A 72,089-nucleotide genomic window follows, 5' to 3' on the forward strand; every position below is an offset into this window, starting at 1 on the left:
ACGCCGTCATGATGAATCGCATTTATTGTTGCTCTGTTCTAGGCCATTCACCGAGCGACAGGTGTCCTAGGCGCGCTGCTCAAGGTAAGTGGTGATACCTTCTTCAACCTCTCTTTTCTCTTTCCGCTTCATTTGCTATTTTCCTGCTCGCGTTTTCTCAAAGTTTTTCCGGCGTCAAGAAGCTTCAAAACTTCCGATTTGCTATGTAAGTGAAACTTCTCGTCGTGTTTCTGGGTTTTTTTATGAGTTCTTGTTCCATTGAACTTTTTAATTTGACTTCCCCCTTTGAGCCCTCTTTTAGCTGGTCTTCTTCCGAGGACTCGAGTTCATCCGAGAGTACCTCTAGTTGTGATTTGTCAGAGTTAAGTAACACGATGAGGGAGAGTAGGAATCGTTGTCTTTGTTTAGTTAGAGCCCAGACCCTTTCCGTTGCTGTGGCCCAAACTGCTCCAGCAATAGATTCTAGAAGTTTTTCTGGGATGGAGGCTTCCTCCTCGACTCCGATTAGGAAAAAGACGCCTCGCGCAGAGACTACTCCGTCTCGTATGGGCGCCACGGACCTGGCTGATTTGGCGGATCGCTATTCGTGGATTAAAGATTATGAGACTGAGTTGGTGGCTGCCCATCAGCGACCCGCCTGTCCGCCCGTAGGGTACCTATCTGTGTATAGTAGTCATGTGGAGAGAGGATTCCGTCTTCCTCTTCCTCAAATGATGGCGAATATCCTGGAGTTTTTTAGGATCACTGTCTGCCAGCTGCATCCAAATGGTTGGTTGGATATTGCTCTAGACTATTACTTAGCTTCGAACCTGGGGGTAGTCTGCAATCCTCTTGTCTTCCGGTCTCTTCACAAACCCACGAAGCGTAAATCCGAGTCTTTCTATACTTTCGCAAAATTCCAAAGTTACTCGCCCTTCTGCGGTAAGATGTCAAACGCCCATCTCTAGGACGAAAAAAATTTCTTTATTAAGGTGAAGAAGAACGAGCCCCTCGGATTCCCACTAAATTGGAATGCTAAGCCCCAACACATGGCTGGGGATTTGCGTATATTGACTAATACTGATGAGAAGGTGGCGGATCTCATGAAGAGCATTAAGACGGATGCTTGGACGTACGCCGATGCTTTGGAATTCATGATGAATGACATTCCTCTGGTCCGCCGTGTGGGGGATGTGATTACTTACATGAAGTTTACTCAACTTGATGAAGGTAACTTTGTTTCTTCCTTGAACTTTGATTATTTCGTTGTTCCCTTGTCAGGGGTTTGTCTGAGGCCAGTCACGCCCTTATAGAGATGCGTAAAAAACAGAAGGAGCTGGAGGCCCAAAAAGATACGCAGGTGGCGGATCCCTGTAAGAGCTCTGGGAAGCGTCCTTCTGAAGGCGTCGTGGATCCCCCTCAGAAGAAAAAGAGGTCTGTCGCTGCTGGTGGAGAAAAGTTATTGGCGGATGCCATAAGAGCCGAGAAACCTAAGATGGTGCTTGAGCAGGTATATTTACTTTACCGTTTTTCCTTCTTCTATCATGGATCTTGATTTGGGCCTTCTAATTTTTACATAGGTGGTTAAGCCTGACTTAGGAGGGTATTGGCTCGCCAAGTATGGTGATAAAGGGTCCCTAAAGAATGAATCAGTTATCAATGATCTTGTCGAGGCCCTCGGTCAACTTGGTGAAGTACAGGAGAACCAAAACAAGTTCTCCGGATCAGCCCATGCCAAGATGGGGAAAAGGGATCTCCTTTTGGTGGGTTTTCCTTATTTTACATTTTTGGATGAAAGAGTGATCTCCTTTGGGGAGACTTTTGTTTCTTACACCATCCTTTGTTTCGACAGGCGTATACGCACATGCGTGCTATGGAGGCGGATCTACTCCAAGGGGTGGCGGATAAAGCGACCATAAAAAGGCTGGAGAAAGAGGTTGCCGTCGCCAATGCAAATGTTGCTTCCGCCGTTGCCCTTAATGAGAGTAAAGACGCCGAGATCCGCAGCTTGAAGGAGAAGATGGAGGAGGATGCTAAAAATCACAAAGCTGCCTTGTTGAACGCGGAGATCATGGCGGGAGAACGTGCTTATTACTATGGCGAATGGATTATGGCATACGTTAAACTCTCCCACCCCGAAATTGATTTTGTGGACCCGGAGTACGTGGTCCCCGAGGTTGAGGATTGCCTTAAATATCGCAAGATCCCGAACGTTAAGGATTTCATCCGCGATCAAATTCAGAAGGAGCTGAGCGGATCAGCCGGGGAAAGCAAGCATGTTGTTGATCTTGAGTCAAGTGACCTCGGCGAAGCATCCCAGGGGGCGGGTGACAAGAGCAATGATTTGATAATTGATTGTACGGTTCCTCAAAAAGGAACTCTTGTTGCGGATAAGGAGGTTCCTCTAGAGGGCGTATCTTTAGAGAAAGACGCTATGGAGGATACTCCTTTAAATGTTTAAATGTAACTTAAGTACAATTTATTTTAATCCTTTTTTCAACCCTTATCTTTACTTTACACTTCATATCTTTCAGCAAGTAAATTTTAGGTTTTAGGACTTATTTTGTTGGTTCAAGGTAGGTGGCCAGCCGTACCTTGGAATGTGAGCCTTTTTGAAGGCTTTGAAGCTTTTATTCCTTTTGAGGAAGTTAAGCTGCCTTAGGCGATCGATATGCTTCCTATCTTTGAGGTGAACCAATCCGCCACTAGGACTTGAAACTCTTTTTTGGAAAGAGTATTTGAGAGTGTAAAGATCTCACGTTTGAGAAATGTTTTAACTCTTGTCTCTGACGGTGATCAATTATTTCCTATCTTTGAGGTGAATTGATCCACCACTGAGACTATTCTCCTATCTTTGAGGAGAAAGTAGTTATGCCATGATAGCATTATTCTACTGTGGGAATGTGTTTGTGGCCTCCCCCTTTTTGAATCTGGAATATTTATATTACTGCAAGAAAAATACTCAAAGGAAGAATTTGCAAGATGAAAATTTCTCTTTATTAAGTGGCGATTCGCCTTATTACAACGAATTGGTCACAGGACTCCGAGGAATCCTAACCACTTGGTTTCTAGGACCACAAGGCAGCACATTATCATAATTTGGCGTATCCTCTAAGGAAGGAACCTTGTCTTTCTCTAGAGTGTCGGGTATCCAGTACACATATTGATAATGCATCTTTGAAATCTCCGGTTTTCTCCGAGACTCAAGCGGTCACACCTCGCCTGGAAGCAATCCTTCAACTCCAAGAAGGCTCATCATCAGACCCCTGGATCAATAAATTCTATCTTCACTCGGTCGGAAACATCTTCTAACCACTCACTTACACCTCCGAAGGACATTTGTTCCAAAAGTTATGTTCCTAAGTAAATCCTCGTGGTTCATAAAGTTTGCAAACATGGGTTTTACGCTTTGTGGAATCTGCGGTTAAAGGATATGTGAGTCAAATTTTTAATACTTATGGTTTAGTTACTTAGTAAAGTTAGATATTATACTTTGTGTAATTTGCAAATTCACTGTTTTTTGGTAAATAATCACTACAATAATTTTTAATGAAATAAAAAGCAATAATTCATGTTTATAAACTTTTAAATCACGATAGTTGTGTTTACAAATCAATTGTTTGTTTGTGTACCTTTCCTAAAAACAAATAAAATAAAATCCTTTTAAGGACTGAATATTAGACAATGAATTTAAAAGAATGAAGAAGGAAATGAAAATGGATTAAAATGTAAAAGGAATAACATGCAAATATAGTCATAATGTTTATATCTATGAGAAATTTTACCTCAAACATTTAAAAAGATACAATTTTATCCTTAATATTGATAGCTAATAACAATTTTATTCTAAATGTTGGCAAGTTTGATTAATTTTAGACATTATTATACAATCATCTTTTTTCAGATTTAATAATTGAATTAGAGATTAATATTTTTAAATTCAGTAAAATATTTAAAAAAAAATTATCCAATTCGTATAAATACAATATATATACATATGTAAAGTTTTGGACTTTTGAATTTTTTTTTTCTAGATCTAATTATATGTTTATAATATATTATTAATTAGTGATAAAATAATGCATATATGAAGTATAGACGATAAGATTCATGATTAAAGAGATAAATTCACAAAACTTATTAATATTAGAGTTAAAATTAATTTTAACCGCTAATATCAGAGGTAAAATTACATTATTTTAGACCTCAAGATTAGAATTGTTTAGGGCTAGTTTTACACCTTATATCCAATGTAAAATAAAGACAAAAAGCATATGTGGCCCATGATCTTTTATTATTTTGTGCATTAAATGATCGATCTTTCATTTAGACACATTGAATATCTGATCTTTCATTGTTTGGTGCATTAACCTCTCGATCTTTCATTTAGACACATTGAGCCCTTGATCTTTTATATATTGGTGTATTAGGTTCTTCCGTAAATCAATTCGTATATGAGTGTATTAAGAGCCTGTTTGGTTAGGTTTATATAACCGTTTAACACTTTCTCTGGACACAGCATCATTTTAGAGTTTTTCATGAATAGTTGTTTATAGTTACTTGTTATTGATAAAATTATCCTTTTTATTTCTATAAAATATGTTTCCTTTTTAACATTATTTTTATTTTTAGAACATAATTATCGGAAAAAACAAGGTTTTGTTACGTTCAATAAATTTTTTTATTTTTTATTTAAATTATTTTAATTAATTTGTATAAAAAAAATTTTATTTTATAATTTATTTGTTTATTAATTTAAAACATATTCAGATTAGAAATTTTAAATACTAACCGTAAATGTTTAGTATAATTTTACCAAACACTAATAGTTAAACAGCTAATAACACACAGTCAATAACAATAACAATAAACAGTTTACTACAACCGTACACAACTAACATCAAAAGCAATATCTATTAACTAACAGTTGAATCAAACAGATCTTTAATATATCTATATATAAATTGATTTACGGAATAACCTAATACATCCACATATAAATAATAAAGGTTCAATGTATCTGAACAATAAAGATGAGGGGCTAAATATATCTTACCGAAAGACCAAAAAACATTAAACAATGAAAGATGAGGATGGTTTTTGCAAGGCGGTAGGGAAATGGTTCTTATCGATTGTAAAATTGATGATTCATGCTATAGTTTCAGCAAGTGTTGTCTTTACCAAGTCTCCACTTGTCCTTATATATGCATACACACATGCACATACTTATTCAAACTCAACTCAACCCCAATTTCCAACACACATATTTCCCCACCAGAACTGAAATGAGCGGCGCCACCAGTTTCGGGCAGTTTTACGAGAACTGGTTCGAGCAGCTCCACCAGCATGTCCGTCAACTCAGCAAAGCCCCTAAACCACCTACAACCAAAGACGATATTAGCCATGTTAGTCGCCTAGTCGAGACTCTTGTTAACCATTACAGTGAATATTACCGGGTGAAATCGGCGGCGACGGAGCGTGACGTACTTGGGGTATTCACTGCTCCCTGGGCCTCTTCTCTGGAACGGTCGCTCCACTGGATAGCTGGGTGGCGCCCCACCACCTTGTTTCATCTTGTGTACACAGAATCAAGTATCCTTTTCGAGTCTCATATTACTCATATTCTAAGAGGCTTAAAAACTGGAGATCTTGGGGATCTTTCACCGGATCAATTCAGGCGAGAAACCACTCTTTTTATTTTTCTGTTCTTAGTTCATGAATGGTTTATACTATCTTTCATCTAAAATCAAGTTAAGGTTTCATCATATGGATGCAGGAGGGTAAGTGAGTTGCAGTGCGAGACGGTGAGAGAAGAGAATGCGATAACAGAAGAGTTATCACAGTGGCAAGATGGTGCGAGTGAGTTGGTGAATGATCAGGATGTTGATGATAAGATCGGAGGGCTGGTAAGAATAGTTCAGAAAGCAGATGATCTACGCCTCAAAACAGTCAAATTAATAGTTGAACTGTTGACACCTCAGCAGGCTGCAGAGTTCTTGGTAGCTGCTGCTGAGTTACAGTTTGGGATCCGCTTTTGGGGAACTAATCAGGAACGTCAACAACAACACACTTCTGTTGTTTAATTACTACTTTTTCCACTTGTTCTTTATTTCCTGTTTAACCACTTGCTTTCCTTTTCATCAACTACTCTTCTTTTACTTTTAATATTTATAAATTTCTTCATCTCTAACTTCAACATTTTATTTTGGCTTTGATACATGATTTGTTCTCTAAATTTGTCAGGAAATTTTTTTGATGGTCTCTAAATTTTTAGGGTAAATTATAAAAATGGATCACACGAAAATCCATTTACATATTTAATACATTTACTCAACCTATCAACCTACCTACTATATATCTAGATTGATTTTTTGTATGACTTTCTTATACTCTTAATATTTATGGGCATCTGTTTTCTTTCTGTGTGACTTTGCAGATTCGATCTTATACGAAGTTAATATTTGGATTAATGAATTTAATTAGTATATGCGAAATTTGTAAAACTAATGTTTGATTTAGTTGATGAATTTAATTAGCATAGCTTTAGATGGGTTTTAAAGCTAATTTGTAAAGTTGTATATAACCAAAAAAAATGGCAACGATAACGAATTATAATATTATCAAAATTTACAATAAGATCGTCACAATAAACTCCTAATAAATCACTTTATAATTGTGACTCCTAATAAATCACTTTATAATTGTGACTCCTAATAAATCACTTTATAATATATAAGTTCTTATTTAATATCGATAGATGATTGTGTCTTACGGTACATAATAAGATTGTCATAATAAATTTTTAATAAATCATTTCATTATATATAGGTTCTTATTTATCACTGATGGATGGATGTCTTACGATACATAGGTTATGATTTACCATTAAGGATGGGTGTGTTTTACGGTGTAAGTTTCTATTCACAATTAATAGTTGGAAGGCTAGGTTTTTTAGAATGGATGTCTCTCATGGTACTCTAGTACGTCAGCTTTCAAGAATGAATATTATGTATTTAATTACTTTTAGAAAAATTTATTCGGGTTGGTCAGAAAAAAAGAAGATTTAGCTTCGCGAAACGAGGATTCGCTAAGTATGTGAATATAAATGTGCAAGGAAGAGGGTGATTTTACTTAGCGAAACAATAATTTCGAGATGTCTGCGAGGAGAAATGTGATGCTCTGATTTCGCGAAATGATGATTTTGTGGAGTCTGCGAGGAAAAATGTGACCCTCTGACTTCATGAAACGATGATTTCGCGGAGTCATGCGAGAGAAATTTATCGAATTACTTCGCAAACTTCGTGTAATCATCGTTTCGCGAAGTGAAATCGATAAATTTCTCTCCACAAACTTCACGAAAACCGCATATGCTAAATGGATTTATGGAAAAAATGCAGAAAAAAGAGTATATACTTACATTTTTCGATGAAAACTATATGATAAACTGGGAAAAACGATTAAAATAACGTAGAATCACCATTTTTTCGATGGTCACAAGAAGAAAGAAACTAAGAAACGAGCAGAAAATGGAAGATGAAGAACCATGATTTCGTTTTCTAGGATTAGGAAGTTGCAGAATCAAGAGGTGAAGAGAGGAAGAAGAAAAATACATTGTGATTTGGAGAAATGGTACAGATTTCGTGTAATTTAAAGGAAGATAGGAAGATCAAAAGTCTTGGAATCATTAATGGGGGAGCTGCTAACCGTTTTGCGCAACCAAAGAGAAGAGGGGAGAGAACGTTCGCGTAAGAAGAAAGTGAAAAGATTATGGATATTATGGAAAAGTCACACAAAATCAATCTAGATATATAGTAAATTGAGTAAATGGATTAAATATGTAAATAGACTTTCTATTTTATCTAATTTTATAATTTACTCAAATTTTTATAATGTCTCAATAGGTTTTCAACTAAAATGTTTAGTTAGCATTCAACTTTGTATAAAATATTAACTTAGTTAGCTTCCTAAATTTATGTGAAATTTAATCGAGTAATTTACATTTAATGGAAATTATATTCCACATATTTTAAGAAATTATTATATAATTTAAAAATAAATTAAAAAAAACTTATTTTTTTATAATATTAAAACTATATTTGGAGATTTTGGTTATTTGAGAGTTAATTATTTTCTAATATTAAAATTATATAATCTTTTTTTTTTGGTAAGAAGGGAAGAAAAAAAAAACAAACAAACAAAAATCTAACCCGGGATCAGTCTAGGAAGACTGACTCCAATCCTATCCTCAAGAAGAGAAGGTAACAGAAAAGAAGAATGAACGAAAAGGGTAGAAACACCTAACATCCCACCATGCCCAGCAGCTGCCAAGCGATCCGCCACGCGGTTTTGCTCCCTATAAATATGGAAGAAGGTAAGAGAATCGAAGGCAGGACGAAGTCTCAAGATGGCTTTAATGAGATTCTGACTCTTAAGACAAACAGCATGTCTATCCGAAATTCTGTTGATAGCCTCCAAATTGTCAGACTCCACCGAAAGTCTTTTAACACCCATGCGAATGGCGAGTTTAATGCCAGACAAGATCCCCCAGAACTCCGCAGTAAACTTGGATATTATTTATTTATTTATATATTCTAATTTTAGTTTTATTTATTTTTAAACTTGGATATTATTTATTTATTTTTAAACTTGTATAATATCCGTATTTTTTTTTTTTGTATTTAATAAATTGATATATTAAGCCTTTTATATTTATTCTTTTTACATTAAGAAAGATATATGGTAGTATTAGATTTATATAAATTTATAACAAATAATAAAAACTGTACAAGTTTAAAAGGAACCTAAAAATATAAAATAGGATAAAATTACAGTATATGATGAAACCTTCAACCCATTCCTGTCAGGAGAATGTCTATAGTCAAACTGAAGACCTTAGGGCCATTATATTTACTAGAACAAACTTTCCGGTGAAAGTAACAAACATTTAAACATTTATGGAAAATTTATATATAAATTCACTTTGGGTAAATTACACCCATGGCCACTGGACTTCAATTCTTTTCGGTATGGCTATTAAACTTTACACTTTGTTACACCGGCGGTCACTGTGACCGTTGACCATCATTTGTGACCTTTGACTCTTTATATTGACCTGTTCTCTCTCTCTCATTTCCCCTTCTAACACCTAAGATACCAATTTTACCCTTCTCCATCTCCATTTCCTCCGTGGATCAATTTCTCTCTCTAAAGTACATCTCTCTCTAACTCTTATTTCTCTTTCTAACACCATTAATCAGCAGTGCATTTTATTTTGGTGCTATTCTGCCGATAACCAACAGCTGAAATATAACAAAAAAAAAAAAAACGTATTCACCTCAGTTACGAGGAGGCGATGATGCATGCTTAGTTTTTTTTTAACAGAACTTTTTTATTATTATTTTGATTGAAAATAATCTCTATATAATCAACAAATGTTTAAGAAGACAGGTTTAGTTATTTACCTTGATTGAAAATGATTTCCTGTATTTGAAAAGCTAATCTTTGAATCCAATTTATATATATATATATAGTAAAGCTGCTGAGTCCAGAGAATAAAGGGTTCAAAGGAGTTTTATTTACTGAGATTGATGTTATAGGTATTGAAATTTCTTAAACTTAAATTTGTAGATAAAATATTTTTTTCCAGAAAGTAAAGAACGATATGTAAATGACTATGTACTAAATGAAAATGCATGTAAAGTTCAAAATTAATTGCTCTTATATGGAATTGGAACCACATTAAATCCAAGGATGAGATGAAGAATTAGATACATGGTTGAAAAATCGGATCCAAAGAATAAAATCCACTACTGATTAATGGTGTTAGAGAGAGAAAAAAGGAGAATTAGAGAGAAATGTACTTTAGAGAGAGAAATTGATCCATGGAGGAGATGGGGAAGGAGGAGAAGGGTAAAATGAGTGTTTTATGTTTTAGTAAACAACAAAAAAAAATTATAATCTATTAAGTTGTCCTCCAATCTGTCCCAATATAAGTTTCCAATTATAATTTGTCCGTGAGGACAATTCATCATCAAGCTCTTCCTATATGCCAGTTTTGTAAACAAACTCAACAGAAACAACCATCAATCGACTACAAAAAAGTTGCAATGATAAAAAAAACAACTTTAGAAATATTAGAAAAATTCCTCATATAAATTCTGTGTATGTTTTTTTTTTCCTTTAAAGAAAAAAAAACCTCTGAACCAATTTTCATATATTATATATATATGAATATTGAAGTTCAGCGACTAAGACCCCGATGGAGATCAATTCTTTATAAGCAACAGGTTCTTCAATATCACCAAAGACAATCAGCACCCCCACCATTCATGTATTCATATTGTCAAAATGGATATACATTTATTGTAATATATATTTTTTCCATCACATATCTTGAGCATCATTAACAAACAAAGTGATAAATTTAATATATTATTTACCTCAACATCTGCATATCCCAATGTTAAAATAACATATGTATGGAAAGAGTTCTATTTCTTGAACAAACCTTCGAGAGGGATTCCTTACCCCACGTTGGTTGCAAACTCCAATTATCCTTATCCCGATCATAATATGAGCCTTCTTGCACCTTTGGGATTTCCCATCGCTTATTCATACACCGTTAGTTACAATCCCATTCCTCATCCGAGAGTGAGAGTCTTCCTTACTTACAACCCCTGACTTGGGAAAGCATACTGGGTAGACATGGCTAGTTGTTTAGGATTACATGCTAGCACTAGGGAAAGCCATACTTATTACTTTAGATTAGACTGAGTAACTATGTTGCTACCTGCTAAAGCCGCTTCACGTTGGGCGTCCAGACCGACTACGCCCGAGTTGCCTCATTATTTCCCTATTTCTTCCCATCTCTAGACTTCTGAATGGAAAGTTAGCTGCTTCCTTCACAGAGAAATGAAAGACGGTCTTAGAATCTAGTCATATCCTATATATGTAATTAACCTTATAATAGTAAGAAAGCCTCGTTAGAAGTAAGAAAATATCTTTAGAACGAGTGTAAAAGCTTCAATTTCTCCCCTTATAACGATTGGAAAAAGCAGCTATGAAAGTGAAGTCTTCCTGATGCTCGTAAATTATATAGCGGTTAATAGGATAAGTGTATCCTATCGCAACAAGTAATATAGTGCTAAGCACAAGATCGAACCACAAGGACTATTTATCACAACTAGTCGACCTAAGGTAGGAAACGTAATTGTTCGAAAGGTTGAATGTGTTGTGGAGTGATTATGGAGATAAATTTCTAAAATAAAAGATAAAAGCGTTTGACAGGGGAGGATTCGAATTAATTGATGAAACAATCTAAGATGGAGATTCCCTTAATTGGACTCCATGTACGATTTACTGGGATTCAGGTTTATATCCTAATGATAATTGACGGTAATCACCTAATTAACCACGTGAGGTTATCAATCTCATGTAGTATATTCACATGCATTCGGTTGACGTCTTGATTAGGCATATGATCCTGAGTAAGAGACAGAATAAGGAATTAGAAATTTAAAACCCGATTTCATCTGATCCCGATTACAAATGGGGAGAGAACTCTCCTCTATCAATCTTCAAGAAGCTAAAAACTATTACAATGAAAGCAAATCAAATGATAGAAACCTGATACAAGGAAAAAGAGAAAAGGAAAACGGAAGTAGGAACCCTAACAAAGATGACATAATGTTCTATTTATAGTGCAGACTTAGTTAGGGGTAGTTTGGGCATTTTGCAGGTTAAAATTCGCGCCTTGGGAGTGAGGAGACGCTGGGAAATTGCTTCCCAGCGTTTCATCTCGTCGAGACAATAGGTGTCTCGACGAGACAATAGGGTGTCTCGATGAGACACTAGGCGTCTCGTTGAGACACCACGCGATGGTTCCCTTTGGGAACCATCGGCCCGCCTCGTCTCATCGAGACGGGCTGTGTCTTGACGAGACAGGCACTGTCTCGGCGAGACAGGCACTAAATTGGGGCTGAGTCTGGTTTTCCTTCGTTTTGGTCTCTGGGCTTCCGGAATTTGCTCTAGTGGTCCCTGACGAATCCCAAGAGTGCTTCGGCGGTCCCTGAATTGTCCGGAAGTGTTCCAAAAGGCACGGGTCTGGTTCGGAAATGCTCAAACAGTCCCAAAAACACCTAAAAACACAGAAAATACCATAAATAACGAGAATTACTAAATTTAACTAAAAGATAGCAAAACGATACTAAAATTAAATGGAAATAAAGCAAAAACAAACTAAAACGATCCTAAAAACACTATATAAATGGGAGCTATCACTTCCAAGTTATAGTTAAAGGGTTAAGTAAAGGTAATGTTTTTAAAACCGGACCGGACATCGAACCGGTGTGGTAAAGGATTCAGGGGTCAATGGGTTCAACCGGTTGACTCGGACTGGTTGAACCGGATGACCATATATATAATAAAATTCTTTTTAATTAAACATGAAATTAATAAATTAAAAATTAAAAACCAAAATATTGAATTTATATTAAATGTATTTAGACAGATTCGAGTTAGAAATGTATATGCTGTTTATATATAATGTAATATAAAAATTATAAATTAAACATAGAAACTATAATTATTTAATGTTGTTTGTTTTTTAATTTTAACCTAAAAAAAAAAGAAGTCTAAGGCATCTTGAAATTTGAAACTAGGGAGAGGGATATACATCTCTACCACGTAATCAATATTAAACAAAAAAAAAATTGTGATAAACAGTGCACAGATGAAAAAAAATTAAATTTATGAATCTCATATCGCTTGTGAGAAATAAAACAAAAAAAAAAAAGTGCACTATAAAAAGGTATGCGTATGCTTTTAACTCAGTAAAATATTATATCATTTTTAACCCAAACCAGGTTGATTCCAGTTCGCCGGTTTCATCCGATTCCTAAAGGGTCACTAGTAGTGATCTCAAAGTACATCAATCGAACTGGATGTCTGGCCGATTCGCGGTTGAACTAGTTCAACCGGCCAGTCCGATCCGGTTTTTAAAACCATGAGTAATGGTGACTGTCTTTGATAAACTTAAGGTGGATCCCAATGATTGGTTTGAGAAGAGCTTCTATAGGTATTTTTTTTTTCCAAGAGTGAGATATATAATAAACTTCTTATAGATATTCCATGAATTAGATGGGTTGATTACAATAGCCCATCCATTCTCGCTCTTTATTTAGCTTCTATATGGACACTTCTAACTTTTCCTTGAAATATATATTATTTTTCTCTTTTATATTAGGCTTAATACATACCCAGCTTCCTAAAGTTGTCCATTTTATTCATTTAACTCCTTCAACTTAAGGGACATTCTTTTAACCCCCTAAACTCCAAAAAAACGCTACTTTTAACCCCCTATTTTAGAATGCCGAGATATAATGTTGTCCGTGTGTATCACGCGCGTGACACGTGTGTATCCTAAATTACCCAGCCCCCTAAAGTTGTCCATTTTGTTCATTTAACCCCCTCACCTCCATTTTGTGTATCCTAAATTACCCAGCCCCCTGGATATGTATTAAGCCTTTATATTACTACTTTACATCCTCCAAGTATTATGTTATGTCATTCCACTCATACTTAGATTTAGATACTATAAAGTGTAAATTCACTCAGATTTAGATACTATATAAAATACTTTTCTTTGTTGTATGAAAATTCTTCTCTTATTGCTTTATTTATAACCAACTATTTGTCATTATCAAAATCATTTTGACTCCACATATTTGAAGTATTTTATATTCTATTTAATCTAAATAAATATCACATGTTATTTTTGTAAAAAATGGTTCACTATTTCCATGTAGTGAAATAAAATAAAAATATTCTAACATTTTATAATAATTTAAATTTTTGGCTTAGTACATGAGGTAGATATTTATTATTTATTATTTAGACGATGTTGGTTTATTCTCTTTTTTCACATATTTGTCTTTTTATTTTAAAAATAAAAGTTTTAAGTATTTAGTTAGGGATCTCATGTTTACCTTTTCATATATGAAAATTAGCTTTTTACAAAACATAGAATATCTGCTTTCTGAAAAGGCATTTTTTTATAACATCAAACAACAGGTAAACCAAACGGATCCTTAATGTCCTTTTTTTCCATTTTTTGGACTACTTTTTGTCTTTTAGTTTTAAACAAGAAATAACAAGTGTTTGATAAAATTTCGAAACAGTTGTTTTTATTAACAGAAAAATCAACTAATATCTACTACTTATCAGCAACACCAAACAATAAACAGGAACAATAAACATGTCAACTAAATAGGCGACACAATTATTATGTAAATTTAAAATTTAAAAAAAACTAATTTAAAATTTGATTAATTTTGTATAATTGGAAATTAAATAACTAATCATGTGAGTAACATAATAGACTTACTTCAAAGAAAAAACATATAATAGACTTTATTTTTTTGTAATAACAAGAAAAATGAAATCAATGCTTTAGTTACAAGTAAATTTAAAGCTCTAATTATTCATAAATAAGATATAAAGTAAACTAACTTTAATTACTTTATTTATTATTATTAGGACCTAGTCAAAACTCCCCAACTACAACAACAAGACCCCAGTTCTTTTTGCCCGTCAAGCCTAGACTATTCTCACGCCCCTCCCTCTTATCCGAACCACTATCGTTATGCCACCTGTTCAATTTATTATCTCGCATTCGTTTGTTCTTAACTGTTACATCACAGCGCTGTTGCTCTCTCTTGAAATCCTCTTTCTTCTGCTCTTTCTCTCTCCAAGATCAAAAGATCAGAAAAACACCAAAATCAAACAATATATAGAAAAGGGAAATTAAAAAAAAAAACAACAAAAATAAAAAAAATAAAAGTTCCTTTCTCTAATGAAATCCATCTTCTCTCGAAGGATCTCTAGGTCGTTGAGGTATGTAAACAATCAAAAGCACGATGAAGGAGGAGTGACGGTGTCGAGGTTACCTGGCGGAGGCGGCGGCGATTTGTCGGATGAGTTGCGGGCTGAATCGGACTCAGGCGATGGGTGGGCGGGTATGTTACCTGAATTGATGGGGGAGATTATAAAACGAGTGGAGGAGAGTGAGGATCGGTGGCCTCAGCGACAAAATGTTGTCGCATGCGCTTGTGTTTGTAAGAAATGGAGAGACGCCACTAAGGAGATCGTCAAGTCTCCTCGCAGTACCGGAAAAATTACTTTCCCTTCCTGCCTTAAACAGGTCAATTTTCGTATCTCTATTTCAAATGTCTTTGATTCTTAATTTTTTTATTCTCTTTCTCTCTTGTTTTTTTTTTCGAGGCTTCTTCTTTGGTCGAAGTGAGTGATTGGCAATTGTGAAATTAGGGTTTTGATTTATATTGCTTAATTATAGATTATTTTAAATTTTTGAATTCATTTTTAGCATTGTCAAGTTAGTAGTGTCGGAATGTATGAAAAACATTCCAATTCTGTTCTTTTTAATGTTCAACAATGAAGTTACCATGATTCTGCATTAATTTTATTTCTATTTTCGTTATTTGGTTGAGGGGATTTGGTTTTAATGGGATTTTTTTTTTTTTGAAAGAATCAATGGGATGTTTTAAGCATATTTGTTAATGAAGCTTCGACGGTTGTTCTGTTAAATTGGACTTTCGGTTACTGATTGCTACCGTGTATCTATTTACCACGATTGATGTTTCGGATTCTGGATTTGAAATTCTGTGGTTATTGATTTTTCTCAATGTTCTGGTGCTTTGAGTTCAATTTTGTTAGATTCTTTATGTTAGGCCAAGTATATGATTAGAGTTATTGATTTAAATGTGATAACATGAAGGAGGATCAAGTAAACTTTTAAATCTTGAAAGTAAAATCCTTTGATTTTCCTAATTTATTGCACATATAAGCAATTCCCCGAATCATTTCGGGACTAAGGCTTTGTTGTTGTTGTTGTATTGCACATATAAGCAATTATAAAATTTGTTTTTCAAGTAAAAGATTATATTTTCCTAGGTTCTTTAACTTGCACCTTGACACTTAAAAGATTTCAAAAATTTGTAGCCATTTGGATGCTTGAAGAGTTCTTTTGTTATTCATAAAAACTTTTGTGTATGTTCTATCAAGAAAAGACATTGCTCAAGCTGCGCAGATCTGCTAATACTTCATCTATGCCTTTTATTCTATTAATTGAGATTGGTTTATGCATTTCTTTTTCCTACGGTAATTGATGTATTCATCTTCAAAACATCCTCTTTTTAAACTTGATTTTTTTTTCCGTATCAGTTAACTGTTGGTTGCAAGATACCATTTTTGGCAATTGAATTGCACCATTTAGCTTTTTGATTTATTTTCTGTTGGTCAAAGAGGTCTATAATTTTGCTATACAATGTATAAATGGTTTATTTCGACTGCAGCCTGGTCCACGTGACTTACCCCATCAATGTCTTATAAAACGGAACAAGAAGACTTCAACATTTTACCTCTATCTTTCTCTTACTCCATGTAAGTAGTCACTTGTGGACTTCTCTTCAGAAATATAACCGGAGCTTAGAAGCTTCATATTCTGCTGCTACATTAGTCATATTGGGTTACTGTTTTTTTTTTTTTTTCCTGAATCAAGATTGGGTTACTGTTCATGCTTAATTTCTTGTTACCAAAATATATAGGGAAAATATTCATTTTGTCAAACATTTTAGTTGTCTTTTATGCACAATGCAGGGCTCATTAATTCAACTTTACTCAGTCGGTTCTGACAGTATCTAGTCTACCAAAGAAAATTGTTTCATTTAATGGTCTCACCTAATATTGACTAACATGGTATCTCACATTTAAAAGAATAGATATTTTCTGGGGCTCAGATCTGTTATGCAGTAGAGGGTAAAATTTGTACATCGTAAACATATTTCTGTTTGATCTTTATTTTTTCACACAGCAATATTAGGTTAAAAGATGCCACATGCACAAAATTTTAAATGGATTCAAAGGACTAGTATTTATACCTGGCAAACTTTCTCATGATATATACATTGTTAACATGAAAAAAAAAACAATATTTCACATGGAATGGACCATTCTAGCTATAATATATTCAGATTCTGGTTGACCCAAATTACTGGCATGATCTTTTTTTTTTTTACTCCCAGCATTTGTGGACAAAGGAAAGTTTCTTCTAGCTGCAAGGAGGTATAGACATGGTGCTAACACTGAGTATATCATCTCACTTGATGCTGACGATCTATCTCAAGGGAGTAATGCTTATGTTGGAAAGTTAAGGTAAGATTAATATATACAGATTTTAGGTTTTTTATGAAAAGAATAGGCTTCCTTTCCACAATCCTTTACCATGGAACTTTTCAGATTTTTAATTTCTGTGCAATCTGCCTAGATGTGATCAATTTTATATATCGTCCTTTTTAGGGCTGTCGGAGTGCATAGACATGCCTCTCTTGTTGGGGAATGGGAGCATAGTCTAATACATAAAATTCTTCTGCTAAAAGTTTGAACATTTGATTATTAGTGCCGTTCCTTGTTAACTCCTGCAGATAGATCTGTTACATGGATTATCTCAGAGATAGTTGTTGCTGAATCGCAATTTAGTAAAAATTTGCTAATCCTAATTTTTACTTGCTGTTTCATATGGACCACATAGTGAAGCCAATTTCACATGGAAGATAATAATAAATTATGTCTTAGTTTTATAACTATGTTGTTATGATACCATAGCTTTGTTGGGGAACCAAATTTATGGACTATGCTAGATGTTAGGGCCACGAGATGAGCTCACTGGTTGTTTCTTTCTTTTTTTATTTCTTGTTATTAGTTTGTATCATCGGCTGTCTGTCAACAATGTTTTTGGGGAGCTTTACCCAAAATCATGGTTTGGGCTACTACGTGGAGCTGAAAATTTGGGAATCTTAAGTACTTCAGCCGAGTTGTTCTTATTGTTTCCCTGGAAGCAAAGAGTTATTGCCGCTATTAATTAGTTTGTTATGCAAATAGCTATTGCCGCTATTTCCACGTTTAATTTTTTTTCTTTTTTGACGAGAATGTGGGTGAGGGGGTGACAGTTGTAAGAAGTATTTTGTATGACCATTAAAAGGACAATGAATTTTGATGCTCAATTGTATTATACAGTTCGGACTTCCTTGGCACCAATTTTACAATCTATGACAGCCAGCCACCGCACAGTGGAGCAAAGCCCTCAAGTAGCAGGTCTAGCCGCAGATTTGCAAGCAAGCAAATAAGCCCTGAAGTTCCAGCAGGCAATTTTGAGGTGGGACAGGTCTGTTACAAATTTAACCTCTTAAAATCAAGAGGACCAAGGAGGATGATTTGCTCGATGAAGTGTCCAGTATCACAAGAAACTAGTGGCAATGAAAAAAGTCCGGAGGAATCGAAAATGACAGGAATTGAGTCTTGTGTTTCTGGGTACACGGTGCTGCGGAATAAAGCTCCAAGGTGGCATGAACATCTGCAATGCTGGTGCTTAAATTTCCATGGGCGGGTGACAGTAGCGTCAGTGAAGAACTTCCAATTGGTTGCAACAGTGGACCAAAGTCAGCCAGGAGGAAAAGGCGACGAGGAATCAGTCCTCCTGCAGTTCGGGAAGGTTGGAGATGATACATTCACCATGGATTATAGGCAGCCTTTGTCAGCTTTCCAGGCATTTGCAATATGCCTAACAAGCTTCGGAACAAAGCTGGCATGTGAGTAATTTAAGCATGTAATAAATAATTATGAAAGTCGGTAAGTTGGTTCGGATGCTCTAATATTTAAGTAGTTGGTCTTGTTCAATGTTGTTTTGGTTGAAGCCAATGATGTAAATGTTGCTATTGTACTAATGACAGGATTCTCTCTCTCTCTCTCTCAACAATTTCCCCTTGCTGTTGGATCTTCATCTCCAAGCACATACCGTTTTCGCTTTTTCTTCAGAAAGAATAAGATTTATTTTCCATTGTTGAAATAGAAAAAAAAGCATTGATTGTTAGTTTGTCTTAATCTCCAAGTTACTTTGTTACTATCTTTTTAATTTGATCTACTAACTTCAAAAGCTTCAACAATGATTTTGGAAGTAAGACAGATTACTCTGTGTGTTATTAAGGAAAAGATTTTCGTCTAAGAGAATACACATGTATATTGGATAGGAGACTTATGGATTACTTTATATTTTATCAACGAAATCTTTTTCATCAAAGAGGATACACATATGTAGATTGACTTGGATGGAAAAAAAATCCACATTTAGATATGTTTTCTTGTTAGAAAATGGGAAAATCTCTTGAAGTAGCAAAAAGCAGACTTGTGTGATGTTATCCACTATAAAAAAAAATATGGAAACGGTAATATGGTTAGACAGATTTATGAACGATTTGAGTTTTAACACCTTCTAGTAATTAATTATTGATAGTCAATCTCCAATTATTTTTGCTAAGAATCAAAGTTTTCATAACGGGAATGAGTATATAGAAACTAAACATCATTTTATTAAAGTTTATTTGCATGCAAAAAAAGTTAATATGAAGTATGTATTAACTCTTAACATGGTAGCAGATCCACTTGTCAACAAAAGAGCTAAACATGTTATTAAATCATATGGATTATGTCGGATCTATTTATACTTAATTTTTCATGTATTCAATAAAGGTTGAATTTTTATAATTCACATGTGAAAATGTTATTTATTAATATTTTTGTTATATAAAATTGTGATGCATGTTGAATAGAGAAATAACTTACTCACACAAATATTTACCATTAATTTATTATAAGTTCACAAAGATAAGGATGAGATTACCTTTGTCTAATTGAGAGTTTGTTCTCTAATAAAAGTCATCCTACTTAACTATAAAAATAATTTTATTAAAGTGCAAGATAAACATCTACATACAAAAGTTCTTGTATATAAAGGATTATATGTAATCTAAAAGGAAAGTTAAAGAGTAACCCGACCTAATTTTTTCCTTTATAACCAAAAGTAGTCCTTAAGGAAGTGGATTAAAGTTAGATGTTTTGACACATATAAACTGATGCTTTCGTGTAATATTGATTAGAGAAATGCACTTATTTCAAAAGAAAATAAATGAACACCATAGCATATGATTTTCATGTCATTTGTGCTTAGAGATGATGAGATGGAAAAAACAATGATCTCAAACTTTTTTAACTAAAAGGAAGTTAAAGAGTAATTCGAATCTAATTTTTTCCTTGTAACCGAAATTAATCCTTAAAAAAGTGAAGTAAAGTTAGATGTTTTGACACATCTGAACCGATGCTTTCGTAAGAAATTGATTAGAAAAATGTGCTTATTTCAAAAGAAAACGAATGAACATCATAACACATGATTTCATATCATGTGTTTAAAGATCCTCATATGGAAAAGATATCATCTTAACTTCTTTTACGGTAACACTCACTTCATACAACTGTGATTTTTCAAAATTTTATCCCGGAGACCCTTAATTTATTCTGGATGTATAGTATAGTGTAGCTATATTTGATGAAGAATATTTTGTAAGGATCGTGACTTATTCGTCCTGGAAGAGACCAACCGTTACATTATGTTCATGTGCTCACATCTTGAGTCTCCTTCCACCATAATTTAATGGTTGGTCTCTTCCAGACTGAGTGATTAAAGTGTTCAATTCATAATTAACAAAATCGTAGCTTCAATTTCTACTAGCTTGTGAGTAATTTACACTACAAAAGTAACCAGGTTTTGTTATTTCCAAGAATTTTGCTATTCACCGCTCCTAATCTACTTATTGCCGTTCTCTCTGAGACATTTTCGGCCTTTTCATTATTTCATTCAAAAACTTAACTTCCTCTCTCTCTCTAGCTAAAAATTGGGTTTCTCAAAAAATGGAACCAAGAACTCCGTAAATGAACGATTTCGAAGATGAGATACGGGTTTTCATAAAAATAAAAAAAAAAACGAGTCCCGAACCCTTTTTTCCTTAGGTAAAAACGGATCCAACACCCGTATTATTTTACATATCCCGTATTATATTTCATGGCACTTTTATATTTTATTTGTTATTTTTCAATTTATTTTATATTAATAAACATTATGGATATAGTAAATAATACCTTAACGTTTAATGCACTTTTATCTGCAATGTATAGATTTATATAATTGAAGAATTAATATTGATAATTTTTAACATTATTAAAAAGTATAAATATTATGTTTACGTGCTTTGTACAAGTACATACCAATTGGTTTAGAAAATAAAAATATATCAACTGTATTTCACCTGGAATTTACGTGCTTTGTACCGTCATCCCCTGAAGTCTGAAAAATAACAAGGAAATCGAATAACTATAGTTCCTATTTGCATTAATTGAAATTCATCCCCAAAAACTAACACATCCAATCAGTAACTTGTCTAAATTAAATTTACGTTGGTAGATAAATAAATAAAAATTAACAACAAAAATTTAATTACACGCTTCAATACCACGGTATAGTATTTTTTCTATCCAATCAGTAATTTAAATTAAATTTACGTTGGTAGATAAATAAATAAAAATTAAGTGCACGCTTCAATACTACGATATAGTATTTTTTCTATCCAATCAGTAATTTATCTAAATTAAATATATGTTCGTGACAGATAAATAAATACAAATTAACAACAAAAAATTAATTGCACGCTTCAATACGATGATATACTATTTTCTATTTCGAGTCCGCCTATGGGCGTCCTGACATTTAAATTTCTAAAAAAAATAAAAATTCAACGAAAAAGGCCTGGACGGGTGATTCACACCAATTCGCCCAGGCCGAAACTGGTTGCCCTAGGACCGAACGGGTGGTTCACCCATTTTCGCCTATATTCAACGAGTTCCTTCTCCGAATCTGGAGACAGAACTCATGATTTCGATTCGATTTTCAATAATAAAGACTTACCGGATTAATCATTGCTCCTTTTCCTCTACCATGTTTTAGGACCATGAATGTTCTTCGGGTTTTTGAATTCCTAAAAAATTTGAGAGAATTTATTATTTTGTTTTTTTTTTGAAAAAATAAAAAGGACAAAAGTATCTATTAGGAGGCAGTGATAAGCAATTTAGAGACGATGAATAGCAATCTGCTAAATCTTTCACCTCTATAAATAATAAACAAGACCTACGTAAAACAACTAATTATGAACACATTATTCCATGCTCCATGATGTTTTGATTCAATCCATATACATTAATTGTTTTTTTACCAAATATATCCTTATTTAAATTACCTTTTATTTTGATAATAGATAAATATTTATTAGTTTATATAATTAATACAAAGGTAACAAATTAGTTAAGATTAATTACACTCTTAATTATTATTATATTAACCTCAAAAGACATCTACGAATGAAGAAATATTTAAATTGCTGCTAATAAATAGAATATTTTTATTGAAATGTATATGACTTCTAATATTCAAAACGAATTTGAAAAGGGTCCAAGTACAGGAACTAGAATCCCCAACTCAAAACTGGTTTTTGAACCATAACCACCCTAAACACGTCATTGAATATCTATACATCCGTGACATATTTGGTCAGCAATCGATCCTCCATTGATCACCATCAGGTCGTTAAGATGATTATGACAGGTTTTTGGAGATCGAGTTAGAATTAGTGTCAATTCAACAATAGATACAAACACAACCCACATACACGAATTATAATTCAATAATTGATACAAACACAACCTACTTACACGAATTACCACTCCTACGCAATTGCCACCAACCAATTCTAGTAATCTTGAGCAGAAATGTATTCATATGAACGACTTGGTAAAGATTAATTCCTTCCGGAACTCAAAAACAAGTTTTTCAATGATCATCCTGATCGATTAGCAATTCATTATTAATTGGGCTAAGAATTAAAAGATGAAAATTGCATGCAAGGACATTAATCCAAACTCCAATATCACAAGTCTGTCTCCACACTAGACAACACCAGTTTCTTACATGCGAGCCATAACAATGGTTGAAAAGGGTTCATATACATCACCAATTTTAGACTCAAGGGGCACTTCGATTAGTTAAACAACACCTGGCTTGTTTCTACGTCCATCTTCACTTCTTTCCTCGTAGCTTCGCTCCAAGAGCCCTCTCCAATTTCCCTATAATCTGTTGGTTAGGAATTGCTTTTCCAGATTCGTACTCCTGTATGATCTGTGGCTTCTCATTGATCAACTGCAACAAACCAAATTATATCACTTCCTCTGCTGAGATAGTGAACTTTTTTCCCACACTTGCACACACACACACATATATATATATATATAGAGAGAGAGAGAGACCTGGGCCAGTTGTGACTGGGTAAGTTTTTTATCCATTCGAGCCTGCATTATGGCTTTCTTCAATTCAGTTGGCACCCGTTCATCTGTTCAAGCAACAAAACCAGCAAGTTTCATACTTAATTTTCCCGATGGCAATATGATTCACAGATCATCCTAATGGCAAGTAAAAAGGGATGGAACATAAAGCACATAAATATTCCTAAGGTAAATATTTGCCTGCTAGGCAATACGATAGCAAGTTAAGGATTCAGCCTTGGTAGAATTTACATGTTCTCTATTTTCTGTTGAGTTCATAAATGCAGTTAATAAATGAAATAGTTGATTTGTGGGGTTAGCATCATCCTTTTTGTCATGAAAATCTTGTGTTCCAAAGAAAACGAATTTGCACATTTTTCAGGGAAGCAAGGGGTAAAGGAAACACATAATAACTAACAAAGATGATGGATCACCAATACTTATGTGCCAAGAGAATGCCATGTTGTGTGATTACCAGAGCTCAATGACCATATTCACAGAGAAGGTTTACAATACAAATTTATTGCAACTCCTGTAATTAGCATCAGCTTAATATAATCTTTAGAACAATGTGTGTGTGTGTGTGTGTTTAAGTGTATCAAGTAAAACAGAAGTTTGTAAGCATTTAAAGAAGTTGGTTCTACTTTTGACAGCATAATCACTAATGGAAAGGACATGGCTAGAGATGATTGCTACTTCAAATCAATTCAACCGAGCTGATGTCAGAATTGAAAATAGTTAGAAAAACATAATGCTACAATTCCGAAAACTTGTTCATCCACTATCATTGTGCTAAAGAATTTTGCTAAGCAACACCTAAAAATTTAGAAAAATATCAGCCTCAGGAATGAGCAGGAAATACTAACTTGTAAAAAAGCACTTTAAAGCATAGCGATCAAACCCACATAATTAGTTTAACCTAATCCATTACTGCATGTGATTTTATCATGAAATTCTTTTGCAAAAGTAGAATTCCCCACCCCAAGTCCCAAGCAGGTTGACATTTTTTGCTTATGCATTAAAACAACAAAACTAGAAAGAAATCATATTTCTAGCTTCAAAAACTAAGGCTTGTTCAGATATTTACGTTCACACAATATTTATATCATACAAGGTCAAACCAGAATATTAACCGAGAAATGAATTGCAGAAAATTGTTCTTTAAGTGCCTACTAAGTACTTACATAAATTAACCACCAGAAAGAGAGAACAAAAAAATAATAATTATAACTCACGAGTCAGGTTTTCTGTTTCTTCATCAAGCTTCCTTGTGTTCAAAGTCGTGCTGCTAGAGGCAGCTTTATTTGTACCAGCAGTTGCTGCAGATTACATTAAAATACGAAGACTGTCATTTCATAACTGACAATCTATCAATCTAATAAGAAGGTTGAGTAATAGTCTAAGCAAGCAAATGAGCAAAATATAAGGTGCAAGTGCAACTGAATTTTAGGAACCATTTCATTTACCTACCTCTATTCATTTTCATTCAAATGAGATATCTAGCGCAGAACATAAATAATTCCATTCAAATAGAATATAAATCCAATATAGCCACACTTATTTTCACAGGAGAAAACTTGCAAAAATTATACCAGGAAAGCCTGTTCATCTTCCCATAAGTAGATATTCATACAGTTCCCTAACCGGAGAAGACCAGTCCAGGTAACGTTAATAGTATTTACAAAAACTATACAGCTGAATGTTTGGAATAGTGGCATACAGGCTAAATAAGGCTGATCATAAGTGATGGAAAAGAGAGAGAAAGTCGAAAAAATGATGAAAGCACAAAACTCTAATAGCTCTTAGGCCACTAGTAAATCAATAGACCAGAGGAAAGGGAAATAAAATAAGTTCAGCGGTTGTCTATTACTAAACTAGCCTACAAGACAATCCAAGATAAACAGATCCGAAACGTCATTCCAATTCTTCGGAAATTCTCAGGAAATATTCAAGGCAAAAGAACTACCATCAACAAATGTAAAAGCAACATATAAAAATGCCTTGCTCCGATCAATCAATAAAGTGCTAATACAATTATTATATACTAAAGGCAATAACAAAAGAGAAGAAAAGAAGAAACCATACCTTTCTTTAGGGTTTCGATCTCGGCGCCGGAGCGACGAGCGGCGTTGACAACCTTCTCATCCTTCTTTGTGGCTGCGGTAGGAGCCTTCTTGCGGATCACCACTGGTTCCCAGTCCTGAGAAATTGGTCCTGACATTTTCTCTCAAACAATATCTCCTCTGATTTAGATTTTTCTTGAAATGATAGTTTGAAGACAGCGTTATCTTTCTTTCTTCTTCCCCAACTTTATATATGGGGTTTTACAAAACATTTAGAAAAATAAAATGAAGATGACGTGGATGATAAGCCCTACCCTTTCTCTCACCGCTATGAGCTTCGTGGGCCAAGAGGCCCTGCTTCAAGAGCTAAAGCATTGCAACTTTGGCCTATTTCTCCTAACTCAAAAACATGATTTTATCTTTCATCTTTTATTGGGTCAAATACATTAATATCATAAGGATAAAACTAGTTTTTGGCCCGTGCGATGCACAGATTCATCTTAATATATAAATATTAATAAAAATACAATCTAATAATTACAATTAATGATATAAATGTGTTATATAAATTAAATATTATTATTTGATTTTCACATTTACTTTAAATAATATTTTTATAGATAAATATAATAATAAAATAAAAACTAATATATTATATATTATATTATATTTTTTATCAGTAAAAAAGGAGGAAGTGACACCTCAGTTCCATCGTTACTGTTTTATATTATATATAGATATGTAGAGAATTAGAGAGGTTTTAGGGATTAATTTAAATTCTGTAGTACTCTTAGATATATGGGATAAAATAATCTTTTTATAGATAAATATACATAATAAAATTAAAATTAATATATTAAATTTTTTATCACTAAAAAAGGAGGAAGTGACACCTCAGTTTCATCGTTACTGTTTTATATTATATATAGATGTGTATAGAATTAGAGAGATTTTAGGGATTAATTTAAATTCTGTAGAACTCTTAGATATAGTACGGATAAAATAATCTTTTTATAGATAAATATATATAATAATAAAATTAATATTAATATATTAAATTTTTTATCACTAAAAATTAAGGAAGTGACACCTCAGTTCCATCGTTACTGTTTTATATTATATATAGATAGATGTGTAGAGAATTAGAGAGATTTTAGGGATTAATTTAAATTCTGTAGAACTCTTAGATATAGTGCGGATACAATAATCTTTTTATAGATAAATATATATAATAAAATTAAAATTAATATATTAATTTTTTTATCACTAAAAAAGGAGGAAGTCACACCTCAGTTCCATCGTTACTGTTTTATATTATATATAGATAGATGCGTAGAGAATTAGAGAGATTTTAGGGATTAATTTAAATTCTCTAGAACTCTTAGATATAGTACGGATAAAATAATCTTTTTATAGATAAATATATATAATAAAATTAAAATTAATATATTAAATTTTTTATCACTAAAAAAGGAGGAAGTGACACCTCAGTTCCATCGTTACTGTTTTATATTATATATAGATTACAACTAAATCACATCACTAAATTTAATTCTTAATGTGTTATTATTTTCTATATATTATAATTTTATACTATAATTTAAAAATTCTAGACCTCAATTCATAAATCATAAAACCTTAGAAAATATATTATAGACTTTTAATTTATAAATTCCAATCCTTAAAATATATTAAAAGTTGTGATTTTACTAGTTTGATATAAATCAAAATTAGAACTTAACATAATCGTAGATAGTTTTTTAAATGTGAACTTCCATGTAAATTTCCCTTTTTTATTTTGGGAAATTACAGGTTAAATTGTAAAAAAAGCCTTTCAACAGCGCAATATTGCCAGCCAATCTGCAAATTCTAACAACTTGAATCGTTGGAATTTCCTCAAGCTGGCAGGAGAATATGTGTGAGCATTTTATTGCTTGCAAAAGTATGCAGATAGATGAATGGTGTTTTTGAGATAAAAATAATGGAAGTGTTGAGTCTCAAGATAGATTTGGAGGTGGAATTTGGACAAGGTAGAATTTGAGATTATGCAAAGTTTATTGTTGATGGGATTAATTTCTGGCAAGTTGATATCACGGAATTTGACTATCATTTTCAGTAGTGAACCCGCTATAATGAGACTATTGTGGTGGTGAGCTCGTCGTAATGGTCCAAAATGCAAAAATAACTCTAGAAACCATTATGGTGGATCTAACGCGGTATTGGGTTGTTTTTAAGCTCAAAATTAAATACAATTCCTCCAATAAAATTATTTTCCAACCATTTAATAGGTTGAGAATAATTTCTTAAAAGTGCTCATTTTTTTTAATTTAACACAAAAATTAGCCACTATGACATGTGTTATAATTTTATAATTTTATAATATTACATATTTAAACCACTATTTCTAAAATTCTAATATTTTTCAATCAACCTGATGGAATTTGTAATGTCTTAGTTAGTGATGAGAATAGCTACTATATAATATAGAAGATAATATAGATGATTTGGATACCTTTTATATATTGTGTACCTTGTATATATAAGGGAATAGGTTGTATGCCCTAAATGTAAACAGGGAACCATGACAGCTAGTCAATGGTGAGGTTAGTAACGGTCATGATGGATGCAACTGTGATTTCGTCAATCACGATATTGCATAGTAGAAAGAACATGTGCTTTGATATTAGGCCTCATTTGACTAGTCCATGTGACTTTAACGGTTGCTAATGATGGAGGAGATGCCTCATTGATCCACGTGCATTCATGCTAGAGGAAATGCCTTTTTTTTTTTTTGGTAGAAAAGGAAAAGAAAAACGAATAACAACAAACTACCCAGGAATTAGCCTAGGGAAGCTAACCCCAATCCTATCTTCTAAGAGAAGATGAGAGATGAAACTAGGGGAAACAGGAAGGGTAGTAACGCCTAACGTCCCTTCATGGCCCGCCGCCGCCAAGCGATCAGCAACACGATTCTGCTCTCTAAAAATGTGTCTGAACTCTACGAACTCAAAGGAGGAGCAAAGCCTTATAATAGCTTGGATGAGGTTGCGACTGTTAAGACCCATAGAATGATTCTCAGAAATCATTTTGATTGCTTCCAAATTATCAGACTCCACAGAGAGCCTCTTAACACCCAGCCTTTTAGCAAGATTGATTCCAGTAAGAATAGCACAGAGCTCCGCAGAAAAGGAAGAACCCAACCCTAAATTCTGGGAGAACCCAGAAAGCCAGACGCCCCCTACATCTCTAAGCACACCTCCAGCCGCAATCTTACCGTTACTGAGGCAGGAACCATCAGTATTCAGCTTCACAACCCCCTCTCTTGGCCTGCTCCATCCCACGAGATGGACATCACAACACTGAGAGGCTCTGGCAAGGGACTCTCCTTTGAAACTATCGATAATAGAGAAAAGTTTTTTCGAGAAGAAATCAGCTAAGTTTGTCATAAAAACAGTTTTATCTCCAAAAATCTCCTCGTTTCTCCATTTCCAAACTTGGTGACAGATAATAGCAAAGAAAATGTCACCATGCTCCATGTATGGAAGCAACTTTCCTCTAACACCATCAGAGAACCAGTCGACCTCAGAATGTGCCATGAAGGAAGAGAAAATATGGTGTGGGAGAATTTTCCTCCAAACCTCTTTACTATTAGAGCAATCTCTAAGAGCATGGCACAAAGTCTCAACATGACCTCTGCATCTACTGCAAGCTCCAGAATCAGTCAAGTGCCTTCTGTGCCTATCCGAATTAGTAAGAAGCCTGTCCTTAACACCCAGCCACAGGAAACTCCTAATACGGAAAGGAACTTTAAGGGTCCAAATCGACTTCCACACATCCGAGGGAGGATCAGATCTAAAGAGAGAGAAAGCTTCAAAGGCCGATTTGCAAGAATAAACTCCATTGTTAGACAGCGCCCAACAGTGCCTATCCAAGTCTTCCTCTTGATTACTCACCTTCACTCCCCGCATTCTAAGGAGAGTCTCAAGGCTAAAGAAAGTATCAAACTTTGACCAGATCCAGTCCCCTTCCGAGTCAACCACATCGGCAATCCTCCAGTTGCGTATATCACTAGGCGGGGGGGAAGAACACACCTCAATTAACGGTTTATCCCCAATCCAGTTATCAAACCAGAAACTAATGGACTTACCATTCCCCACCTCCAGGCCAACTCCCGAGCAGAACTCATCAAACACGGCACTAAGTCCTTTCCAGAGGAAGGAACAATTAGCAACTCTCTCTTTCGGGCCCCCGAAGATTTTGTCTTTCCGATACTTTTAAATACTCATATGTTAGCATTTCAGGTACAAATATTTTTTTAATTTTGAATTACTAATTATTTTATGGATGAATTTGAAATTGTATGTTACTGCTCATCAAGACACTGATGCTAGCTACCAGAGTAGCTAATCAAAATTTAAGGATAAAAAATCTTCTTGTTTCAACGAACATTAATTATTTAAATGATAAATGCTACACAGTATGCATATAATATTATGCTAAATTATAGGAGTTCTGAAGTTTCTTATTTTATTTGGTTTGACCTCAAACTGTTTAGTGAAAAAAAAATGGCTGTAGCAATTATAATTTCTTTCTAATAATCCCCCATTGTTTGATTTGTGCCCATGGCTTGATCATTTATAATTATCAACCAACTCATGTCATGCGTAAATCTTCATCTACTTCATCAATACACTAGAACTTATGTGATTTTCCCTTATCCGCAATGTTCACTTCATGAACTTCAAACCCTATATTTGGAGATTCCTGGTGCCTAGTGGATGCCCCAAAACTATCCTCCTTTCTTGTATTTGCATGAATCACATTTGAGCATTTTGATTTTCTAAATTTTAAATATTTCTACATAAGAGCTTGAGTTGAATTAAAAACAAAAAATCATTACCAGTTGACATATTAAAATACCTTCGTTAAATTAATTTTACAATTATAATCATTACAATTGTTTCGGAACCAAATATTTACACTTGCTATATTTCTTTTGTTTTTTTTTAAGCAGCAGCAAAAATTTCTCTAGTTTTTTCAAAGCGAAAATATACCCTTAAAATCAATTAATAATTACTGCAAAAAGCAACTCTCTCCCGCAGATCAATTCCCTGCCCCACAACCAACTTTTTTGTAATTCTTTGCAACCAAACCAATAGACGCATCATCCATCCGCTCATTTCACCCACCATAACCATGTATTGCAGAGCAGATTGAAAAACTTTACAAATCTCTCCAACAGCAACAAGTCGCCAATTGGGTGGGCTATTAGCCAACTCTCGGCAGCTCCTTCAACTTTGTATTGTTTGCTGCCAACTCCATCTATGAAAACATAAGACTTGCTCTTCCTTTCTTTACCTATAACCGAATATATAATAATAATAATAATAATAATAATAATAATAATAGCATTTCCAATTTTTATCACCACACAGACAAGTTAAATAAAACAAACAAACCAACGGCACCACATCCATTTATAATAAAAGTAAAAAGGCTCAATATGATTGAGATAAAGGGTTTTAAATTAGGACATAATCAATAAAAAAATAGAAAGATCGGGGGCGAATAGATGGTTTTTTCCAAAGAAAACTTGTAGTATAATGAACAGTTGTGACACTGAGGGGGAAAATAGATAAATTCATAATATTAGTATACATTTTTTATAAATCGCTACATATTTGCAAGTATATTCGAAATGTACTTTCAAGTTCATCTTTTGGTACGGGTTTAGTCATAGTATATCCTTTAATATCGTTAGTTATTTTAATTTATTCTTATTCGAATTGCTCAGTTTTCTACCCAATAAAAACAGAGGGGGAAAAGCAATCTTATCTGATGAGGAACTCTAAAATGTACTAGTAATCATGAAATACCACAAAATTGCAGCAACAAAATATGGCATTGCAGAAACTTATAATAGTTTTAGATTTCATGGCAAATAGATTCCCATGGTTACATAGAAAACCCATTGATATTCATCAGCAAAACGGATATTTGCATAAACAACTAAACAAGAACAATGATAAAGAGAGAAAAAGAAACTAAACTTCAAGAAAAGAAAACCATCAAAACCAAACAAGCAATTTCTAGCCATTTATGTTCTCGCCAAACAAAAACTCTAATTCTGATCCTCTGGCAGAAAATGAAATCACATATGATATGCACAAAAACTCATCGTGATTCTCAGTGGCGGAACCCGGACCCCGGATGACCCGGGGCTCAAACATATCAGTAAAAAAAAATTCAAAACGTAAAAAAAAATCGAAATTAACTGTGCGGTTGACGGTAAATTTTCAAAGTCCAGCCCGTTAGAGTTGGGCAAATTTTATTTAGCCTCCAACGCATTAAAATTGTAAAAATGTTATCATTTTTTTAGAAACTAGCATTGAACTAATAGAAAATTAAACATGTTTACTTCTAAAATAGAAGTAAACATCCTTAACCATCTCATCTACCTTTAAACAATGAAATAGTACTACATAAAGTCAATATAATTCTTTCCAAAATATTACCAGACACCATTACTAAAAAAAAAAAAAAAAAATTCTCAATTCTCCGGCCGCCTGCCGGGGCTCGAGCCCCCCCTAACCCCCCCCTTGGTTCCGCCCCTGAGTGATTCTTATGGAATATATCATGAAAATGGACATTTACACACCTCGCTTGTGTCAGAATTTGGATATCTAACCAAATATTCTAATGGACCATATCAATTGAGCAACATTTACTTATAATTGCCTCCACGTACCTTTTAGCAAAATATATTGCTGATCCGATACTCTTTAAACATCTTCAATGCTACCCTGTATTTGTATTTACTTCCTTTCCAGTGTCAACCTCCCTTGAACTTGTCTGTCAAAAATATTTAAGAAAACTAAGAAGGAAAATCTATATTACACTGAAATAAGAATGAGATTTGTATTAGGGTAAATAATTTATTAGTCCTCACCTTTTTAAGTAACATATTGTTTACTCCCCTATTTTGAGAAATACATTATAAGGTCTCTATCTTTTGTCACCATTAACCTTTTGGTCTTTTTGTGACTAAACAGTGTGTTAGGTAAAAAAAATGGAGGACTAATAAATTATTTACCCTTTATATTAAGATAATAAGAGCATCTCCAACAACCTCTTAATTGCGCTTTTAAGTAAAATTTGAGGAGAGAGAGTTAAAAATTAACTCCAACAGCTACTCAAATCACTAAAAAGCCTACTCATCCTCTCTATTATTGAGGAGCCTCTCTTCACTCCTAGTCCCCTCCTTTATATCATTTTTTATTAATAATTTATTATTGAGGAGTCTCTCTCCTCTCACTATTGGTAAATATAACAATATTTAATAATTTTAATGATAAAATAATAAATAAGGAGTAAACATGAGTATTGTTGGAGATGATATGTATTAGTCACTTCTTAAATCACTAAGAGTCAATTGTTTAGATTATTTTTAGAGAGTAGACTAAGAGTCTCTTGGAGATGCTCTAAGCACTCTAAGAAACCAAAAACTAAAAACTTATGTCAAAATATTATGTATATAACAATACAATGATCCATTATATTATTATGTTAATGGAAAAAGGATTGATTAAATGACATGTCATACTTTTTAGTCTATACAATGCTGACAAGGTTTAAATGCAACTAAAGCACATTTAGAAGCTTTATGGAGATGGATAGAAATCTAATATTTCTCGGTACTATTGTTTAGCACTGTATTTTCTCCAAAAATAAGGGTATCTTCAAACACACAATCCCATACAAGGTAGATCCTTGCGTTGCAGTCTCCCTGGTAATTACTTCATGTTTCCTAATTATCCGACATCAATTTGGCTTTTGTAGTGATAAAACAGAAAAGGCAATCAAAGAGAGCATATATGCATAAGGTCCATAGAATACAAAAGTCCAACAGCCAAATACAAAAAACACTTTTTAAAACATAGAAGAATCATCAAACCTTGAGATGCACATCTTTTGATTCAAGTTCAAGAGCTTCATCTGCATTATCATCATTTTCTTTAGGCTCACTCTGCAATGTACAAGTCAAGCCATTATATCTCAGGTTAATTACAGGAAGATGTGAAAACAAGTGTTGAAATAATGATGTCTCCTCAATTCGACAAAAGCAATTCATCTCATCTGCCCGACATAGTGAAGCCAAATATAGGCTTCAAGAAATACAGCGTACGGACAGACTCATAAAAGTTGCCATTCTCAATTCTCCTTGATAGTATTTGTGCCTAGGATCTATTAAACTCTATGTTCCTCCTGCAAATCACTCTTAAATCCCGAGGGAAAAGAACATAAAAAAAAAAAAGAGTAAAAAAGGAAACGCTTGACTTTGCCAAAGAGGTACTAAGAGGTTCTCTCCTTAATACAACTGTTAGAAGCAATTGATCATCCAAACTAAGGTATAATATAGAAAGAGCAAGGTCCCCATACTTTGCACTCCCTAGTTCTGTTTTTCAATAAACAGGTATTTCATTAACAGGTTCTTCATTTACTGGCATCATTCCCCCACGCCAACAAATTATTAAAGAAACAACCCATTAGAAAGGTAATATATGCCAAATAAACACCACAAACAGAGCTCCAGGATGATATGAGAATTAAGTTTGATTTTTCTAAACATGGCTACTGCAAAATAGAGGAAATCGCCACCAAAAAGTGCAACCCATAAAACAATCAAGTAATATTCAAAGAACAACCATAGTCAGCTACCAAACGTACAAATGATTTTTCAGTCAAATTACCCATAAGCATAGGCTCTCCATTACATGTATTTGGTCCAAAATTTGATGATGTTCACCTATGAAAGACCTCTATTTTATTTAATATTCATCATTAAAGCACACAGTGACATTGTGTAGTTTCATGATCATGCAAATCAACAAGAATAATTTCAGTAGCATTTACATCTCTAATATAAGACAGTTATTTCACCTGAACATTGTCCACCACTTTGCTCTCTTGTGTGACACAAGCTCCATTATCAATATCTTCAACAACTTTCTTACTGTCATCTTCCTTCAAACAATTCTGCAACGCATAAATATCATAAACAGATATACAAATATCTAAAAGTATATTGTAAATTTGCAATTGCATAGGAATCCCTGCAAACAAAATGGAGGGAACGATAGAGAGATAGAGAGAAGTTAATAGCCTAATTCGGTTAACAATATCTTGGAAACTGGCTTTTCATCTTATTTTCAATTCGTGGAACTCTTTATTAATTGATTCATCATTCTTGGTACTGAAAATAACTAGCACCGTCAGTCATCAATGGAAACTATTAATAATTCATATATTCATATTCCATTCATGAAAACATTCACTAGTACACCTGTATCCATTCACATTCAACAGAACTTCGACTAATTTATAAGCAGACAAAACTGAAGATAAAGAAACAAATTATAGAAGGCCGAGCAAATATATATTCTTTGGTACATATGAAATTCATTTATTTACCAGGGTTTCGCCTAAATCCGCCAGAGACTGACTGAGAGGTTGACCCTTTAATACAATCACAGGAAGCCTGGTTATGTCCCATCCAATCACCCTGCAAATTGCCAGACCAAAAGCTCGATGAGCTCGTTTTCTCTTTGTTTTCAGTATTCGATTAGCATGCTGAACAAGGCCGTGACAACCCTTAAATACTTTTCCACCCGGCTTCCCCACCCCTCCGCAGATCAAACAATAGAATCTTCCAGTATCTTGATTGTTCTCATAAAAATTCCTCATTTCTCTGTTTTCCACAAACAAGCTGAAGAAAAACTTAAATTCTTCACTTTCTTGAGCATCCTTATCATCAGCGAAAGAATCATCTTCTCCGTCGTCTTCTTCACCATCAGAATCCGCCCTCTTGGCGAAGAAATCATTGCAGATATTCACAACGTTTTGCTGCATTCGCAGCATAGCAAGCTTGGATTCATCAACCTCGGAGACTTTTGGAGTCTCAGCAGTGGGTCTATCCTCAAAAGAAAGCCATCCGGAGGTGGCGGGGGGAGAAGATGGTGGTGGGTCGACAGGCCATTCTGGACCAGGATCGGGTATGGAAGATGATGGCGTGAAATTCCTGGCATTTAGAGTTTGGTGTGGGTTTCTGTTGGTTCTCTTAAAAGAAGTGGGGTTGAAAACGTGAAGATTTCTCGTAGGGATGTTAGGGTAATGGGGTCTGTAATGATTTCGATTAGGAGGGCCAGTGTGCCAGAGAGAGTGAAGGTAAATGACTTCATCTCTCAATCTTTGCTCGTAAGGGGTTAAAGGTTGCTGATAAGAATCCATGGAAAATGAATCTCAGCTACAATTGGCGGCGGTAGGTATACCCCAAGTTAACATTAAGGGCGTCTCTTTATCTTTTAGCTTCTCAGAGCAGCTCCTGGAAAATATAGTATCAGAATAATATAAAACAGTAAAATGGAGCTAAGTTGGAAAATATAGTATCTACTTCATTTACTTATTTAATTTCTTTTAGGTTTTCAAATTAATTTTAATTATATTATTATATTTATATATAAAAAACTTATTTTCTTCGTATTGTAAAGTTGATCATAATTTTTAGAGATCTCTTTTAAACGTGTATTTTCTCTTTCTTTATAAAAATATCTAAATGATTCCGGGAGCAGAACCGTGTTGCAGATCACTTAGCGGCGGCAGGCCATGAGGGGGTGTTAGGTGTTTCTACCCTTACCGTTCCCCTATCGCTCTTTCTCCTCTTCTTTTAGAGGATAGGATTGGGGTTAGCTTTCCTAGGCTAATCCCGGTGTAGTTGCTTGTTTTGCTTTGCTTTCCTTTCCTTTTCTACAAAAAAAAAAAAAAGTCGAAGAATTAAATATGCTTAGAGGGTGTTTGTTTTAGCTTTTTGGAAAAGCGTTAAGCGTTTCACTCCAAACCGTAGGAAAAATAGCGTTTGGTTAGGTTTATATAACCGGAGCATTTAGCATTTTTTCTGAAATCCGCAGCGTTTTGGAGTTTTTCATAAACAGTTGTTTGTTTTTTTGGTAGGAAATGAAAGAAAACAAACAACAAAACAGCCTAACCCGAGATCAGCCTGGGAAAGCTGACTCCCACCATGTCATCCAAAAAAAGAGACGAAATGAACTCTGAAGGAGAAGAAAATGTTGAGAGCCCCAACATCCTGACATGACCTTCAGCTACGAGACGGTCCGCCACCCGATTTTGCTCCCTATAAATATGGCTGAAGCTAAAAGAATCGAAGGAAGAACATAACATTTTAATCCCTTTGATTAAATTTTGGGTATTTAAGCAGATAGCGTTATTGTCTGAGATCATTCTGACAGCTTCAAGGTTGTCAGACTCCACAAGAAGATTCTTAATCCCCAGATTTTTAGCTAGTCTAAAGCCAGACAAAATTATAAACAGATGTTTGTAGTTATTTGTTATTGACAAAATTATCCTTTTTATTTCCACAAAATATATTTATTCTTTAACATTATTTATATTTCTACAAAATAATTACCGGAAGAACAATGTTTTGTTGCGTCAATAAATTTCTTATTTTTTATATAGATTACTTTTATTAATTTGTGTAACACATTTTTTATCTTATAATAGGATAATGTGCAAAAAATACCCCTAACATTTATAGCTAGAAGCAATTTTACATTTAACGTCTAAAATGGTGCAATTATATTCTTAATGTTGGCAGCCAAAATCAATTTTACCCTTAACATTGACAAGTTGGATCAATTTGAGAAATAATTTATCAAACTGCCTTCTTGGTCATGAATATTGTCATATACACTTCACATATGTACCATTTTATCATCGTTAGTAACAGATCACAAACATATAACTTAGACATGAATTTTTTTTAAGAAAATAAAAAAAATATTGTCTTTTGTACGAGTTGGAAAAAAAATTCAAATATTTCGCCGAATTTATAAATATTAATTTTCAATTTTATTATTAAATTAGAGAAAATATGAAATCTCTTTTTTAAAACTATTGATATGTGCAATTGGTGTAGAACAAGAAATAAAATATATATGTTTTCTAATAATATTTGAAATCGACCCAACTTGTCAATGTTTGGAGTAATATTGCTTGTAGCTGCCAGCATTATGGGTAAAGTTGCACTATTTTAGACGTTAAGAGTAAAATTATTCCTAGTTGTAAACATTATGGGCATTTTTCCTTTTATAATTTCATCGTTGATTAATTTAAAACATATCCATTTTAGACATTTTAAATCCGAACAGCAGCTGTTCAATATAATTTTACCAAACACTATTAATTAAACAGCTAACAGTTTACTGCAACTGCAACTGCAAACAGCTAACAGCAACCGCAACAACTATTAGCTAACAGCTGAACCAAACGGGCTCTTAGAATATCATCAAAAAAATTCTATTTTAAGTTCGTCAACAGTCAAAATTGAGAATGTTGACAAAAAAATCCCTAATTTTGTTAATAACAACGATGACCTCAATCCTCTTTTATACAAAAAAAAAAAAAAAGAAAGACATAGACACCAAATTGCAAATCGGAAACCATATGAATTATGATTGAAAATTTGCCTTTTTATACTTTTATTGATTATTTTAAAATAGGTCCATATTAGACATTTAACATACTAACCGCAACAATATAATTTTACCAAACACTATTAATCGCTAATAACAAACAGCTAACATTAAACAGTTCACTACAACAGCTAATAGCAACAACAACTATCACCTAACAGTTGAATCAAACAAATCCTAATAACAAACAGCTAACATTAAACAGTCCACTACAATAACTAATAGCAACAACAACTATCAATTAACAATTGAATCAACAAATCTATTTAGATTGAATTTTAATCACCATGTTTCATAACATAAAAATCACTGGAATTTCCAATATAAAATCACCTGAATTTCCAATATAAAATCACCATGTTTCAACGTGTTCAACACGTTCTTCTTCATTGGTTGGGTGTGCATCGTGCTCGTCCGGAATATGGGATGTTTGAGAAGGTGGAACTTGAGATCTCTTGGGAGGCATCTCTTTTGATTACGAAAAATAGATGATGTAGAACGAATGGCTTTTTTATCGGATTTCCAACAAACGGCGCCAATTGTTGTAGCCTGAACTAAACAATAAATTTGTAGGAGGGGAGATCAATCAATGAACTCCTGCAGGAAGACGAACCTTCCAATCAGAATGATGACGGTTGACGTTCCTTGATGAAGGTTGACGTTCCTTGATGACGATTGACGTTCCTTGAGGATTGAACCTGTTACAGTCTGGGAAGCGGTCTTCCTACAAACGCTCTGATGCTTAAGTTAGATACCGTAAAATGTAGTATTGGTTATCTCTCTGTAAAAACCAACCCTTTCTCCTTCGAACTTAAACCTATTTATAGGAATAAGGGAGGAAGTTACTTGTGAGCTACCGGTAAGATATCGTACTGAACGCGGGTATATTTATTTAGGTAGATAATGGGTTACATGTGTTATGGTTATATCGGATTGGATTACAATGAGTATGTGCTTAATTGAATTCTTCTACATTTCTTTTTCTACATTTAATTAGATTTAGAAAGAGATGGAAATTCAATTGATTTTAAAGAGAGAAATTAACAAAGAGGAGAGAGAGAAGAGAGAGAAAGAAGAAGAAAAATAAGAAATTAAAGAGAGATAGAGAAGATGGCGTATTTGATTTTTATTTTGGGGCTTGTTTGTGATAATTAGATTGAAGATCTTAAGCAAGCTTTAACTACAGCTCTAGTGCTGGCCCTTCCCTCACCACATAAACAGTTTGTGGTGGAAACTGATGCCCGTGACATTGGCATAGGGGCAGTCCTAATGCAAGAAGGGCACCCCATAGCATTTATCAGTAAAGCATTGTCCATCAAGCACCATGGATTATATGTGTATGAGAAAGAACTTCTGGTAGTGGTTTATGTTGTAAAGAAATGGGACCACTACCTGGGGCACCAAATGTTTTTGATCAAGACTGATCACAAGAGTTTGAAGTTGTTGATGGAGCAACGAATTACAACAACTCACCAATAGAGGTACATGACAAAACTATTTGGGTATGACTTCGAGATTTCATACAAACAATGGAAGGAGAACCTGGCCGTAGATGCACTATCCAGATTGCCAGTAGCTGATCTAGCTGCACTAAGCATTTCCACTCTAATTCATAGTCTAATGTCTGAGATCGAGAATAGTTGGTGTTCAGATGAACATTTACAAGCAATTATGCAGAAATTACAGGAGGGGAAGGAATTAGATAGTCCCTACACTTGGCAAGGGGGGCTCTTACGCATGAAGGGGAAACTGGTAGTGGGAGACAACTCTGAGCTGAAGCTCAAATTAATGCAGTTGATGCATGACTCAGCTGCAGGTGGGCACTCTGGAATGCAAGGAACTTACAAAAGGCTTCACATTTTGTTCTATTGGAAAGGCATGGAAAGGGACATTAGAAGCTATGTAAGGAATTGCGTGGTTTGCCAAATATGCAAATATGAGACTGTGAAATCTCCTAGGTTGCTACAACCATTGTCTGTTCCAGAAGGCATGTGGACCGATGTTAGTATGGATTTTATAGAAGGGTTACCAAAGTCAAATGGAAAGGAAGTCATTTTGGTGGTAGTGGACAGGCTCAGCAAATACGCACATTTTCTAAGCCTTAAACACCCCTATACAGCTCAATCAGTAGCACTCCTATATCTCAATCAGGTGTTCAAGTTGCATGGTCTGCCTGCAACCATAGTGAGTGATAGAGATCCAGTCTTCTTGAGTCACTTCTGGACTGAGTTGTTCAAACTGCAGGGGGTGGAACTAGCTCGATCCATAGTCTATCATCCTCAAACGGATGGCCAAACAGAGGTAGTCAACAGGTACCTTGAGACCTACTTGAGATGCATGACACATGGCAATCCAAGACAGTGGGAGGGATGGTTGCCTTTGACAGAGTGGTGGTACAACACCAACTTTCACACTTCAACCAAGCTGACCCCATTTGAGATTATGTATGGGATGCCACCACTAATACACATTCCTTATCTTCCAAGAGATTCAAAAATGGAATCGGTGGACCAGTTATTGCAGGATAGAGAAATGGCTCCAGGAATGATGAAATTCCAGCTTGAGAAAGCTCAAAACAGAATGAAACAATTAGCTGATGGTAAGAGGACAGATAGGAGCCTTGAAGTAGGAGACTGGGTGTATGTCAAACTGCAAGCCTATAGGCAGCAAAGTGTGGTACAAAGGAGTCATCAAAAACTGGCCACATTGTACTATGGACCTTATAAAATTGAGGATAAGATGCGAACAGTGGCTTACAAGCTCAAACTACCAGCAACTTCAGCTATCCACCCAGTTAAGAAAAGGATCTCAGATGAAGCTGTCATTTGAGTTGATTTACCAGGGCCTGTAGATCACATTCCCACTCCTGTATTGATTATGGATAGGAAAATGGTCAAGCGAGACAACTGAGCTGCAACCAAACTCTTAATACAGTAGACGGGAGAGACTGCAGAGGAAGCTACCTAAGAATTTGCCTATAATTTGCAACATCGGTTCCCTGAGTTTGACCTTGAAGCAAAATCTTAAGGGGACTGGAATGATATATGATTAATTTTGATTAAATCATATTTTAATATTTAAGGAGAGTGGAATGATATATGGTTAATTTTAATTAAGTCATATTTTAATATTTAATTAATTTTGATTAAGTCATATTTTAGTATTTAAAAAGAGTGAAATGATATATGATTAATTTTGATTAAGTCATATTTACTGCGTTTTATTTTTTTTACACATTTTGCTATTTTATCTTTTTGCTCAATTCTATTCTATTTTATCTTTTTGCTCAATTCTTTTGAGCAGTTAGAAAACAAAAAAGTGGTATACCACGTGTAATGAAAAGAACAAGACAACCGCATGAGGGGATTTTGTAAAAGGGTCCGGTTCTCCAACTCATATAAATAACCTTCCACTAACATCTTGACACCTGTACTCTATTTCAACAATTGAAAAGTTAAAACCTCTTTGTTTATTCAACAGACTCACGAAAATCTCACCATTTCATTCTTTCTCTGCACAAAAATGAAAAAAACACCATTACAGCCAACTCAAAAACTATGTGCTGTATTTAGAAGATTAGGAATGAAAATACCCAATTTATCTCATCTCTTATATTCTTCTAAGATTCTCACTTTCTCTGTCAGTTTCTTCTTTTTCCCAGATTTACCATATATCATCCTCTCATTGTGAATATGACATATTCGCTCCTATCTATGAAGCACAGACACTTCCCGGGGTCGCCGTGGCCGAGTCGGACTCGCCGGACTCGGCGACACGGCAAATTTTTACTTACTGCTAATAGGCGATGCGATTTAGGTCTTCTTCTCTCCTGCGATTGTCGATTTGCTTTGTCTTCATCATCTGCAATTGCGATTCCTTTTGAAACCGATTCCTTCTCCTCCAGTTTCTTTTGAAATCGATTTCTTCTCCTCCAGTTTCTTTTGAATTCGACTTCTTCTCTTCCTGTTTCTTTTGATTTCGATTTCTTCTCCTCTTGTTTCTTTTGCTTCCGATTTCTTCTCTTTCAATTTCTTTTTTAGGGATACCGATTTCTTTTTAGAGGATTCTGATTTCTTCCATTTCAATAACTATTTTGGGGATTCTGATGAATTAATGACTTATCTTAGTATGGATGTTTTTATGGATTAGAGAATGACTTATTTGTGATTTAGTAAGTTTTTTATATATTTTTATATCTAATATATATATAATTAATTATATAAAATTTGCCGTGTCCCCGCCGCACCCGTGTCTCATATTTTCCAAAAATGCCGTTTGCCGTGTCCGCACCCGTGTCCGTGCTTCATAGGCTCCTATTTTCAAATCCTCAACCTCAATTTGTTTCGGGATGCAAAGATCTAGTTTTTATTTATTAAAATAATGCAAATAGATCTTCGACTAATTAAAATAAAATGAGTTAAAAATGAAGTATCCTTTTTTAGCCATAAAATTTGATAATATGTTATTAAAAAAGATATCCAATATTCTGCACTTGTTGAAGTGTATTATATTATTACTATTATTACAAAATCAACGCTTGTTGAAGTATATTATTATTTTTCTAGATAATTATATTATTAGTATTAAAGTATAATGTATATAGTTAATTAAGCATACATCAATTTGCTTACAAAAACATATATAGGGTTTAGACGAGAATAAGTAGGAATGAGTTAAAAAAGATCTATTACGTTAAGATGATGAAAGAATGAATCAATTGAAACAGAAATAAATAAATAGAGGTTTGAATATATAACAAAGTGAATCGAAATTATAGAAATCCTTTATTTTGCAGTCTTATTAAGATAGAAAAGATACAGCATATTAGTTATAGCAAAAACAGGAAAAGCTGAAACATAGAAAGATATATACTAGTAATTAATTAAGATGCACATGTTGGACAGGCGCAACCAGAAGCGCACTTGCAGTTAGACTTTCCAACCCCAACGGTGTCTAATCCCTTAGAGCAAGTGCATGGATTGCATCCGCAGTGCTCTCCACAGCTGCATTTCCTGTGTACTTCTCCACTGCTACTAATTTTACACCTGCATATGAATATGCATCCCAATTAACTAATTCAAATTAATTAATTAACACCAAACTACAACGAAACCCTGACTCACCTGCAAGCAGTATTGCCAGGGCATCCACACCTATCGCTACAACCAACTCTGCTTCCCCCGATATCTGCCATTCCTATTCCTATTCCTATTGTTTTGCTTCCTGCATAGGATTTTAACTATTTAAAGTCCATAATAATTACTACTAGGTGTCTTCCCAAAATGAGACACGTCCTCATCGAAGGCCTCCTCTACATTTTCTTTATAGACATGTGTACTCCACGTTTTCTTACTGTTGCTTTGACACTTGATGTATATATTTTTCCTCCACGTTCAAAGTTGGGGATTTTATACAGGGTCCGGGTGTTCCAACCCACCAAAAAGACTTCCCATACAATACAAATTCTGACCCCTGTCATATTCCATATAATTAAATTAAAAACTAATCGCAAAAAATAAACAAGGAAGAAAGCATTGCATCACAAGCCCAAATCAAGATCCGACCAGCGTTGCCATCAACTACCGCCGCGATCCAGTGCCGCGGTGAATCTAAACCTTTTTGTTCTGGTTCCCTGCACTTCTTCCTTTGTCCTTTTACGTCTCTGCTTTCTAATTGGAGAACCACAACTCTTCTTCCTTCTTCATTCTTTGTTTCATCAATCCCTATATTCTGGATAAAATGACATCTGAACGTTTTAATTTTCAGAAGCTCTTCCAAATTAAACACCCTTGTTCTTTGACAAGCTCCCTGAAAAGTCTTTCTACTAAAAGTTTCACACCTCCTTGCATCTCCTGGATGCGTATAAATAATAACCAATTCTAGCCCTTTTGAATTTTATTAAGCTTGATTTTTTTAGTTTTACCCTTGAGATTTTCTCTTTTTCGATCCAAATTCTAGGTGGATGCAACTATATGTTGGGTGAGAATTTGAGCTATGCGATTTATATAATGAAAATTAGAATTCTTCCTCTTTTGTCACACTGATTATTGGGTTCGCCGGAGATTGACGGTGTCATTGAATCGACGCCGGTGTAAATCGGCCAAGGCACTTGATCAATGGAGGTGGAGATCAGCGACGAAAATTATAGAGCTTCTATGAAATTTAGGTATCCAATTAAAAAAGAAATTTGAAGAACTGTTGTGATGGTGGCGGCAGTGGAAGAACGTAGACGGGGATAGAACGTGTTTGTTGGGTGAAAAAGATGCTTGTGGTGTTGGGGTACCGTACACCGCCTTTTTTACAGCCCCCGCCCCTTACATACCCATTATACCCCTTCCATTATTTTTTTTAAAAATTTGAAATCACCCTTCTCTCTCTTCCACACCCGAACAAAGCACGTAACAAAAAATTATGGATCCGAGAACGTCGGAATACGAAAACTCCGAAGATGAGGTAATGATTTAATATTTTTTTAAATTTTTTAAATTTAAGTTATAAATTGCTTTATTTTTTTTTAATTTTGTGAGGGGCGGGTCACGGATCCGCCCCCCTTAAGACTTGGGCGGGTCCTGGACCCGCCCTCGTCTTAAGGGGGGCGGGTCCGTGACCCGCCCGCGTCTGAATGGAGGCGGGTTCTGGACCCGCCTCCCTTTAAATGTTGGCGGGTCCTGGACCCGCCTGCCTATGTGTAGAAGGTCCAAGGACCCATTTTGCGACTAATCTAACATTAGTCCGTGTTGCATGTATTTTCAGGAGGCAGCTAGAGTTTGGGTTGGCGACGGAATCGATTATAGTCCTTATTTCATAACGAGCACGGTATTTCAAACAAATGTGGAAGCAATTCAATGGGCGAAAAACATTGCAATCAAAAATGGTTTCGAGATCGTTATTTCTTCGCATAAACACGGAGGTAAACAAACTCTTCTGAGATGTTCACGTGGCGAACGGTATAGAGGATTGCCTATTCCCTTAGAAGATGGTTTAAGTAGGAAAACAAAAACTAAAGCGTGTGGCTGTCCATTTCGGCTAAAAGTCAGGCAGTTGCAAGATTTTTCGGGTTGGCAGATCGTTGCTAATGCTGGGGAGCAGAGTACGCATAATCATGAAATGATAGTTTATGCGGAGGGACACCGACAGATTAGCGGTCTTAGTCCAGCAGCGAAGCTAATTGTGCGTGACATGAGTTCGTATCAAGCAAAGCCGTGTGCTATTATGACGGCACTTCGTACGAAACATCCAGAAGATAACCCAACAATAAAGCATGTATACAATTATAGAGACCGGTTGAGGAAGGATGGGTTTGAGGGTAGAGATATGATTAGTCAGTTTTTCCACCTTGCCGTCATGAACAAGTATTATCATGCTTCGCTTGCTGATTCGGAAACTAATGTGTTAACACATGTATTTATGGCACATCCAGCTTCTGTTGAATTACTACGGACGTACCACTGGTATATTGGCATGGATTCAACATACAAGACCAACAAGTACAGAATGCCATTCTTCGAAATTGTTGGGATGACTCCATGCAACAACAATTTCAAAATCGCGTATGCGATTATGCAGGATGAGACCGAATGAAACAACTAAAATAAACATACTAGTACGTATCTGGCTGCCACCGCTCCACAAAAGCACATATAAGGGGCATATCAATGTGTGTGTACATGGTAGATGGGAGGTGTGATAGTTGCGATCCCCGTATAAGCGCCCTGACCTCTGGACGAGCACTCTTATACCAGTCATTTAATTTCCTACAGAATGTCCCTCTAGTGTGGCCCCTGAGCTCCGACCTCAGCTGTCCGGTCCATATGGTAGAAGCGACATGTCCCAAGAAGCTGGGAATCACAGTACCATCAATTGGACCACCGGGGACCGGATCCGTGACAATCCAGTCATCCTCTACAACATTCCTCGAGCGCTTACTACTTCCTACAATATAGTATTAAACATATAACATTTATACCATTTTTCTATAGTAAAGTAAATTAATAAATAAAAATTATGATAAAAATGTAAATTATTTACCAGATGACTCGGCACGAGCACCCTTCCCCTTCGACGCCCGACGAATTGGGCTAGGGTCGCTCTCGGGAAGGTCCTCACCATCATCCATGGTAGCATAATCCTCATCGTCACTCATGGGCCGATGTACTGTCACGTGCGCCCTTTGAGCATCCGCCATGAGCTTCTCGGCTTCTCGGTCCCTCCGAACAGATGCTGTAACACCACGTCTAGCAGGATGGCGAGGTCCGGAACCCTCTTCAATGTCACGCTGGAAAATAAACATTCAACAGTTACTAAAAGCAATACGCTAAATACAATCCCTAAATATTTACAAAAACTACACGTTAAAGTTCTACAAAAAAATACACTAAATATGTTCTAAAAAAATACACTAAATATGTTCTAAAAAAGATACGCTAAATATGTTCTAAAAAAACACGTTAATATTTCTAAAATAAATGCGCTAAATATTTCTAATTTTTTTTTAGTTGTTAGTTTTCTGTCCCGAAAATCGGGACAGAAAACGACTTCGAAATTACATCGGCGGGTCCAGGACCCGCCGCTATCTCTTGACGAGCGGGTCCAGGACCCGCCAGTATTAAGACCATGGCGGGTCCAGGACCCGCCATGGTCATATGCGTGGCGGGTCCAGGACCCGCCATGCTCAAAACCAAGGCGGGTCCAGCACCCGCCACGGTTTTGAGCATGGCGGGTCCTGGACCCGCCACGCATATGACCATGGCGGGTCCTGGACCCGCCATGGTCGTCAAAATAAACTTTTCTGTCCCGAATTTCGGGACAGAAAACTTAAAAAAAAAAAAATTTGAAAAAAATTAGAAACACGTACCGAAATGAGCCCGATTGACTTTCCTTTACCTCCACGTCCAGCCATAATTAGTCCGGGTTTTCTTTTGGTTTGAACTAAAGTGTTTGGAAGTTAGAAATTGAATTTGAACTTAATATTGCAAATATAAGGGAAGGGGCAAAATTGTAATTTGGAGGCGGTATGTGGGAATTAAGGGGCGGCGTGAAGCAAATCACTAAATAAATGGTTAATGGGTTTTTAATTGATGAGCCGTAAACAAATAGGACAAGTGTCCGAATTTGTATGGGAGGTTTTTTGGTGAGTTGGAACACCCGGAACCCTGTATAAAATCCTTCAAAGTTGAGACCATTTAGAGAGCATTTGTATTTATTTAACTAGTTTTTGACCCGTGCGATACACGGATTCATCTTAATATATAAATATTAATAATAATATAATTTAATAATTAATATTAATGATATAAAGGTGCTATATAAATTAAATATTATTATTTTATTTTCACATTTAATTAAAATAATCTTTTTATAGATAAATATAATATCATAATTAAAATTAATATATTATATATTATATTATATTTTTTATCAGTAAAAAATAATGAAGTGACGCCTCAGCTCCATCGTTACTGTTTTATATTATCTATAGATATGTAGAGAATTAGAGAGATTTTAGGGATTAATTTAAATTATGTAGAACTTTTAGATATAAATATGCAGAGAATTAGAGAGATTTTAGGGATTAATTTAAATTCTATAGAACTCTTAGATATAGTACGGATAAAATAATCTTTTTATAAATAAATATAATAATATAACTAAAGTTAATATATTATATTTTTTATCAGTAAAAAATGAGGAAGTGACACCTCAGCTCCATCGTTGCTGTTTTATATTATATATAGATATGTAGAGAATTAGAGAGATTTTAGGGATTTATTTAAATTTTGTACAACTCTAAGATATAGTACGGATAAAATAATCTTTTTATATAAATAAATATAATAATATAACTAAAGTTAATATATTATATTTTTTATCAGTAAAAAAGGAGGAAGTGACACCTCAGCTCCATCGTTACTGTTTTATATTATATATAGATAGATATGTAGAGAATTAGAGAGATTTTATGAATTAATTTAAATTATGTAGAACTTTTAGATATAGATATGCAGAGAATTAGAGAGATTTTAGGGATTAATTTAAATTCTGTAGAACTCTTAGATATAGTACGGATAAAATAATCTTTTTATAAATAAATGTAATAATATAACTAAAGTTAATATATTATATTTTTTATCAGTAAAAAAGGAGGAAGTGACACCTCAGCTCTATCGTTACTGTTTTATATTATATAATATAGATAGATATGCAGAGAATTAGAGAGATTTTAGAAATTAATTTAAATTCTGTAGAACTCTTAGATATAGTACGGATAAAATAATCTTTTTATAAATAAATATAATAATATAACTAAAGTTAATATATTATATTTTTTATCAGTAAAAAAGGAAGAAGTGACACCTCAGCTTCATCGTTACTGTTTTATATTATATATAGATATGTAGAGAATTAGAGAGATTTTAGGGATTAATTTAAATTGTGTAGAACTTTTAGATATAGATATGCAGAGAATTGGAGAGATTTTAGGGATTAATTTAAATTCTATAGAACTCTTAGATATAGTACGGATAAAATAATCTTTTTATAAATAAATATAATAATATAACTAAAGTTAATATATTATATTTTTTATCAGTAAAAAATGAGGAAGTGACACCTCAGCTCCATCGTTACTGTTTTATATTATATATATAGATTTTGGCTAGTGTTTAATTAACGATGTGGCTGAATTTTATAACTCTATATATATAATTATTCGGTTAGGGGATGATTTTATACGTACGTTTGAAAAAAAATAAAAAATCTAAATCGAACTTATTTAATTTTTTTTTTTGTATATATATGTATTATAGTTTGAATTATAGTTTGAATGGACAAGAACCAATTTTTAAATATTAATGTATAATTTTTTAAAATTATGCTAGATTTCGTTTAATAGTCCTAACATGTAAAAAAAAATTGGATTTAGGGAGGGTTGAACAGATAAAAAAATTTGATTTCAAATAGCCTACCAAGCCAACAAAAAAAAATTAATAATTTGAATTTAAAAATGTCAACAGGCAAAAAAAAAAATAGAAATTTAGATTTATAGAGGCTTAACAGACTAAAAAAATTAAAAATTTAAATTTAGAAAGTACCTAATTGGTCCAAAATATTGAAAATTTGAATTTTGGACAAGCATAACATGTAATGAGCTATTTTGGGAGGCTAATTCAATACCCTGATCTTTTTTTTAGACAGGGGGCCGAAACTACCCGGAGTCAAGGTGGTTCCAGCGACTGAAGGATCCCCCCCCCCCCCCACCCCCGTCTATAGGTAAGCCTACAATAAGATACAAATGGGGTTGAAAGAGGAATCTGAGTTCGACTAATCCACTCTGATAAACTACGATGTTTAAATGAGCTTTTAGGATAAAGATGAATACAACAACTAAAAAAAGTATAAGCTTTAATGAATGAATGTTTATCTTAGAAGTTATCTTACTCTTCTTCTGATATATTTATAAACCTTGCAGCTTACTAGGATATGTGTCACCTAATAGGTTGATGTGTATCCATTATAGAGATGATTCGGTATTCCTCAAACCTACTAAGTTCATGGTCGATAGGATTGGGTGTGATTATACTATAATGGGTAGATCTTAACTGAGTCGGTATTGATCCATCGGATCACGATTGCGTGTGACCGAGTCATTAGAGGTAACTAACCCTTTGTGATTATGTCACGTATATACTAGTTCCTACGTGTCAACTCGTGTTTTAATGACTACTTCATATGGATTAATCTATATCCGTCTAATATCAAATGTCTCCCCGGATCGAGTTTGGCGTTCTTTAGGAAGAAAAGGCTTTTTTGTTGATGGCATCTCGATGAGCCCTACTCGTTATTTGTCTTTACCAAGTTAAAAAAAGGCTCGATCCCTATTTAAAGGGGCCTATTTTGAGGATAAAAAAAAGAGAATTGGTAGGGAGAATGTCCGGACTTTTGTCGATTGATTTGTCTGTCTTTTCATCTACACTTTTAAGTGTGGATGTTAATAGGGACATGATGCGCGTTTTACGTATACGTGCATATGAAGACAAGTGTACCTTAGTCGTGTATCAAGTATTAAAGTGAAAGTAGAGTATCGTTCCCACGAGATGGTGATTATAAGTACTAATCTATTTGCTTACTATCTATTATTTAAATAATAAAAAAGGTAGAGTTTGTTGGACAACCAAGCTAAGACTTAAACAATAAATGAAATGAAAATTATACAAATTAGGTGAGAGATTACTTATATTGGAAGAAACTAAGGCTTCTAGCTTCACTTAATCTCTTTGCTTGGTAATAACACTTAACCCCTTTTAAGTTGTTTTATTCTTTCTAAGATGACGATTTTTCTTATTAACTAATAGATTCTCGAGATTGGCTCTAAACTCTCGATTAATTACTTTCCATTGGTCCGGCTCAAATAATTAATCTAGAGAAGCATTAAGTTTTATCAATCTAAACATTTTTACCTACTTTACCTTGGTCCGGCTAAAGTGATTACTTAAGATTCAAGAAAAACCGCTCGAGTAATTAGTTCTAAACTTTCGATTAATTACTTTCCCTTGGTCTGGCTCAAGTAATTAATCCAAAGAAGCATTAAGTTTTCTTAGTTCCAAACCTTTGATTTATTACTTTCCCTTGGTCCGACTCAAGTAATAAATCTAAGATTTATAATAAGATTCATGAAAAACCTTGGAAAACCAATAAGCCACACTAAATGGTCATTAGATCCAACTTATGAATTTCGATTAATCAATTTAATCACGGTCAATATAAACAGTGGCGGAGCCAGGAATCGACACCTGGGGGGGCTAATTTTAGTCCGACTATTGGGAGTAATTTTTCGAAGTCTATCCCGTTAGGGTTGCATAAAAAATTTTAAGCTTCCAGCATACTGAAACTTTATCATTTTGGTATTGACTAAAAATTATAACATTTTCACACTTTTTTTTATTATTTTTAGCTATAAATTTTTTATAATTTTCATAAAATTTAATTTAGAAATTAAGTTATTTGATTTTTTTATAGCAAAGAGATGATAAATTCTTAAAAAAAAAGAGATATAATAAAAATAAATTCAAATAAAATAATAAAGAGTCCAACTGAAAAAATAAAGTTCAAATAAAACAAAAAATGAGTTTAGTATGGTTTGAACTCATGACCTCTCACCTTAAAACAAAGCTCTTAAGCCAGCTCAACTACTTTAAACAATTAAAACAATACTACATGGATTAAATATATACCAATATTAGGAGGGCTAGACGGGACAAAATTAACGATTCTCAAGGGCGGAGCCGGTGGCCGGGGGGGGGGGGGGGGGGGGGCTTCGGCCCCCTGGGCTCTGGGCTAGCTCCGCCCCTGAATATAAACGATTAATTATATTCAAGTAGAGAGTTGACCCATCTCCTACAAGCATTAAGAATCATAAGTTAGTTCTTAAAAAGGATAAAGATAACTTAAATAGGTTAAACGTAATTACCACATAATTAAGGTTAAGATCCGCTTTTAGCCTTAGTTAAGGGGGTTTTAGCCCATGATTAGATTAAAACACACCTTAGAAAGATAGATAATGGAGTTCATAATAATAAAAGAGATTGAAGTTTATAAGAAACCGTAATGACGATTGCCGAATGAACTTCTTCGGTAACTTTAAACTTACTTTTATCAGATGAACTATTGTACAAAAAACAACTTGAGCACAATAACAACACTTATAAAAGAAAATACAAATGATTCTTGACGAGAAGAATCAGCAAACTAACATAGAGAAGAATTAAGTCTAAGCTGGGTGTGTATTCAAATGGTTCCCAAGGCCTCCTTTTATAGTAAAATGGCACACATAATTCCAAAGGCCAAATCTCCTTATGGCCTCCCACTCCCTAATCTTCTGAATTTAGCCTTTAAGAGAGGGTGGTGGAAGACTTTGACAATTTAGGAGTTGAAATGTGTAAAAGTGAGAAAGGAATCATAGGCTTCAACATGTTCATCAACTTTGGATAATTTTCTGGGCCTGATAAACTTCGAATTTGAGATGATTATTATTAGTCATTTTTTCTCTTTCTCTTATCTTTCCAACACATTTTGAATCGCCTCAATCCGAGTCCGTATGAGGGAGATACGATGAAAATACGAAAATATGTCAAATCTGTCCTAGTGAGAACAAAGAGACTTTATTTCTGCCAGCTCCATCTCGACGAGATGCATGTTGAATGTCACTAAAACTCCTTTTTATAGTCCATTTTACACCCAAGTTATCGTCTTAAGCCCGACTTGGTTATTTATGTCGAAAACCTTGTGAAAATGCCTAAAAACACACAAAGTAGCTTAGATACATAAAATGAAGAAAATATACAAAAACCATTATTAAAATTTATCAAAATGGTACAAAATAACTAGTAATTAAATACTAAAAATGCTATAAATTACAACGATAACAGGACATTTTATCCATATCTTTTATTACGGTTTTTACGTGTCATTTGTTATCATCTTTCATGAGAATCTTAATTATTGTGCAATTTAATTAGCTTTAATCTTTGTTTTTATCAACTTTTAGTTTTTATTTACATTTGTAGCATTTATTTACATTTTGTCAAGTTTTGTGTTAATTTGAATAAAAAAATTTGTCATGATTGAATTAGAGTTTTTATTGTGTCAAATTCATGAAATTGACTCGCCAAAATTAATCAATTTAGACTTAATAATTAAAAATGATTTTTTATAAGTTAAATAATTGATTTCACTAATTATTTTATGAGATTTTGTGAGATTATTTGAAGATTTTTTAGGGAATTCATAATCAGAGGAGTTTTGACCAAGACCAGTGTTAAAATTAATAAACTTAATTATATTAAAAAAAATTAAAAATTAAAAACATAAAAGTCTAAAGCTTCACGCGATGGAGAGAAGATTTGCCCCTTCATGCAAGACAAATTAAATTAATAATTGTGACAAAATAACAAAAAAAAAATTCAAAGAAGAAGATAAGGAGACTATTGATGCATTTATATGGGTTGAAATGTGTGGTAGGTAGTTGGTAATAACGATCTATAAATAAGAATAAGTTGTATGTAGGTTTTTAGCATCTTTTCAATAATAAAGTGTATGAAAAAGTGAGGTTGATGAGTTTATGTCCATTGTGACAATGTTTCATTTTTGTATACTAAATTAGGCCTTTAAAAAAACATATCCAGTCTTTAAAAAGTTACACTTTTATTTCCTCTATTTTCAACAAAGTGGTATCAGAGCCACGTTACGAGAGTCAGTCTTCCGTAAAAAATAATTATATTGTCTCAAAACTGAGTGTTTCGAAGACCCTATAAAAATGTCAGACGGTCTCAAACTTCCTTATCAATACACTCAGGTCACTAAAACCAATTATTCAAGTTGGTGTATTCGAATGAAGGCGTTACTCGGATGTTAAAATGTCTGGGATATTGTTGAAAAAGGCTACGTAGTCCCAGCCGACGAGGTAGCGTTTCCACAGGCAGAAAAAGATACCCTGTAGAAAAATCGCAAAAGCGATCAAAAGGCGATTACTCTCATCCATCAAGGTTTGGATGAATTAATGTTCGTGAAAGTAGCCGAAGCTACCACCGCCAAACAAGCGTGGGAAATCCTAAGAGTTTCTCTTTAAGGGGAGGAGAAAGTTAAAAAAGTTCGTTTGCAGATGCTGAGAGGAGAATTTGAGACGATGAGGATGAAAGAGACGGAGGCCATCAGTGATTACTTATCCAGAGTAAAATCCGCCGTAAATAAGATGCGGTAGTATGGAGAAAAAATTGAAGAGTCCAGAGTTGTTGAAAAAATTATGCGATCACTACTACCAAAATTTTATTATGTAGTGGTGGCTATGGAGGAGTCTAGAGATATCAGCAAAATGTCAGTTGACGAAGTTGTAGGGTCATTACAAGCACGTGAGGAGCGGTTTGAGAAACGAAGAGAAGATTTCGCAGAACAAGTCTTAGCAACGAAGGCTGTGTTTAAAAATGGCAAAAGTAGTCAGTTCGGCAGAGGACGTGGAAGAGGTCGATGAGGAAATGGCAGAGGATGAGGACGTGGTAGAAGTCAAGGTAGAAATGAAAACGGCAACAACAACAATGGCAAAAGCACTCAATTCACTAGAGGCAGAGGAAGAGGCCGAGGATGCGGTCAAGGAAGAGGAAACTAGAGGCTGAATGAAGGACGCGACAAGTCCAATATTCAGTGTTATAATTGCTCCAAGTATGGTCACTATGCGGTAGAATGTTGGAGTCCTGCTAAGGAGGTAATGGAGACTGCCAATAATATTCAAGATGAGGAAGTAACTGGCACAAGTGTTACTTACCTATGAAGGTGAAGAAAATCGTGAAAATAATATATAGTATCTTGACAATGCAACAAGTAACCATATGTGTGGTGACAAGAAGGTGTTCGTGGAGCTTTATGAATCTGTTCGCGGCAATGTTGTATTTAGAGATTCCTCTAAGGTTCCTGTTACAGGCAAAGGAACCATTCTTATTCGGTCAAAAAATGGTGCTCACCAGTTTATTGATAATGTTTATTATGTTCCTAACATGAAAAGCAATATTTTGAGTTTGGGATAGTTGCTGGAGAAAAATTATGAAGTTCACATGGTGGAACGGAAACTACTCATGTTGAATGAGAAAAAGGAGTTGATTGCACGAGTACTTATGGCGAAAAACAGAATGTTCACAATTAACATTCAGACAGACATGGACAAATGTTTGAAAGCTTGTGTGCAAAGTCCCTCCTGCTTTGGCATCTACGGTATGGGCATCTCAATTTTGGAGGTCTGAAGTTGTTAGGATAGAAGCAGATATTAAATGAATTGCCTCATATTGACCAGTCTCATTAACTGTGTGAAGGATGTCTTGTTGGAAAACAATTCAAAACCAGTTTTCCAAAGGAGTCCATGTCAAGAGCAAAGACGCCGATTGAGCTAGTTCACACAGACGTGTGTGGACCGATCACTCCACAGTCACTGGGTAAAAATAAATATTTTCTAGTTTTGATTGATGATTATAGTAGAAAAACTTGGGTGTATTTTTTGAAGGAGAAATCAGAAGTTTTTGAGACATTTAAAAAATTCAAAGCCCAAGTGGAGAAACAAAGTAGCCATTTTATTAAGGCACTCAGATCAAATAGAGGCGGTGAATACATATCCATCTCTTTCAAGCAATTTTGTGAAGAGCATGGAATCCGTCATTTCCTTTCAGTCCCCATATCACCTCAGCAAAATGGCGTAGTAGAAAGAAAGAACAGAACGGTGCTCAACATGGTGAGGAGCATGTTAAAAAGCAAAAAATTGCCAAAGGAGTTGTGGGTCGAAGTAGTAGATTGTGTTGTCTACTTGTTGAACAAATCGCCAACTGTCAGTGTTTGGGATCAAACTCCACAAGAAGCATGGAGCGGAATAAAGCCTAGTATTTCTCATTTGTTTGTTTTTGGTAGTGTTGCTCATGTCCATGTACCGGATGAAAAACGCAAGAAGTTAGATGATAAAAGCAAGAAATACTTGTTTGTGGGCTATTCAGAACATTCCAAAGGGTGCAAAATGTTCAATCCTTAGACTCAGAAAATCGTCATCAGCAGAGATGTCACTATTGACAAAGAAGCAGTTTGGGGCTGGACCAGCGAAAAAGAAAACAACTACAGTTTTTTTTCCTTTCATGGATAAAGACAATGATCAGAAAGACCCAGCCACAGCTGCAACCACAACACCAGCAACCAGTTTGACATCAGCAAGCTCATCCAGTTCGAGTTCGAGTTCGTCCTCGAGTGATGAAGACAGTTTAGATGAACATCCGCCCGGAAAGCTAAAAAAATTCATACCTACTAAAGATCTTTATGATGTAACAAGAAATCTCAATGATGAATTAACTCTTTATTGTCATTTTGTTAATGATGAACCAACAGATCCAGAAGAAGCAATGAAAGATGAAAAATGGAGAAAAGCTATGGAAAAGGAGATTTATTCGATTGAGAAAAATAAAACATGGGAGCTGACATCACTTCCGGTCGCTCAAAGATCCATTGGAGTTAAATGGGTGTTCAAAGCAAAGAAAGATGCAAATGATGAAATTGTCCGACATAAAGCAAGATTGGTGGCGAAAGGATTCAGTCAACGACCCAGAATTGACTACAATGAAGTTTTTGCTACTGTTACCAGAATGGAGAGTATCAGACTGGTAATTTCTGTAGTTGCTCAACACAAGTGGAGAATCTTTCAAATGGATGCGAAATCCGCATTTCTCAACGGATATCTGGAGGAGGAAATTTATATCCATCAACCACCTAGGTATGTTGTGAAAGGTCAAGAAAATAAAGTGCTAAAATTGAAAAAGGCACTTTATGGTCTTAAGCAAGCACCACGAGCCTGGAACAGTCACATTGGCAAATATTTTCAAGAAAATGGTTTTGTCAAATGCTCACATGAATATGCCCTCTATGCAAAAGTGAAAAATGGAGATATGTTACTTGTTTGTTTGTATGTGGATGATCTCATTTTTACAGGGAACAGTCCTAAGATGTTTGAGGAGTTCAAGAAGACAATGGCTTGTGAGTTCGAGATGACTGACATTGGTCTAATGTCATATTATCTTGGCATTGAAGTGAAGCAGAATGATGACGAAATTTTTATTTCTCAAAGTGGTTTTGCAACGGAGATCTTAAAGAAGTTCAAGATGGAAAGTTGCAATTCCGTCAACACGCCAGTCGAATGTGGAATCAATTTGACAAAAGATAAAAGTGGAGACAGAGTCAACCCGATATTATTCCGAAGCTTGATCAGAAGTCTCAGATACTTGGAGTTTGAAGAAGCATGCGATTGTGACGTTGTCAACCTATGAAGCTGAATATGTTGCTGCAACCTCATCTGTGTGTCATGCGATTTGGCTCCGAAAATTGCTAGAAGAATTTCATATGACTCAAAATGATCCGACGGAATTTTTCATCGATAATAAATCTGCACTGGCATTAGCGAAAAATCCAGTGTTTCATGATCGAAGTAAGCACATTGATACAAGGTATCATTTTATTCGGGAGTGCATTGAGCAAAATGAGGTGAAGCTAAAGTACGTGAAAACTCAAGATTGAATTGCAGATATTTTCACGAAGCCGCTAAAGCACGACGTGTTCAGTCAGTTGAGAGCCTGGTTGGAAATTACAGAAAATTAAGTTTATGGAGGCATGTTAAAATTAATAAACTTAATTATATTAAAAAAAATTAAAAACACAAAAGTCTAAAGCATCACGTGATGGAGAGAATATTTGCCCCTTCATGAATGGCAAATTAAATTAATAATTGTAAGAAAATAACAAGAAATTAATAATAAGGAGACTATTGATGGATTTATATGGGTTGAAATGTATGGTAGGTAGTTGGTATTGATGATCTATAAATAAGAATAAGTTGTGTGTAGGTTTTTAGCATCTTTTCAATAATAAAGTGTATGAAAAAGTGAGGTTGATGAGTTTATGTCCATTATGACAATGTTTCATTTCTGTATACTAAATTAGTCTTTTAAAAAAACATATGCAATCCTTAAAAATTACACTTTATTTCCTCTATTTTCAACAACCAGGACGATCCAGCAAGACCGAGCTAGCCACAAAATAGGACCGAGCCCACGCATGGCCCCATCATATCGAGTTAGCGGCTAGAATTTCTCCAACATACTGAATTTGGCTAGCTCGCCGAGCTGGCCACCTGAAGATCCCCAAATTTGACTTTGTTTTCCCTTTGTGAATACATAATCCTGCAGAATCAGATATGCAATCAGTATAGCATATTTGGCAGTAAATTTTTAGCTGGTTCTTAGGTTTTATTTTGTATTTAAAGACATTGGGTGTTTATTTCCAAGGTAGCTAGTTTTTAGTTTTAGAATAGATTTTCCATTCATTATTCAATTTTACTCAGATAGTTTTTCATTCCCATTTGAATTAGATTCAATTGTAGTTATCTGGTAATTAATTGTTAGCTTTACCATTCCCTTGAGAGTAGCCAAATAATCCTCCATCTTCAACCATTGATAAAAACTCTGCCTTCTATTGATTCGCCAACAATTAAGCTCCAAAGACGAATCTCCATCTTGCGATTCAGACGACGACTGATTGAGTTGACAAAGCTCCAAAGATGAATCTCCTTTATCTTTGTTCTTGTTAAACTTGTAATATCTCTCTGAATTTAAATTTGTTATATTCATTGATACTTTCCCATCTTTAATCTGAAATTTATCCCATTTTCATTTTTCTGTTATGTTTCTGATTATTAATTGTGTTGGGTTCATTGTTTGAATCTTTTAGAATTTCGAATATATTTTTGAGTTCATATAGGAGAGTCTTAACATTATTTCACACCGAAAATCATAGGTATTGATAACACCACGGTAAACGGGCCCTAGTTTCTGAGCCATTTGAGTTAGCCACTACCCGTTTAGGGAATCACGTGCTAAGGACATTTATAGGATAAGTCAATTCAATCTTCAATATGTTTATGCTTTAATAAGTCTTTTCATAATCAAGTTTGATTGTTTATAGTTTTTGTTATCATATCATTTCCATTATCATTCATAGAGAGTAACAATAAGTCCAGATCATTAGGTAGAATTAAAATTACATAATTACTAATTAGTATAACACAACCCAATCTAACTATTCACCGCTTAAATAGCGATTAAGAATTGAGTAGTTTGATACCTGGACTTTTCAGATTTATTACTTGATAATGACGGAGTACACTTATCCCTTAGTGAGTCTTTGAGTGTTAACTCGAGGCGCATCAAGTTTTTGGCGTTGTTGTCGGGGATTTATTTTGCAGCAATATCGAACTAAAGATTTTAGTGTTAGTTTGAGCACTTTTTGTGAATATTATTTTTTTGTTGACTTTCATGTTATTACTAATTATTCTTCTTTTGTGAGAAAATGACTCGAAATGATGGAAACAAGGAGTTTGTTAAGCATTTTCTTTGTCGACTCACACCAATATGATGATTTGCATGAGTTAATTAAAGATTTATGCATACAAATGGATCATATTTGATTCAGCCAGTTGATTAAGGAACCCAAGTTTGTTTGTCGAGTTAAGGGGGTAATATTTTTTTATGTTAAAAATGAAGAATTGTCCCCCAATTATGAGAAACCAAACGTTTCAATACCAATTAAGGAATCATTCACCATTAAACCTCCAAAGAAGAATCCAAAGATAAAAGAATTCGGATTTACTCAAAGTCCAGAAGTTTTCATTCTCTTCGATCTACCAAGAGAATCCAAAAGGGAGCATACCAAACTTTTTTATAATTTATTTAAATTTTATCTGTTATTTTTTAAATTCCTTTGAGACTCATAATTCATTTTGTAGGTACAGATTATTTATTCAAGAATTGGAATTCCTAACGCGAATGTAAACATATGTATAAGAGGATATTCTATATTAAACTCACAGACTATAAAGTAGCCCTTATTGGGAGGTAACCTAAGTTTGTACTTTTAAGTTTTAACATTTAATTTTATGTTTTAAGTCAGTTTTCACATTTACTTTATGTCCGGGTCAAGAAAATAAGGAAAATGCCTAAACAGAGAAAGGGAAATTTGGAATTTTGAAAAAAAAGCACGACGGAAAATTTTATGCCCGTAAAAAAGATTCAAACGAGAATTTTTCCGAGCTTAGCTCAACGAGCAACAAAAAAATCCCTAATTTAAATGAGTTTGTCTTCTCCACCCCTACTTTTTACACTTTGTGTTTTAGTTTTAAAATTTCAATGTTGGAACTTATTTCAAATTTAAGTGCGATGAGGAGGGGTAGACAAACCGAAGATTTTTTTTTATTTTCTCATATTGGGTATATTTTCAGTTTTTGTGTCAGTTTTTAGTTTTTAAGTTGGTTTTAACCCAAAAAATGGTATATCTCCTATGATGTTAAACTTCATCATCTGTTTTCGAGGAAATGAGAATTAGACCTCAGTTTGCATGCTAACTAGTTTAGATGAAAGACACAAACCTTGTATATGGAAAATCATGAGCTAAAATTGCATCTAGACTCTACTTTAGGAAAGTCATGTGCAATTGAACTCGAGTTTAGGAAAGTCATTTAGCACAAAAATAAACCCAACAAATTGTGAGCGATTTTTGGGCCTAAGAGTGAACCTCAAAATACTCCATTTCTTAACATTTTGGTATGTGCTTTTATTTGTTGAAAAGTTACAGATTTTGCACTTAATACCGAGTTAAGTCTACGTGCTTTGATTTAAAACAATAAATGATGAAGAGTCTCCTTAAGATTAACACTTTGTCCTTCTACTTTCATTTTCTTCGTTTTTCATCACCATTAGGAAGTCTCATTGAGCTGTTTTTCTTTTAATTTCATTCTTTCTTAACCACCAAATTGTTTGCAGACGTTTTAATTTCCTTCTAAGGCAAAAGTCAGACATTTGCAACACTTTCAAAAGTGTTGCAAATTTTTCAGCAGTTCTAAAAACAAGAGAAAAACGCTTTAATGAGAAAATCATAAAATAAATTTTTGGAATTTATAAAATAATTATTTCAAACCGTAAAAATATTTTAAACATAGTAAACATTAATCTAATTTAATCAATAATTAAAATCTAATTTTAATTAACTCGAATCAGTAACCTACATACGAACATACAATCCTAATTATTAGGCGATTTTTCGCAACAAAATCTAGCATGCGACCGCTTTAATACCACCGATGGATTTTCTAACGTGTTTTAATGGCGGAAAATAAAATTTAAAACATAAAAACATCTTATTCCTACAGATTATGCATCTAGAATAAAGTTAAAGAATTAATTTACATTTCATCGTGGAATGAGAGACATTCTCGTTAGTAAGCTTTATTTTGATCCGAACAAAGGAGTTGAAGAGAGAACTCCCTTTGCGATCACATTCACGAAATGAAGACGAGACAAAGCTTGCAATCAACGAAAATAAAATCTGAAACTGAAACAACCCTTTGGCTGAATACTTTATAAGGGTGGCTGCTCTCTCTTTCTTTTTCTCAATGTTATTTCTCCTAATTAATCATGTGAATAAAACAAATCCTAAATCTAGTGAACTACTAGCCGTACACCAGTGCTTTGCACGAAATGTTTTTTTATAATGTATAATAATAATTTTTTTTTTTTGGATGGGAAGTATAATTTTTGACAAATTAAAAGGAAATAACCTCGAGCCTTTACAAAACAACAATACATAAATTTGAGAAAAAAAAGAAGCAGAAAGCATTAGGCATTGGGACTGGGAATATCAAATTGCAAACCACCAACTTATCATTATTTGTTTATCAAGTTGAAGTGAATGCAATGAGCAAGATGCAATGAAGAAAGCATGAGATGGTTTGTGAAAAACCAAATGAAGTAAACTCTAAAACTATAATGTCTTTTTTATAAGTCTTGAACATTTTCTTAAATTCTAAAGGGTGAATTTTGATAGAAGAATAATTAAAAAAGAACTTGTGAAAAAAGTTAAAATGGTAATGTAAAGAAAAAAGAGTCTTTTTTTTTTTTCATTGAAAGATTTTTTTTAGTCGACTTTGATTTTAAATAACGAAAAGATGACTAGTAATCCCTGTCGCCCAACAATAGTCAAATTGAAATTAAGACCAAAAAAGAATTAAGCATTAAGATATTCTTCATTTATTAAGTTGATAGTAAATAAATAAATAATCACATAAAAAACATTTTGATTACAATGATAGCAAAGAAACGGGGAAAATTATTATTATTCAGTCATCACACCATGAACAAAAAAATTCATATTACTGTTAGTTGACAAATTGACATTAGCTGCCAGAAATATCAGAAGCCAACGTGCACGGACTTCTTAATTATTTTACCTTGCAAAGTATTCTATATCCCAAAATTGATTTATTCAAAATGTTTTTACAGGTCTAACTTCTCGGAACCAAGTTTACCATACTTGATAACCAACCTATATATGAAGTGCCAACTATACTATAACAGTTGGATGAGGGATCTATTACTATAATTGTCTCAAGCACAACACAATGTTGAGGAAAAAATCATCCATCAATAATAAAATAACATGAAGATGTGAACTATTTACTAAATCAATATGCATTGATCAATGTAATCCTTCTTATCATATATGCAACAATACTTGAGAAATTAATTTGCTAAAAACTTTTGGCTTTTCATCCGAACTTTGCAAGCTTTTCAATGCATAATTTAGTGTCTTTTTAAAGTCTTAAATGTAGTTAGTAGACACGCGTAGATAATTCATTTTAAATTAAAAATACATGGTCAGAACAGGAAAGCAAACCAGAAACATACAACTACTTTTAAGAGTGGAAATCCAACATGGTAGCAATGATACTAATTAAGGCAATCGAAATCAGTTTACTAATTGAAAAGCCTTGGAATCAGTTTCTAGTAGATAAGAGCCGTGGAATAAGTTTCACTTCTTTAAAAATACCATATGATTCAAAAGTCGGTTGGCTTATATAGGTCTATCTATAATTTAATAGAAACACAAAGAAAAAGTACTGTATGCCCATTTCCGTTGAACAATTGATTGACCTGTTTTCATTGTCCATTCCAATCATTCACTATTTACTGTAGTTGCAATTGTGTGTCCAGCTTCTGCACCATTACCACTCACACTAGCAGACTATGTCCTTCAAAATGCACAATAGACACATAACAACCATTAAATATCAACTGAAACTGTTCTCAATCTTGTTCATTTTGATGGTATTCAAAAGAAAATACCTTTTCAACATTCCTATTGTCAACAACTCAACACGACAACAATTTGTAATTGAAAGGCCAAAGTAGTTAGGAAGGTGAGCCATTACATGACAACTCTTCTAAATATCTGTGTATTACTCCTACATAAATATGACTCAAATTTATAGGCTAATTTTACTCATATAATTCAAAACTAAAAACTCTAAAATCTGATCTACTAAAAAGAATATTATAATGAGTTCAATGATTAATAAAAACATATGAAACTTTAATTATTCATTTTAACATCTGTCATCTTTGATTCTCTTTTTTGGCACATGTCGAGTTAAAACTCTCTCCGGAGTTAAGGAACCATCGAGAGTAAATAATCAAAGGTTACTTGTGAAACTTTCTTCAGCACACCGGTCACAAACTGTGATTATAATTTTAGGCTTATTGAATAGTCTACAATCACACAAAAAATACCCAACCAATTCTAAAATTCAAATTCAAATTTCATAAATCCTCAATCGGAGAAACTATAAATTTATCACTGAAATCAATAATTTCAATTAACCAACCTCAATTGGCTGAAGGAGAAGTTATAGGGGGATTGTGAAACGCAGAAGATTTGAAGCAAGTCTACGACTGTTAATCAATTAATTAATTGCAGCAGCAAGCATATCATAATAGTAATATGTTCATAATAGTTCAAAAAATCCTTAACAATCAGATTTTGTATATTAGAATTGCAGCAAAGTATATTAGAATTGCAGCAACAAGTTTGTATCAAGCAATTTTGAAATTGAGAAGAATTGAGCAGTAAAAACCGATGAAAAGAAGCTGTAAACATATCTATAAGTTGAAGCCAAATAATTGATATTAAAAATGATGTTAGATGTTGAAACTCAACAATAAAGGAACATTGCTACTAAAAATGCTTAAATATCATATACTCATCAATTAAAATGTCCATCCAACTCAAATGCTTAAAGATCTTCATGATTTTAAACCTTTAGAGTTTTTATCAAACAAAAGTGAATGAAAATTTTAAAAATCTAAATTGAGTTACATTCTTTAAGAATATAGCAATTTGCAGTGAAATAGGAGAAAAGGCACCTAGAATTGGGATTGAATGAGATAAGATCGGAGCTTATTTGAAGAAGCAGTCCCTAGCTTACTCCCTGCTGACAAAGAACATAAGAAGTGATAAATAAAATGAAGATAATTTTCTAATTAAAAACAAATGAAAAGCTACAAATTTACCATTTTTTAGACATTTAGCACTACTTACTCTCTGATCCAACTCTCCAAATTTATAAATTTCAAAAATCATACTGATTAAATTGAATAGCAAGAATGTAATAATTCGTCAATCAATGATACCCTCTTATAAGAAGGTAAAACATCAATCAAGTTTAATCCACACAGAACAATCAAAATTCAAATACAATTGATAGAACTGTTGGAGTTTAGTGTCCTAAAGACAATTGTTTTAGGATATAAATATTAATGAATAAATTGTTTATTTAATCATTTGTTTAATAAGATATATAGCATAAAATATAACTATATATAAAGGCACAAATCCTTCATAAAGAAAGTAATCCTAAGTTTGTTTAAGTAATTATAAAGTGTTCATACAAGCATGAAGTGAGACTATACTTTATAATAAGATCAATAAACTTAAAACCCAAGTCAAGTAATATGTTATACGGGTTGGCATATTACTGTTGAGACTTGCATGTAACAATGTTTTTTATCGAGACAGAAAGCTGATCTCACAAGCTTTAGATATTTAGATATCTAGACAGTTACATGGATCCGGTGAAGGAGTTCATTAGGATTGGGACCCGACTTGAGATAACAGTATGGATTGATTTATCTAATGTATCAACTGTTCATCTCATTGGTATTAGTAAGTATAACTAATCCTCAGACTCAAACATTCGTTAGTTAGTGATTCTGGATTATAGAGTCTGGTACTTTGATTCTGTGCGAGCATGATCCAACAGGTAAGAGCTTGGAGTGTGTGAGAGCAGGGTTGAGTATCACACAAAGTAATTGCAAAATAGTTAATGTCAGATTGAGCATTTGTCACTCCCAATAAGTGGGAGATATATCCAAATGGCCGCTTGTGGTGAATTAACTGAAATCCTTGCAAGGTGATAGAGTTAAGAGTAGAAATGGATATTTCACTTAACTTATCTTTCAGAGTGAATTCAACCTGTACAAGTAAAACCGGACTCTTCGTTATATGTAACCTTGACACGTTCCATGGTTATAAGGAATTGACCGACAAGATATAGTTGATGAAGGATCGTATTATATCGTACCTAATGCAGAAAGATTAACGTCAGTTATCAACCTGACTTCTTAATTCCTCTGGGGGAATATCATAGGTTCTGCTAGTAACAGCTCGCGACGGTATTCCGATATATATATGTTGGAATTAATCATGATGAATTAATCTCAAAAGATATATACGGCTAGTGGCAATAAAGAACCTAATGGGTTGTATATGGGACTTGGAACTAGAGGACGAAAGCGTAATTAGTGAGACACTAACATAGGGGCCGAAATTTGTAATTTTTTTTGGTAGAAACAGGAAAGGAAAAAAAACAACCAAACAAAAAAGAAAACCTATCCTGGGATCAGCCTAGGGAAGCTAACCCCAATCCTATCTTCTAAAAGAAGAGAAGAGAGAAAAATAGGAGGATCAGAAAGGGTAGTGACGCCCAACATCCCCTCATGATCAGCAGCCGCCAAGCGATCAGCAACCCGGTTCTGCTCTCTGAAAATGTGGCTGAACTTTATGAACTCAAAGGAAGACCAGAGCCTTTTAATAGCTTTGATAAGGTTTCGGCTATTAAGACAAATAGCATGATTATCATAAATCATTTTAATGGCTTCCATGTTATCAGACTCAACAGATAACATCTTTAAACCTAGACTCTTGGCAAGCTTGATACCAGAGAGAATTCCCCAAAGCTCCGCTGAAAAGAAAGAGCCCAACCCCAGATTCTGGGTGAACCCAGACAGCCAGGCGCCCCCCACATCTCTAAGAACACCTCTGGCAACAATCTTCCCATCATTGAGGCAAGAGCCATCCGTATTCAATTTCACCACCCCTTCTCTCGGCCTGCTCCAACCAAGGAGGTGGACATCTCTCTTTTGGGTAGACCTGGCAAGAGAATCCCCTTTGAAACTCTCAGTAATATTAGAGAGTTTTTCCAAGAAGAACTCAGCTAAGTTAGGAACAAAAACAGTTTTATCACCAAAAATATCCTTGTTCCTCCACTTCCAAATTTGGTGACAGATGATAGCAAAGAAAATATCACCATGCTCCATGTTAGCCAGTAACTTCCCACTAACACCATCAGAGAACCAGTCACGCTCAGAGTGGGCAAGGAAGAAAGAAAGAATGTGGTGTGGGAGAATTTTCTTCCACACCTCTTTACTCTTAGAGCAGTCCCTAAGAGCATGGCACAAAGTTTCATCATGGCCTCTGCATCTACTGCAAGCTCTTGAATCCACCAGATGCCGTCTATGCCTATCCGAATTAGTAAGCAACATGTCCTTAGCCCCCAGCCACAGGAAACTCCTAATACGGTAAGGGATTTTTAGGGCCCAAATGAATTTCCAAGTATCAGAGATAGGACCGGACCTGTTGAGGGTAAATGCTTCAAAGGCCGATTTGCAGGAATAAGCTCCATTGTTAGTCAGGGCCCAGCAATGCCTATCCTTATCTTCCTCTTGATTACTTATCTTCACTCCTCTAATTCTAAGGAGAGTATCCAGGCTAAAGAAGGTGTCAAACTTAGACCAAATCCAGTCCCCCTCAGAATCTACCACATCGGCGATCCTCCAATTACGGATATTAATAGGCGGAGGGGAGCTACACACTTCTAATAACGGTTTGTCTCCAATCCATATATCATTCCAGAAACTGATGGATTTGCCATTACCCACCTCCAAGCCAACCCCCGAGCAGAACTTTGCAAACACTTGCCACTTGTGCAAAGGATATTGAAACTGTACCCAGGAAGAAGAGGGCTATGACCAGAGGAAAGAATGTTGATGCTGACCTACCTCAGGTTACACCTAAGTTAGTAGAGAAAAGGAAAGGGCAAGCTGAGTCCGAAGAAGAAAATGAAGAATCCCCAGAACAACCTCTAAAGAAGAAAAGTAGAAATTCTGGGTTGAAAGTTGTTGAAGCTGATCCAATTGATTGGGTTGTGACACCCAAATCTCACTGCACTCAGAACATTGGGATTGATCTTGAGAAAACTCCAGTTGAGCAAGCTGATGAAGGAGAAGAACAAAGACAGGTTGATACTCAGCTTAATGCTGAAGAAAAAGATCATACTGAGCCGGATAATGTTGAGCAAAATCAGGAGGCACATGTTGAACAAGAAGAAGAGGAACATCAAAGAGAGGATCTGAATGTTGAAGCCAAGGTTGAGGATGTAAATGTTCAAACTGACCCGTCACCTCCAAAAACTAAGTCCCTAAAAAGACTGAAAAAGAAAGCTGTTAAAACTCCTCTTATTGATCTCTTGGCAGATTCTCCCTCTTTGGAGCAAACTACGGATCCATCCAATATCCAGTTTGAGTATTTTTCCCACCATGTCGAGTCTCCTCCTAAGGAATCGGAGCAAAATCAAGACTCTGTTACTCGCACTGAGGAACATGCCAAGACTCTAGAGAATCCAAATCCTACCGAGCAAGTGCTCGAAGATCCAGCCACTCAACACGGGGAGAAAACTATGGATCCACATGTTCAAACTCATGAAGAACCAAATACTCAAGCAACTAAGAAGCAAACTCCACCACCATCCAGCTCCACCTCTATTCCTGCGTCTGAGCCAACTTCCACTGAGCAACATGCATATCTTAGTGCAACTCAGTCTGGCCGACGAATCATAGAAACAGCTCAATCCATTCTCCAGGAGTTCACCACTTCTGATGCTGCTAGGTCTGCTCATCCTGAGTCAACAAATATCTCTTCCCTCACTCAACTTCTTACTGAAATTAAGGGACTCAAGGATCTTATCAGTGTTGTGACCACCGTCCAATCACAGCAACCTAAGCAAGATCACATTGCCAAACTAACTGAGCTATTCCTTCTGATGATAAATCACATGAACTCCCTTGAAGGTAAAATCAACAATCTCTCTGCACCTACTCCAGGATATGCAACTTCGGCTGAGTTAGATCACCACTTTGCCAAGCTGAAAACAGAACTGCCCAACCTTGGGACAACGACCAATCCTGAGTATGTCACATCTGCTGAGTTGCAGGGATGCTTTGCCAAGCTGACTGCTGATCTCACTTGTACACGTGAGCTCGTTTCCTCCACTTCTTAATGTATAATTGATCAACTCAGTGAAGCCGTGAGTCTTTTCAATGTCAACAAAGCTCAGATGGACGTTGATCCCAGCACCAATGATAAATTTTCACAAGGTATTCTGCAGGCCATTCGCTATGACAATGCTCAACGCATCTTCTATGACTCTGCCCTATTGAAGATGTATCATCAATCCTTTGCTCAGATTACCAGCTCCCTTACTTGGCTTAGCAAGTCCCATGAGTGTATTATCAACCTGATCACTGGGTCCATCCCAGTTCCTCGAAACGTTCGGGATGATTGTGTTCTTGTGATAGATGGCTTGAGTGAAAGCACAAAAAGATTACAACGCTATTCCATTGTTCTATCCGCTGCTGCGAGAAATGACACATTTGTCTATAAACCCGATGCTGGAAAAACGGGGGAGAGAACTCAAGCTGGAACTCAACAAAAGACAGGTGCATCAGGAAGCAAAGTGAAAGGAAAGGGTAAGGCTGTAGAGTGAGAAAGGAAAGGGTAAGGCTTAAGAAGAGAGACTAAGAAGAGAGACTACTGAAACTTTTTTATGATTCTATTTTGGGTGGGCACAAGCATTTTGCATTTGTATGTTTTATTCTAAGTTTCAATTGAACTGTGTTTTTTATTCTGCTCAAATGCCATGCTTATCAATGCACATTAACATAAGCAAATTGAACAAACAAATACTCAGTATACATAATAACGAGTAAATCAAACTGAGTATTCAAGTATTTCTGAAAGCTGACCTAGACTCAAAATAAATTAGAACTGAATCTAGTCAGTACACACATTCTTAGTTTGTCTCAAAATAAATCTTGGAAGGTTTAAGAGGTAAATTAACAGATGCAACCCTTACGGGGGAGAAATTTCAGAAATATGAAAAATAAATCAATCATGGGGAATTTCAAAACTGAGTTCCATAATTATGCATTTTGCCAACATCAAAATGGGGGAGTTTGTTGAAACACCTTTCCACAAGATTTTGATTTGACAAAATCATCCATGATTAAGAGACAATTAAATTTAAGTGTTTTATTTTAATTGTACTAATCCGTTTGTTCAATGTTGAGTATGAACATAAATAAACATAAATATAAAAAGTAGGACATGAAGAAGTCAGCATGAAATGAACAAAACAAGCTAAGGTCAGCATAGAAGCCTAAAGCATCAAGCTGAGTGGAATTAAACCTAGCATCAAGAGACTAAGGCATAAAAGTCCAACAAAGAGAAGCAATGCAACTCATCATAAGAAACAACAACAACAACTATCTTACGAAGCTGAGCTGACCAAAAATATACTTAGCCTAGAAACTGCCAAAGACAATGATTTACGCAGTAGAAGCTGAGTGATTCTTCAGGAAAGCATGAAAAAGTCGTTTACTAAAAGACAATGATTACCGCCCCTCTGAACCAATAATTGAATCCTTGGAAATACGCAGAAGACACATTCTGAGATGTATGGATCAATGGATTATTGGTAAAGGACAACTGACACAAAAAGACAAGCCAGACGCAAGAAGACAAGCCTGACGTCTGAAGGAATGCAGAGAAAGGGAATGGCCGGAACAGTCTGAAGCTGACCAGAAACTGTCCCCTAAAAGAGCCGTTTTAACATCAACGGCTAAATCATTTCAAAATGATCCATCACAGATTTTCCCTATATAAGGACAATCAAACCTCTTGGATCATTAGCCGAATTAAAAAAAGAAAAATACAAGAGAGGAAAGATACAAAAGCACTTAGATACAAAAAGAGATCTTGCACCCATTTTCTATTCCTTGTGTAAATGCTAGAGTGATTACTTGTAATCTTCTAAAGTGTTCTTTATTTGAAAAGGAACAAGTGTTTATCAATTGTAAAATTGAGAGTGTTGTGCTGAGTGTTTGGTTGTAAACATTCAGTGGTAGAGAAATCTAGGTGCTGGGCTATAGCACTTAGTAGGAGTTGAGTAGACGAATAGAGGAAGGTACTCTTGCATATTCAACTGCCTTGTAATTGGTTTGTGCTCTACCTTTAAAGAGCTCAGTATTGGATTCTAAAAGCCCGGATGACTCTGGGGACTGGACGTAGGCAGAGAGGCCGAACCAGGATAAGTGATACTGAGTAATCTCTAAACTCTCTCTCAATATATATATGTGCATGTGTTGTGTGTGAAGCTTACTCAGCATATAAAATTGTTTAAAGTTGATTCTGAGTAATTTCAAGTGCTGAGTTAGAAGCTGACCTCCAAGAGTGTCAATATCTAACTTACAAATAAAACAACCTTAGTCAATATCCGGCCAAAGCTGTCTTATAGCATATCTGGCCAAGCTGACCAAAAGCTGAGTTGACAAACTTGCAAAATAATTAAGTCAGCATATCAATTAAACGAAAAAGTTATATTAGTTCCTAACCCCCCCTTGGAACTAATCACACGGGACCAACAAGAAGCTCTTCTTGTCTAAGCACAACTTCCAACTTGTTATGGGGAGATCTAAGATGACAATTCAGACTGTGATCAAAACGGATCGCCAAAACAGCGTTGAATGCCTTCAATTCTTCTTAAAAGTTTATTCTTTCTTTTGATAATGTGGCCAAAGATGTTTTTATTCCATCCCACCACATTCCTTCTAAACCTCTCAGCGGCAAGGAAAACATTAGAATGAGGCTGCCAATTGTCCTTGACAAAATTTTTAAACTCAGGATGGGACTCCCAGGCTACGTGGTACCTAAAAGGTCTATCCCCTTTAAGCCGATGACATTTTACCAGCTTAACGAGGATAGGACAATGGTCCGAGTGGCGGAAAGGCAGATTCAGCACATTCACGTCAGGAAATCTATAAATCGCAGCAATATTTGCATAAACTTTGTCCAACCGAACAAACACGCTATTCCGTTTCCAAGTAAACTTGTGACCAGCGGCTCCCAGGTTAGACAGCCCGCATAAATCCATATTCTGCTTGTGATTGAGACACCGGTTCACATAATGATTACCCCCCTTCTGATCACTCATAAGGGCAATATCATTAAAGTCCCCAGCCACCATCCAAGCATCCACCATGCTTGTACTTATAGAATATAGGATCTCCCACAGCCTTTTACGGTTAGCCAAAACAGGATCGGCATAAACAAAGGTGAAAAAGAAGGGTTTATTACCAGGGTAACAAACCTTACTATGAATAAATTGTTTATCCATACTGATAATATCAATATTAACACGACCTGGCTTCCAAAAAAGCCAAATCCCCCCTGCCCGACCAGTAGCCTCAGATCTGACACAACTCTAATTCTTAAACTTTCTAACCACCTCATCTGCTTTGCAACCACTAATCTTGGTCTCAAGCAAAGCAAAACAAGAAGGATTAAATTGTTTAATTAAATCTTTAACATGGATGTGGGTAGCCTTACTAGCCGCACCTCTAACATTCCAAACAAAAAGGTCCATCAGAAAGGAAGACTACTGACCATAGGCCCAAACCCTAGACTAGGTATTTATTCAGGGCTCCTGAGAGCCTTGAAGAGGTGCCAGCAGGCCCCCTTTTATCCCAAGAGTCCAAAGAACTATGGTTCTTTTAGGATTAGCCTTAGGTTCCTTCATATTCATCTTATTGACTCCCATAGCCTTTCCATTTGAGACGTCAACATAAGTTTTCGAATTACTAACCTCATTGGTCTTTAATTTTCCAGTTGAGCCAGTATTCTGGGAGCTCCCCATGGCAACAACTTTGGAGTCGAACAGAGGATTAATAGAGTCACCTAGGATAGTAGTTGGCTCAGCAGACTCTAGGCCTGGCATGCTTAACTCTATATGCTCATTAGATAGATCCGAATCCTGACCCTCCTCAATAGACAGGACCCCGAATCTTGACCCTGAACCAGATGCTGATTCAACTCCAGCACCAATCTTGATGTCGGGGGGCCTGACCTTGATCTTAGGAGCAATTTGTAGAGAAATAATTTCCTTGCTGATATCAAGGGGTTGGTTCCGAACAACATTTGCCCGTGGCTTTCTTCTAACCGACCTTTTAGCCAGCATCCAGGGTCCAAAATTCCTCCCTTCCCCTTGACTCTCCTCAGCTCTAACTTTATTAGTCACTGTCACCTCCTTAACCACCTTCCTTTTCTTAGGACAACCATCATAAGTGTGGCCAAACATGCCACACTCATAGCAAATATTGTGAATACC

The 72,089-nt window shown here is 34.8% G+C and overlaps 6 protein-coding genes across 7 annotated transcripts; 3 read left to right on the plus strand and 3 right to left on the minus strand.

Moving 5' to 3' along the window:
- Positions 1–5,199: 5,199 nt before the first annotated feature.
- On the plus strand, positions 5,200–6,169 carry LOC136220647 (protein DOG1-like 4). The gene is made up of 2 exons (XM_066008443.1): positions 5,200–5,656; positions 5,756–6,169. Exons 1-2 carry the CDS (start codon positions 5,265–5,267, stop codon positions 6,060–6,062), a joined length of 699 nt encoding a protein of 232 aa, XP_065864515.1. The 5' UTR covers positions 5,200–5,264; the 3' UTR covers positions 6,063–6,169.
- Positions 6,170–14,702: 8,533 nt separating this feature from the next.
- Positions 14,703–18,832, plus strand: LOC136218772 (tubby-like F-box protein 7). Its single transcript, XM_066005872.1, has 4 exons — positions 14,703–15,178; positions 16,350–16,437; positions 17,079–17,208; positions 18,070–18,832. The coding sequence occupies exons 1-4, from the start codon at positions 14,831–14,833 to the stop codon at positions 18,647–18,649; spliced, it is 1,146 nt and encodes a 381-aa protein (XP_065861944.1). The 5' UTR covers positions 14,703–14,830; the 3' UTR covers positions 18,650–18,832.
- Positions 18,833–22,756: 3,924 nt separating this feature from the next.
- Positions 22,757–25,554, minus strand: LOC136218773 (multiprotein-bridging factor 1a-like). The gene is made up of 4 exons (XM_066005873.1): positions 25,336–25,554; positions 24,486–24,569; positions 23,236–23,318; positions 22,757–23,128 (listed from the first exon to the last, which is right to left on the minus strand). Exons 1-4 carry the CDS (start codon positions 25,469–25,471, stop codon positions 23,009–23,011), a joined length of 423 nt encoding a protein of 140 aa, XP_065861945.1. The 5' UTR covers positions 25,472–25,554; the 3' UTR covers positions 22,757–23,008.
- A 4,668-nt stretch (positions 25,555–30,222) lies between these two features.
- On the minus strand, positions 30,223–35,727 carry LOC136218774 (uncharacterized). Of its 2 annotated transcripts, XR_010683937.1 has the most exons (5): positions 34,785–35,727; positions 34,254–34,349; positions 33,268–33,339; positions 32,062–32,165; positions 30,223–30,671 (listed from the first exon to the last, which is right to left on the minus strand). XR_010683937.1 is itself a non-coding variant. In XM_066005874.1 (4 exons), the coding sequence occupies exons 1-4, from the start codon at positions 35,598–35,600 to the stop codon at positions 32,112–32,114; spliced, it is 1,038 nt and encodes a 345-aa protein (XP_065861946.1). In that variant the 5' UTR covers positions 35,601–35,727; the 3' UTR covers positions 32,059–32,111. The 2 variants fall into 2 exon arrangements, 1 of the variants encoding a protein (XP_065861946.1); XM_066005874.1 differs by lacking the exon at positions 30,223–30,671 and having other exon boundaries at positions 32,059–32,165.
- A 6,905-nt stretch (positions 35,728–42,632) lies between these two features.
- On the minus strand, positions 42,633–43,199 carry LOC136218776 (metallothionein-like protein 4B). Its single transcript, XM_066005876.1, has 2 exons — positions 42,985–43,199; positions 42,633–42,906 (listed from the first exon to the last, which is right to left on the minus strand). Exons 1-2 carry the CDS (start codon positions 43,053–43,055, stop codon positions 42,744–42,746), a joined length of 234 nt encoding a protein of 77 aa, XP_065861948.1. The 5' UTR covers positions 43,056–43,199; the 3' UTR covers positions 42,633–42,743.
- A 74-nt stretch (positions 43,200–43,273) lies between these two features.
- Positions 43,274–46,326, plus strand: LOC136218775 (protein FAR1-RELATED SEQUENCE 5-like). Its single transcript, XM_066005875.1, has 2 exons — positions 43,274–44,314; positions 44,615–46,326. Exons 1-2 carry the CDS (start codon positions 44,273–44,275, stop codon positions 45,440–45,442), a joined length of 870 nt encoding a protein of 289 aa, XP_065861947.1. The 5' UTR covers positions 43,274–44,272; the 3' UTR covers positions 45,443–46,326.
- The last annotated feature ends 25,763 nt before the right edge of the window (positions 46,327–72,089 follow it).

The sequence above is a fragment of the Euphorbia lathyris genome, chromosome 2 (genome assembly GCF_963576675.1).
Source record: "Euphorbia lathyris chromosome 2, ddEupLath1.1, whole genome shotgun sequence".
Classification (NCBI taxonomy): domain Eukaryota; kingdom Viridiplantae; phylum Streptophyta; class Magnoliopsida; order Malpighiales; family Euphorbiaceae; genus Euphorbia; species Euphorbia lathyris.

Coding starts and splice junctions, on each gene's coding strand:
- LOC136218775 (XM_066005875.1), top strand. CDS start 44,273: ATGGATCCGAGAACGTCGGAATACGAAAACTCCGAAGATGAG. Junction 44,315..44,614: donor ACGAAAACTCCGAAGATGAG/GTAATGATTTAA, acceptor ATGTATTTTCAG/GAGGCAGCTAGAGTTTGGGT.
- LOC136218773 (XM_066005873.1), bottom strand. CDS start 25,471: ATGTCAGGACCAATTTCTCAGGACTGGGAACCAGTGGTGATCCGCAAG. Junction 24,570..25,335: donor GATCGAAACCCTAAAGAAAG/GTATGGTTTCTT, acceptor TGTAATCTGCAG/CAACTGCTGGTACAAATAAA. Junction 23,129..23,235: donor CCCAGTCACAACTGGCCCAG/GTCTCTCTCTCT, acceptor GGTTTGTTGCAG/TTGATCAATGAGAAGCCACA.
- LOC136218774 (XM_066005874.1), bottom strand. CDS start 35,600: ATGGATTCTTATCAGCAACCTTTAACCCCTTACGAGCAAAGATTGAGA. Junction 34,350..34,784: donor CGGATTTAGGCGAAACCCTG/GTAAATAAATGA, acceptor TATGCGTTGCAG/AATTGTTTGAAGGAAGATGA. Junction 33,340..34,253: donor AAGTGGTGGACAATGTTCAG/GTGAAATAACTG, acceptor TGTACATTGCAG/AGTGAGCCTAAAGAAAATGA.
- LOC136218772 (XM_066005872.1), top strand. CDS start 14,831: ATGAAATCCATCTTCTCTCGAAGGATCTCTAGGTCGTTGAGGTATGTA. Junction 15,179..16,349: donor TCCCTTCCTGCCTTAAACAG/GTCAATTTTCGT, acceptor TTTCGACTGCAG/CCTGGTCCACGTGACTTACC. Junction 16,438..17,078: donor CTATCTTTCTCTTACTCCAT/GTAAGTAGTCAC, acceptor TTTTACTCCCAG/CATTTGTGGACAAAGGAAAG.
- LOC136220647 (XM_066008443.1), top strand. CDS start 5,265: ATGAGCGGCGCCACCAGTTTCGGGCAGTTTTACGAGAACTGGTTCGAG. Junction 5,657..5,755: donor CTTTCACCGGATCAATTCAG/GCGAGAAACCAC, acceptor ATATGGATGCAG/GAGGGTAAGTGAGTTGCAGT.
- LOC136218776 (XM_066005876.1), bottom strand. CDS start 43,055: ATGGCAGATATCGGGGGAAGCAGAGTTGGTTGTAGCGATAGGTGTGGA. Junction 42,907..42,984: donor CCTGGCAATACTGCTTGCAG/GTGAGTCAGGGT, acceptor ATTCATATGCAG/GTGTAAAATTAGTAGCAGTG.